Genomic DNA, 52,156 nt, shown 5'->3' on the forward strand with positions numbered 1-52,156 from the left:
GGAGAATTCAAGCCAAGGATGACATAAACAAATCCTAAGATTTAAACTCTCTCACTTATGTGGATGTTAAAACTGGGGAGAAATTTCACTATTTTACTTTTTTTTTTTCCTATTTTACTTTTAAATATGGCTTAGCAGAGGCTGAAGGCATTAAGGGCCATGCGTAGCCCAGCACCTGTTCAGTAACACTTAATGCAAAGCAGAAGCCTGTCCCTTCAGCCATGAATTCAGGCAATTTAAAATCATTACCAGTAATGGGCCTGAAAGCCATTATAATGAAAAGTGTGGGGTTCTGTACCCTGGAATTTATCTCATCAGCAGCTCCCTGGAAGCAGGAGGTTTGGCTGCATCAGCAAAAAGGAACAGAAGTCCCCAACTGCCTTTTACCCCTCTAGCCAATCACGGAGAACACAACGGGGACAGGGAGATGTTTTCTCTTACATTCTGCCACATGTCTTTATGTGTGAACCACAAATTCAAAGCTTGACACTCAGGAAATACAGATAGGAGAATTGGGAGTTCAAGACTTTCTTTGATCACATACAAGTTCTAGGGGAGACTGGGCTTCATGAGACACCATCTGAAGTGCCAATCAAGCAAATACTAAAATTCAAATCTAGGCTTCAAGGTGGTGGTGCCCATCTGCAATCTCAGCACTCATGAGCTGAGGCAGGAAGTCCACAAGTTCAAAGGGCAGCCTGGACTATGTCTCAAAACAATAGCAAGTGCTGGAGAGAGGGCTTAGCAGTTAAGAATACTTTCAGCTCTCTCAGAGGACCTGAGTTTAGTTCACTGCTCCCGTAATTGTGGGAAGGAGGGGGGAGGAAGGGAGGGAGGGAGAGGGAGGAGGAGGAAAAGGAGAAAGAGGAGGAGGAAGAGGAGGAGGAAAAGAATCTCAGGCAGACATGATGGTGATTCATCTCTATAATTCCAGCAATGGCGGGGGGCATGAAGATCAGGAGTTCAAGATGTCAGGGCCAATCTGGGTTACATGAGAGCAGAGAGAGGTGCTCACTGGCACACTCATGAGCATATGCATGTATGCGTGCGTGAGAGACAGACAGACACAAAGACACAGAGGTACAGAGAGAGAGAGCTCACTATGTTGCCAACAGATTCTGGATGAGCTCCTGATTGCAGTTCATTTTCCTGCATTGGCCTCCAGAATGTCCGGAACTAATGTGAACCATAGTGTCCAGCTTTCTCACCTGCCTTATTCTTAAAAACAAACAGACTTCTGGTTCTTGTCTCATTGCGGGCTTCCTCCCTGACTAGACTTATTCTAAGAAGTTTCCATAAGTAGTTACCACTAAAAGTTCACCTTCAAATATAAGAAATATAAGCTCCAAAAAATAAAAAAATAAAAAGGCTAAAAAAAAAAACCCCATGGTTTCCTTGGGGAACAGACAGTTACCACCTCCTTAGTTATCTTGAAATTATCTTTCTACCATATTTTGCTGGAAAATATTACGCTTTATATATATTGTTTAAAAGGAATGATACTGAAAACCAATCACAGAAATAGAGCAGAGATTCCTTAGGAATTTCTTTCTTTTTTTTTTTCTTAGGAATTTCTTAGGCAGGCACGGTGGTGCAGGCACTTGGGAGGCAGAGGCACGCAGATCACTGAGGCCAGCCTGGTCTACAGAGCGAATTCCAGAGAGTTCCAGGACAGCTAGGGTTACGCAGAGAACCCTGCCTCGAAAAAAAACAAAACAAAGGGGGGGGGGGGGGGAGGAAGGAAGAAAAAAAAGAAACCACACCGTCTCCGCCCTCATCAGAGGAAACCTGTTAACCGCCCTTCTGCCTGTGGCGATGAGGTATGAGAACTGAGCATCCGCATCTGAGTTGTTTTCAGGAGATCATCGCTCTCGCTCTAAGCCTCCTCAGAGGCCTTTGCCTGGCCTCTCTTTGCTATCCTGCTGACCAGGCACCATCCTGTTGTGTGGGAATTACATTTGCAAAGAAGATCTTTCCCAAAGCAAACAAAGAAGAGCCCCCTTGAAATTCCTTCACCCCAAGCTTCCTTTTCACCGTCCCCTTTGTCTTCCTCTTCTTTCTCTCATCATCATCAGTCGTGGTCCCTCTTCTGCTTTGCTCACTCCGCTCTCTGCCTTTTCAAATGAATATATCGCTGCAGACCGGAGGCATCAGGCTGTCTCTCAGTCCTTGTCTCCTCTCTACTCATCCGGCCTCCTCTAAAAGGGCAGATGGTCGGATCCTTCTGCTTGCGAGCAGAGCCCCCGCAGACCCACCAAAGCAACCAGTCGTTAGTTACCAATACAACTCCGCGCAAGTTAAATAATTGGATCCGTATGTACTGCCTTAGGGGATTTTGCTGAATTCTCAGGTGTTGTTCGGCTTTCAATAAGCATAGGCAGAAAAATTAGAACACACGCCTGCAATTGTGGATCTGAATGACCCCTTGCTCCGCCAGTGCCCACGTCAGAAGACTTTATACTCGGCTTTGTTATAAAGTAACTGAATGTTTAAAGTTACATACAAGAAAAGTAGTAGCCTAACCTAGTAGCAATTTTTCTCCCTCCCTCCCTCCCTCCCTCCCTCCCTCCCTCCCTCCCTCCCTCCCTCCTTTTCCTTTCCTTTTTCCCTCCCTCCCTTTTTTCCTTCCTTCTTTTCCTTTTTCGCCCTCCCTCCTTCCCTCCCTTCCATTCTTTCTTTAAACAGGGTTTCACTGTGTAACCCTGGCTGGGCCTTGAACTCACAGAGGTCTGCCTGCCTCAACAACGTGCACAACACATGCACAAACTCAACAACAGAGATAAAATTGTAAAACACACACACACACAAATATGGCAGCAAAATGCTGCCACCTAATAATATTTTATGTTTTCGAGATTTATTTTAGGGGCAAAAAAAATTTACATTAAATTACACACATGTGTGTGTTTGTGTAGGTCCATGTTTGTGAGGGCAGAGCCCCCAGGAGCCAGAAGTATCAAATCCCCCTGGAGCTTGTGGCTGTGAGTCACCTGATGTGGATGCTGGGAATCTTAAGCTCCAGAGAACCACGTACTCTTAACCACTGAGCCATAGCTCTAGGCCCTCAAAGACGACCAACGGAGAACCACAGCTTAGGGTATCGAGGTCTGGTGGTTCACGCCTTTAGACACGTTCCCTGGGAGGCAGAAGCAGGCAAATCATTGTGAGTTCAAAATCAGCACAGTCTATATATTGAGTTCTGGGCCAGCCAGAGCTAAACAGTGAGACTCTATGTCATGACACCATATCTCAGAAACGGGCAGGGTAATCAGAGAGCTTTGTGATGTCAACCCAACATCTAAATGCTTTACTCTAAATGTCCAACTGAGTTTTATTCTTACAGATTTTTAGTTAGAATGACATCACTTACATCCAGTTTTTTCAATGTTTTCGTTATGTGTTCATATGTATGTATGTATGTATGCCTGCCATGGTGTGGGTGCCCTCTGAGTCCAAAACAAAGCATCAGATCCCCTGGAGCTGGGGTTACTGGCAGGTGTGAGCTTCCTAACGTGGACAATGGGAATCAAACTTGGAAAACTTGATTCCCCTGGCAGTGCAGCAAGCCCTGTTAGCCTCCGCGCCATTCCCTGCCCTGCCTCACTTTTTAAGTGGAGATGTGATTTGAAAAAAAAGAATCTTTTTTTTTCTTTTTTGAATAAAGCCAAATGCCTGAGTGACAGAAGCCAGGGCAAGAAAATTGAAGTTGCTTAAGGCATAAGGTCATGTGCCTTATGCCTCACCTAACTTCTTTCAATTTGGATAGGAACTAAACCTCCAAGCTAAGAGTCCCAAGTCGTTTGTGTTATCTGCTTAGCGGTAACATCCCAGACTTTCAGACTCTATAGCTCAACAATGAGGAAAAAGCCTGCATATCTCAAAACCAATGAAGAATTCTAGCAGCGTGTGTCAGAAGTCTTAAAGCACATGCAATTTCTCCAGTTAATGATAATTATTGCCTAGGAGTGACTGGGTTTACGATGAAAATTCCTGAGACTGTCTTGGATGGAATAAGCTCAGGAGTGAAGGAACAAGCGGGAGAGATGGGGGAGACCCAGCATGTCTGAATGCAGGGGATCCTCCTCTAGCCGGCAGATTGACACATCCGGTGTGTGCTGCATGTATGTATGTGCAAGCGTGGACACAGATCACATCCCTCACCGGCTTTTTTTCGGGGGGAGGGCAGGACCAGCACTTCTCTAATTCCAGCAAGCTGACAAGGAAGCTTGAAGGAACCTTTTGTGTCCACACCCCCAACCAGAGGATTGCACGTTGCTATGCTTGATGTTGTGCCCGAACTCAGATCCCCACGCTTGCCCAGCAAGCGCTCCAACATGTGAACCACCTGCCTAGCCCCAAGACGGTGATGTTTAATCTAAATTGTTCTTCACTGGACTATTGTGCACCGATCAGTAAGCTTGCTTCTTCTGGATCAGAGTAACCACACTAGCTCAGCTGGCAGGATGGGAGTCACGCTTGAAGGTCTCACATATGTTAGTACTCTATTATTTTTGTGTGGGACGACGTTGGGAGTCTATTATACTCATGGACCACATTATTTTTGTCAGGTTTGCCAGATATATGAGGGTTAGGGAGATAGTCATCCTCTCAAAAGTGTGTCCCTTTTTTGGCATTAGGGGTTCTTGGGAAAATATATGTTTTGGCTCAGATATTAACTGGATACTGCATTTATGTTCAGTAATGTTTTTCCAACCAGCACATATACCCAAGAAGACCCTGGGAAAATTTTTTGAGCAAGTATTATACTGAGTAAATGTTTTTACCACACTCAATATTCTAATTTTATACATTTGATATCTACAACATGTCTAATTCACCATTTCCTCTGAGAAGAGGGAATGCCAATTTTGGTTACAGTTTTCGAAGCTACTGATTTCTTACCATTTCATTCTACCAGCTATCAGCTTGGGTGTTAGCCTCCTCATCAGTGCTAATCCGGGACCCAAGAATGTTAGTAGAAAACTAAGGTCAGTTGGAGGCCTGGTCACTGGGTAAAGGGGTTGGCTGCACAGGCCTAGCAAGCTGAGAACCAATTTCACAGCTGTCCTCTGATCTCCACAAAGGTGCATGTGCCAGCTACACGCACCATACACACCATAAGAAGAAGGATTCAAAACAACTGATAGCCCTATGTGGAACCGTACACCAAACACTGTGTTGTGATTTGAAGAAGCATAGACCAATTCATATTTTTTTTTGTAAACTCAGACTTTGAGACAGATGCATCTATGGGTCGCCTGTGCTTTAGGATGCCCTAGTTTCTTTTTTTTTTCTTTTTAATTTATTTATTTATTAAGGATTTCTGCCTCCTCCCCGCCACTGCCTCCCATTTCCCTCCCCCTCCCCCGATCAAGTCCATCTCCCTCATCTGCTCGAAGAGCAATCAGGGTTCCCTGACCTGTGGGAAGCCCAAGGACCGCCCACCTCTATCCAGGTCTAATAAGGTGAGCATCCAAACTGCCTAGGCTCCCCCAAAGCCAGTACGTGCAGTAGGATCAAAAACCCACTGCGATTGTTCTTGAGTTCTCAGTAGTCCTCATTGTCTGCTATGTTCAGCTAGTCTGGATTTATCCCATGCTTTTTCAGACCCAGGTCAGCTGGCCTTGGTGAGTTCCCGATAGAACATCCCCATTGTCTCAGTGTGTGGGTGCACCCCTCGTGGTCCTGAGTTCCTTGCTCGTGCTCCCTCTCCTTCTGCTCCTGATTTGGACCTTGAGATTTCTGTCCGGTGCTCCAATGTGGGTCTCTGTCTTTGTCTCCTTTCATCGCCTGATGAAGGTTAATATTCAGGAGGATAACTACGTGTTTGTCTTTGGATTCACCTTCTTATTTAGCTTCTCTAGGAACATGAATTATAAGCTCAATGTCCTTTATTTATGGCTAGAAACCAAATATGAGTGAGTACATCCCATGTTCCACTTTTTGGGTTTGGCTTACCTCACTCAGGATAGTGTTTTCTATTTCCATCCATTTGTATGCAAAATTCAAGAAGTCCTTGTTTTTTCACTGCTGAGTAATACTCTAATATGTATATATTCCATACTTTCTTCATCCATTCTTCCATTGAAGAGCATCTAGGTTGTTTCCAAGTTCTGGCTATTACAAACAATGCTGCTATGAACATAGTTGAGCATATACTTTTGTTGTATGATAGGGCCTCTCTTGGGTATATTCCCAAGAGTGGTATTGCTGGATCCAGGGGTAGGTTGATCCCGAATTTCCTGAGAAACTGAAACACTGCTTTCCAGAGTGGTTGCACAAGTTTGCATTCCCACCAGCAATGGGTGAGTGTACCCCTTTCTCCACAACCTCTCCAGCAAAGGCTATCATTGGTGTTTTTATTTTAGCCATTCTGACAGGTGTAAGATGGTATCTTCAAGTTGTCTTGATTTGCATTTCCCTGATCACTAAGGAAGTTGAGCAAGACCTTAAGTGTCTTTTGGCCATTTGAAGTACTTCTGTTGAGAATTCTCTGTTCAGCTGAGTGCCCCATTTTATAATTGGGTTGATTAGCCTTTTACGGTCTAGGTTCTTGAGTTCTTTATATATTTTGGAGATCAGACCTTTGTCAGTTGCGGGGTTGGTGAAGATCTTCTCCCAGTAAGTGGGTTGCCTTTTTGTCTTAGTGACAGTGTCCTTTGCTTTACAGAAGCTTCTCAGTCTCAGGAGGTCCCATTTATTCAATGATGCCCTTAGTGTCTGTGCTGCTGGGGTTATACGTAGGAAGTGGTCTCCTGTGCCCATGTGCTGTAGAGTACTTCCCACTTTCTCTTCTATCAGGTTCAGTATATTCAGACTGATATTGAGGTCTTTAATCCATTTGGACTTGAGTTTTGTGCATGGTGATAGATATGGATCTATTTTCATTCTTCTACAGATTGACATGCAGTTTTGCCAGCACAATTTGTTGAAGATGCTCTCTTTTTTCCATTGTATACTTTTAGCTCCTTTATCGAAAATCAGGTGTTCATAGGTTTGTGGGTTGAAGTCAGGGTCTTCTATTCGATTCCGCTGGTCGACTTCTCTGTTTTTATGCCAATACCAAGCTTTTTCAACACTGTAGCTCTGTAATAGAGTTTGAAGTCAGGGATGGTAATACCTCCAGACAATCCATTATTGTATAAGATTGTTTTGGCTATCCTGGGTTTTTTGTTTTTCCATATAAAGTTGATTATTGTCTTCTCCAGATCTGTGAGGAGTTTTGATGGAATTTTGATGGGGATTGCATAGAATCTATAGATTGCTTTTGGTAGAATTGCCATTTTTACTATGTTGATCCTCCCAATCCAAGAGCAAGGGAGGTCCTTCCATTTTCTGGTGTCCTCTTCAATTTCTTTCTTCAAAGACTTATAGTTCTTGTCAAATAGATCTTTCACTTCCTTGGTCAGAGTTACCCCAAGATATTTTATGCTATTTGTGGCTATCGCGAAAGGTGATGCTTCTCTGATTTCCCTCTCTGTTTCCTTATCCTTAGTGTATGGGAAGGCCACTGATTTTTTTGGAGTTGATCTTGTATCCTGCCACATTACTAAAGGTGTTTATCAGCTGTAGGAGTTCTTTGGTAGAATTTTGGGGGTCTCTTATGTGTACTATTATATCATCTGCAAATAACGAAAGCTTAACTTCTTCCTTTCCAATATGAATCCCCTTGATCTCCTTATGTTGTCTTATTGCTATTGCTAGAACTTCAAGCACTAAATTGAAGAGGTGTGGAGAGAGTGGACATCCTTGTCGTGTTCCTGATTTTAGTGGGATGGCTTTGAGTTTTTCTCCGTTTAAATTAATGTTAGCTGTCGGCTTGCTGTAAATAGCTTTTATTATATTTAGGCAGGACCCTTGTATCCCTATTCTCTCCAAGACCTTTATCATAAAGGGGTGTTGAATTTTGTTGAATGCTTTTTCAGCATCTAATGAAATGATCATATGGTTTTTTTTTTTTTCAGTTTATTTATATGGTGGATTGCATTGATAGATTTGCATATGTTGAACCAGCCCTGCATCTCTGGGATGAAGCCTACTTGATCATAATGGATAATTTTTCTAATGTGTTCTTGGATTCTGTTTGCCAGTATTTTATTGAGAATTTTTGCGTCGATATTCATGAGGGAGATAGGCCTGTAATTCTCTTTCTTGGTTGGGTCTTTGTGTGGTTTTGGTATCAGGGTAATTGTAGCTTCATAAAAGGAATTTGGCAATGACTCTTCTGTTTCTATATTGTGAAATACATTAAGGAGTATAGGTATTAACTCATCTTGGAAGTTTTGGTAGAATTCTGCATTGAAACCATCTGGTCCTGGGCTTTTTTTGGAAGGGAGATTTTTGATAAACATTTCTAATTCTTCACGAGTAACAGGTCTGTTTAGAACATTCACCTAGTCTTGGTTTAGCTTTGGTATATGGTACTTATTTTAAAAAAATGCCCATTCTTTTGTATTTTCCAGTTTTGTGGCATACAGGCTTTTGTAGTAAGATCTAATGATTCTCTGAATTTCCTCTGTGTCTGTGATTATGTCCCCCTTTTCATTTCTGATCTTATTTATTTGCATGTTCTCTCTCTGTCGTTTAATTAGTTTGGATAGGGGTTTGTGGATCTTGTTGATTTTCTCCAAGAACTAGCTTTTTGTTTCATTGATTCTTTGGACTGTTTCTGTGTTTCTATTTTGTTGATTTCTGTCCTCAGTTTTATTATTTCCAGTCTTCTACTTCTCCTGGGTGCGTCTGCTTCTTTTTTTTCTAGAGCTTTTAGGTGTGTTGTTAAGTCCCCAATGTATGCATTCTCCGTTTTCTTTAAGAGGGCACTTAGTGCTATGAAATTTCCTCTTAGCAATGCTTTCATTGTGTCCCATAGGTTTGAGTATGTTGTCTCTTTATTTTCATTAAATTCAAGGAAGACTTTAATTTCTTTCTTAATTTCTTCCTTGACCCAGGTGTGGTTCAGTAGTTGACTGTTCAGTTTCCATGAGTTTGTCGGCTTTCTGTGGGTAGCATTGTTGTTGCCTTCTAACTTTAATCCGTGGTGATCAGATAGGACACAGGTGGACACTGTTATTTTTTTTGTATCTGTGGAGGTTTTCTTTGTTTCCAAGTATGTGGTCAATTTTTGAGAAGGTTCCATGAGCTGCAAAGAAGGTATATTTTTCCTATTTGGGTGGAAAGTTCTATAGATGTCTGTTAAGTCCATTTGCTTCATTACCTCCAATAATTCTCTTAATTCTCTATTAGGTTTCTGTCTGATTGACCTGTCCCTTGGAGAGAGAGGTGTGTTGAAGTCTCCTACTACTAGTGTGTGTGGTTTGATGTCTGCCTTGAGTTCCAGTAATATTTCTTTTACATAAGTGGGTGCTTTTATATTAGGGGAGTAGATATTCAGGATTGAGACGTCATCCTGATGAATTGTCCCTGTTATGAGTATAAAGTGACCATCTGGGTCTCTTCTGATTGATTTTAGTTTGAAGTCAGTTTTGTTAGAAATTAGTATGGCCACACCGGCTTTTTTTCTTAGGACCATTTGCTTGAAACACCTTTTCCCAACCGTTTACTCTGAGTAGGTGCCTGTCTTTGTGGTTGAGATGTGTTTCTTGCAAACAGCAGAATGTTGGATCCTGTTTTCGTATCCAATCTCTTAGCCTGTGCCTTTTTATAGGTGAATTGAGCCCATTAATATTAAGTGATATTAATGACCAGTGGTTGTTTACTCCGGTTATTATTATTGTTTTTGGTAGTAGAGATTGTGTGTCTCCCTTCTTTGAGATTTTCTTGGTGAAGGGTCGCTAGATGCCTGAGTTATTGTAGGCAGTGTTGGCAGTGTTGGATTCCTTGGGTTGCGATTTTTTTTCTATTACTTTCTGTAGGGCTGGATTTGTGGCTACATATTGTTTAAATTTGTTCTTATCCTGGAATGTCTTGTTTTCTCCATTGATAGTGAACGATAGCTTGGCTGGGTATAGTAGTTTGGGTTTGTGTCCATGGTCTCTTAGCTTCTGCAGTACATCTATCCAGGACCTTCTGGCTTTCATGGTTTCCATAGAGAAGTCAGGTATAAATCTGATCGGTTTACCTTTATAAGTTACTTGCCCTTTTTCCTTTGAAGCTCTTAATATTCTTTCTTTAGTCTATATATTTTGTGTTTTGATTATTATATGGCGAGGAGATGTTTTTCTTTGATCCAGTCTGTTTGGTGTTCTGCATGTTTCTTGAATATTTAAATGAATATCTTTCTTTATGTTGGGAAGGTTTTCTTCCATAATTTTGTTAAAAATATTTTCTGGGCCTTTGAGCTGTGACTCTTCTTCTTCTATTCCTATTATTCTTAGGTTTGGTCTTTTTATTGTGTCCCATATTTCCTGAATGTTTTGTGTTGAGAATTTGTTGGCTTTGCTGTTTTCTATGATCTGTTCGTTTATTTTCTCTATGGTGTCCTCAGAATCTGAGATTCTTTCTTCTATCTCTTTTATTCTATTGATTATGCTTGTTTCTGTAGACTCTGCTCATTGACCTAGATTTTCCATATCCAGTTGGTCCTCAGTTTGTATTTTCTTCCTTGCCTTCATTTCAGTTTTCAATTCTTGAACTGTTTCCATTACCTGTTTGATCGTTTTTTCTTGGTTTCCCAGGGTATCATGTACGTATTTACTTATTTCTTCAAACTTTTTGTTATACTTCTCATCCATTTCTATAAGGGTGTTTTTTACATGTTGTTTAAGGGACTCTATTGCTTTCATAAAGCCAATTTTTTCCACTTCTTCTGTGTTAGGTTGTTCAAATACTTCTGTTGTAAGATCATTGGGTTCTGGTGTTTTCATGTTGTTTTTCAGATTATTGGGTGAATTCTTGCCTTGGCGCCTGCCCATCTCCTCATATTGATCCTATCTAATGGATCTTTTAAAAACCAGATCAGGTTTCCCTGCTGGCCAAGGGCTCCGCTTACAAAATGCCCTCGCTCTGTTTCCTGGTTCCTGCCGCAGGCCAAGAACCCTCTCACCCCTCCGAAGGGTCTTCAGGACAGGACCAGGCTCCCCATTTGCCAGTGACCTTGCCAACAAAAGGCCTACCTCTTTGATTTAATTGTAGTAGGACGATCTGCTCTCATTATTGCACGCCCGTCCCCGCCGCTTGCGTCTCCCGCTGCGCTGGTCCCCCAAAGCCTCTTCCTGATTGCAGTGCCTCTCCGCAGCATCTGGACTCCGCGCCGCGTCTCCCCTAGTTTCTTTTCTTCTGCTGCTATAAAAGACTCTGAACAAAAGCAACTGAAGGGAGGAAGGGGTTGATTTCATCTCACGGGGTATCTTGAATCAGAAACCAAGGAAGACATCTGCTTGCTCCCAGGCTTAGACTTAGCTAGCTCTCTTACATAAACCACGAACACATGTCCAGAGGATTGTACCCTCATCCATCAAGTAGACAATGCCCCACAAAGGTACATAGGGCAGCCTGATCTGAGCAAAGCTTCAGCTGAGACCCCTTCTGAGAGGATTCTAGGCTGTATAAAGCTGATTGTCGGATATTATTTTGAGGTGTGCTACGTTTGCTTCTGCTGGGGAACATTTGTTTAATGATGCAAACATATGCTGCATTCATTTTTGTTGCATTTGTTTAATTCTGTGAAGCTGTAATTCTTTTTCTGTCTATATCCGATGGTCTAATAAAGAACAGAATGGCCACAAACAAAACCCACCTGACAGCAACCTCTGACCACCCCTGGTGCACGCATGACCAAGCCCATCAGCACAGATGTGTACACACACTCTTACACCGAACACACACACGTCAGAGGGTGGGCCAGAGAGACAGCTCAGACATAAGGGCACTTACTACCAAGACTGACCACCTGTGCTCAATTCCAAAGTCCACAAAGTGGAAGGAGAGAACCAACTCACCCAAGCTGTCCTCCAATTCAAGTGTTCATGCTTACACATATAAAGACATAAAATGTAAAAAAAAAAGAGAGAGAGAGAGAGAGAAGAAAAGAAAACAAAAAAAGAAAACTGCAAGGGTCACGGGGTCAGAAGGCTGGAAGGGCCAAGACCTCATGCTGACTTTGCATTTGCTTACACAATACATGGCAAGTCACTAAATTTTCTGAGTTTGTTATTTCCTGTATAAAATGGAGATTAAAAACTATTATAAGATCACGGTCTGGCACGCACCATATAACACCATAAAACAAGTGTATTTTACTAAAATAAATAGAAGCTAGGACATGTGGTGGGGTGTTTTTGTGATCCCAGCCTTCAAAGACAGAGGCAGAACAATGGCAAGCTCAGGACTAGCCTGGGCTACACAACGAGAGCCTGTACAGAAAATAAAAATAAATAAAAGCAAATCATATAGAGACTCCAAAGATACAGAGGATATATGTATACACTGGATTTTAGTGGTTTCTAGGATTGATATAACAAAGTATCACAAACTCGGTGGCTTAAAACCACAGAAATTGTTTATTCATTTTGTTATTGTATTTCAGGAGACCAAAAGTTCACAATCAAGGTCAGTAGAACTGATTTTGGGGGGTTGGAGGGCAGGTGTCAAACAATGGACCTTCTCTAGTTCTCTTTAAGCCTCTTGACATTTATGTCTTGGTTGGTGGCAACAGCTTCAAATCTCATCTGTGTTTGTTTCTAAGACATAGACCAATGTAGCCCAGGCTGGCCTTTAACTGCCTTTGTAGCAGAAGCTGGTTTTGAACTCCTGATCCTCCTGCCTCTGTTCCAGGCTCTAGTATTACAGTATGAGACAACACACTCAGCTCTAATTTCTACCTCTGTTGCCTGGTGTTCTCCTTGTTTACCATTGAGTAGTGCCTCCTCCTCCTCCTTTTCCTCCAACTCTTTCTTCAACTCTGCAGGGTTTTCCACAACAATCATCTCTATGTAGCCCTAGCTGTCCTGAAATTCACTATGTCTGTACACCAGACTGACTGGCTTCAAACTCACAGAGATCTTCCTGCCTCTGCCTCCTGAGTGGTAAGAGTAAAGGTGTATGCCCGCACATCTAACTATCCTCTTTTCCCTATAGAACAGATATTATGTCAGATTTAGAAGTCACCTGTAGGACCCACAGCTCTACCCCTCCTCCCAGGGTTCATATTGAAGATAGCTTGAAGTTTCTGGCAAAACATCTTGTTTGTTCTGGTGTTCGCTCTGCACACCCTGGTGGTTAGCTACAGGAGAGTTGTTTGCTCTGTCTTGAGCCTGGTAATTTTCCACGTGCCTGGGGGATTTCCACTGTGCAGCAGTTAGGTATATAAAGCCTTTTCTAAGCTTGAATAAACAGCATTCTGCATTCTCTCTTCACGGATGACCCACGCCTCTTGTGTTGCTTAATATCCAGGCCCTTGCCCGGCTTGCGAACCGTGCCATAGCGTTGGCGCTACAGTCACCCTACAGTAGTATGCCTTCAATGTTAATTACACTTGCAAAGATCTCGTGGGGATATAGCTAAGTGATAGGTTGGTTGCCCAACATGTTCAAGCCCCTGCGTTCAATCCCCAGTACCACCAAAACAAGCAATGACCTCATTTCCACACAGGGTCACACTTTGGATCCTACTTAGGGGTTACTGCTGTGAAGAGACATCATGACCACAGCAACTCTTATAAGAAAAGCATTTAATAGGGGCTTGCTGACAGATCCAGAGGTTTAATCCATTATCGTCAACACAGGAAGCATGATAGGACACGGCAGACATGACGCCGGAGAAGGAGCTGCGAATTCTACATCCTGACACGTTGGCAGCAAGAAGAGACAGACACTGGACTTGGCTTGGGTGACGCACTTCCTCCAAGAAGGCCACACTTCCTGATAGTGCCATTCCCTGGTGACCAAGTATTCAAACGCAAGAGTCTATGGAGGCCGTTCTTATTCGACCCACCGCACCCTGAGTTCCAGGCTAAAATTAATTTTGAAGGGATTCTACTGAACTTTGTTTAAGAAATACGTTGTTAGCATAACTTTTTAAAAAATACTCATTAGCCAGGCAGTGGTGGCGCACGCCGTTAATCCCAGCACTCAGGAGGCAGAGGCAGGCGGATCTCTGGGAGTTTGAGGCCAGCCTGGTCTACAGAGCTAGTTCTAGGGCACCCAAGGGTACCAAAGAAACCGTGTCTCAAAAAATCAAAACACAAAACACACAACAAAAGGAGGGGAAAGGTCCTCTTTGATGTTATGTTACAAGTGTATAGTGAATTTTAGTCCTTTTTGCCACCACTGACTTGTCCTACCCCCTGCTTCTCCCATGGAAATATTTCTTCCCTCCCCAGACCCCCACTTTTGTGCCTTTGTGTGTGACCGCTGAGTGAGGCAGGTGGGGGTTTACTTGCCGGAGCATGGACAACTTCTAAGTGACTAGGCCACTGAGGAATAGGGGTGCTCCTTTCCACAGTAACTGATAATGGTCCCTTAGGGAGGGTTGGGGCCCAGGAGTCCTTCCCACCTCCCCTGATGAAATGACGGTGGATGTTATCTTTTGCAGGTCTTCTGCAGATGACCACAGTTGCAGTGAGTTCGTGAACTCATCAGCCAGGTTATGTCCAGAAGACACCAGTTTGCAGCCTCTCCCCCAACCTCTGGCTCTTACATTCTTCCCAGTCCTCTCGTACCACATTCCCTGAGTCTTAGGGTTGGGTGTGACACTTATGTCCCATTTAGGGCGCAGCACACCGTGGTCTTATTCTCTACCCTTTGGCCGGGGGCAACTCTGTACATAGTCCATTGCAAAGGAAACTTCTCTGATATTCTCTGATGAAGGGCGAGAGCTGTGCGAAGCTATGGGGAGATGAAAACAGAGAAGACAGTTTGGATACCTTCCTTTTCTTTTTCTGAGACAGGATCTACAAGTAGCTCTGGCTAGCCCAGAATTCCGACGTAGTCCAGAATGGCCTTGAACTCCTCCTCCCTCACGAGTGCCGGGATTAAATTATTATTTCACCCAGCAGCATGCTGGGTGCTCTCGGTAGAGCTGCTTGCATCATTCTGACTCTGCTTCTGGCCAAGGTTTCTCCACACCTCCTTCTTTAGTGCCAAGAAGAATGATTGACCGTGACTGCTGCCTCACGTTCACAGAAATGCTAACCAGGTGGCACTGTTGGCGTTTCTGCGCCTGGCGTTTCGGTGCCTGGCGTTTCGGCACCTGGCGTTTCGGTGCCTGGCGTTTCGGTGCCTGTCATTTCGGTTGTCATCAGCTCTGTAATCATTTCTCACCGTACTTGTAAAAATAACTGTTGAAGCCAGGTGTGGTGACACACGATTTTTCCTTTTTCCTTTTGGCTTTTCGAGACAGGTGGAACTCACTCTGTAGATCAGGCTAGCCTCAAACTCAGAGATCTGCCTGCCTCTGCCTTCCAAGTGTAAGGATTAAAAAGTGTGCCTTTACCGTTCCGCTGCGAATTAGCTCCATATAGGGGATAACCAGGCCAGCGCTCTCGCGTAGTATGGCCACCATCCTCCGTTCTGAGCTGCTCACTCTGGCCTTTAACTCAGAAAAGTCTAACTTTCCCTTTTTCTTCACCTATTCTTTTTCTTTCTAACACATTCCCAAACCTGTACTTGCTCTCTGTGGCTCTCTAGGCTTTTCTGCTTTCTCTGAAGCTGCTGCCATCATTCACTGTGAGGCCACACACAAGAGTCATGGCTTCCTCTCTTCCTCTTCGTCTTTCTCTTCTGGGCAGCTTCCAAGATTTACATCTGGCGTTCCTGTCCTTTTTATCCATCAAACTCTAACAAAACTATCCTGACCTTCCTTTCAATTCTGTTTTAAAACTCTTTTATTGATCCAGGTTAAGAATTCATGAAGGGGAACCCCAGCTTCTCCAGTAAGAACAGGGTCTCCTTCTGCAATCCAAGCTGGCCTTAAACTCCCTGTGTAGGCCAGAAAGGCTTTAAACTCAGAGAAACCTGCCTGCACTCTGTCTCCTAACTATGGGGATTAACGGTGAATGTCACCCCACCTGGGAGTTATTTTCAAATCAATGTTTGATGTCTGGATTAGATCATTATTTCATTCACAAAAAGACTGCGTACTCGGGTGGAAGACTCAGTTCAGTAGTTAAGAGCCCTTGCTTCTTTTTCAGAAGGCCTGAACTGGGTTCTCAGCACCAGTATTGGGGCTCACAATTGCCTGTAACTTGAACTCCTGGTTATCAAATGCCCTCTTCTGCCCTCCTTGGGCAAACATACACACAGCATACATTCAAAGAATGTTTTGGGGGGCTGGAGAGATGGCTCAGAGGTTAAGAGCGTTGCCTGCTCTTCCAAAGGTCCTGAGTTCAATTCCCAGCAACCACATGGTGGCTCACAACCATCTGTAATGAGGTCCGGTGCCCTCTTCTGGCCTTCAGACATACACACAGAATATTGTATACATAATAAATAAATAAATATTTAAAAAAAAAAGAAAAAAAAAGAATGTTTTGTTGTTGTTTTGCTTTTTGAGACAAAGTTTTTCTGCATATCCCTGGCTGTCCTGGAACTTACTCTCTAGACCTGACTGGCCTTCAACTCAGAGATCCACCTTCCTCTGCATCCCAAATGCTAGGATTAAAGGCATGCATCACCACCGCTCCTGGATTAAAAATTCTTAAAAGAAAACAAAGCCAAAAAACATAAAACAAGTCTGGAGAGATGGCTCAGCAGTTGAGAGCAGGATCTGCTCTAGCAGAGAACCTGGGTTCATTCCAGGGCTCACTGCTGTCGGTAACTCCAGCTCCAGGAGATCTGATGCCCTCTTCTGGCCTCTGTGGGCACTGCACATACATGGTGCACAGACATCCCTGCAGACAAAACACCTATACATACTAAATACCCTTTTATTATTATTATTATTATTATTATTATTATTATTATTATTATTATTATTAATGTAGTCTCTCTGCTGTGTAGCCCTGGATGTACTGGAACTCAGTATGTAGACCAGACTGTCTTAGAACTCACAGAGATCTGCCTGCCTCTGCCTTCTGACAAAGTGGGCCTTAAATAATTTCTAAAAAAATTGTTTTAAAGAGTTTTAGAAAACATTCTGTATAAACTGCAATGCATAACTAGGCAGAGATGGAATTTTACAGATTGATTTGTAAGATCAAAACAAATTGCGCATGAATTCCAAACCTTAAGAAGCCCAAGGTTGTATGTGCCCACCACCTGACTCTAAAGACACCAAATATAACAAATATAACAAAATATAAGAGTTCACAACCACTCACATGCACTCTAGATTTAATATCTTGGGTCTGTTTATATTTCAGAGTAGAGCTACGTGTCCTTCTGGCTTAAAATAATTCCAATAATTCTCACGTATAAGAGCTTTTTATTACAGGTAAGAAACCCCTTAAACAGGAGCTCTTGGTATGTGTGCAAGACAAAACTAGACTCCTTTAGTTTCTTTGGAGATGAACTAGAAATTCTCTCCATCTATAATATGGTCTGTGTGCCTGTGGTTACCTGACACTCCACCACGCACACATTTACAACAGAGACTGATTCTGTGTCTGGGCCCTGCTTGCCTGAACTTCTGAAAACTCTTAGATGTCTGCAGATGAAAATGATCTCCATTACTTTTTAAATTGCACTTAAATAAAAAGATAAACATTTCGCAGATTTCCTTCTGAACACTCTAAACTCCGGGACTCTCTGATGATGGAAACCCACACAAATTAAGCCATTTGGAGGTTTAATATAAATAGGCACCACTTTGTAGTAGGCTTGGCAAAGAGAAAAACGCTACAACACAGAGTTGGCACCAAGCATTTGGGAATCTTAAATGAAAGCTCTGCATTCCTTCTGCGAGAGGACAAAAGAGAAACTTCCTGTCATTTCCACCGGTTTCTGCATGTGGGACCAATATGGGCAATGCAAAGTTTAAACAGATGCAAATGCAGAGAAGAGGCCGGCCGTGCCTTGTTTTACATTTTCCTTCATAAACAGATTGACTCGGAGTTGCTCTCCTTGGAACTTTCGAGGGGGAGACTTCCCACTGAAGTTGCTGCAGGCCTGAATGGTCCACTTCACCAATATTTGCTTATGGAAATAAAGGGGAGTGACGGGAGAAGCAGAGAGGAACGGAGGAGGGGCTTGAGGCTCGGGAGCTCCGACCACAGCCCAGGGCACCAGTAACCTTGTCTGATGTGATCCTTAACCTCCTCTGGAAAAAAGCCGCTGGCAGCCCTCTGAAGTCTGGCTGTAGGATGCGGGGTGAGCTGGACAGATACTGCTCAGAGTATTTACAGACTGCTTCTTTACTTGGAGAGCTATTGTTCACTTGTGTGTAAGGGGAAAAAAGGGAGAAAAAAAAATGAGATTTCAGCATTATTTTTTGGTGTTTTTTATCTTTGCAACGAGTCTTCTTTTTATCACCGAACAGAAGCCAGGTAGGTCTTTGAAACCATTGGCCTGGGGAGCTTGTTTGTTTGCCTGTTTGTACTTCTGGGTCTCTAAGCCTCCTATTTATAATGAGAATGATTTAGGTGCACTAGCAATTAAAAGTACTGGGGGAAATAACTAAGAATTTCTGAACCACGTTAGTTATTCTCATGGGGAGGGCGGGGGGAGGGAGATACAATTTGGGCATTTTTTTCTAAGTAGCTCCCTTTTAAAATATTGATATATAGTTTACAATTTTTCTAAGATAATCAGTCTTGAAAGTATTGTATGCTGTCCTTACAAGTACAAAGAACTGAGAATGCTGGTCTATTAATAAACCTAGATTTAGGTAAAAGGCAGGTCCAAATCAGGGAATTAAGAGAGCATGCATGCTGATTGGAGGTGGGCAATATGAATTGGGTTGGTGCTGTGTAAAATCAGGATGCAACAATGTGAGCTGATGAACTGGCCCGCTGGCTGCTGCCTCTGCGTCTTTATCACGACGAACTTCGGGAAGGAGAAGGCGTAAAGGGTGTGTGCGGTCAGAATGCCTTCATTTTTTTCAAGCAAAGTGTCTGTTATAAGTTTTCTGATAAGCTGCAGCCTCAAGTTTCAACAGAAAGATGACAATAGTCACATGCACGGCTGTCACCACAGAGCTGATTGGCTAGATGGAATTCGGTGCGCCCTGGACTGAAAATCAGATACTGCCTTTGAATTAGTTGAGGTTATTCAAATGAAGACACCTCCCCCACGTCAACTCTTTTACATACATAAGGAAAAAGTTACAAGGTAGCCGGTCCTTTTGTCCTGCCAGTAGCAATTGCTACTCAATCCCTAATACAAAATTTTGATTTCTAGTTTTCTAAAACACAGACTGTCCTGGACATGAGTTTCCTAATTAAGAAGTCCAAGGACGCTGTGGAAAAACTATGCCAGGAGGATGTCCCCATAGAGATCTTCCCTCTAACCCGGGGTGTCAGGGATTACCACTATGTCTGTGCACCCCAATAATCTGTTTACAGCTTAACCTCATATGAACATAACCACAGAGCAGATCTGTGTTCTCCAGATACCATGATCTTTGTGTGTGTGTGTTTTTAAAATTGTTCTTATTTCTCTTTCCTTCAGTTAATTTAAACACAGAGCAGATCTGTGTTCTCCAGATACCATGATCTTTGTGTGTGTGTGTTTTTAAAATTGTTCTTATTTCTCTTTCCTTCAGTTAATTTCCCCAGGAAAAGAAAATTACACAGACACCACTGCTTCCGGAGGAGATGCGTTTCACTCCATGCCCGCGTGCCCTTCCCCTAAGGTGGGTGGCTCTGTCCTCAACTGTCTGCCTTTAGTCCTGGTCTGTAATAAGATCGTGATTCACAGTGATGCAAATGTTTGAGAGACACGTTGTGCACGCAAGAACGAGAGCATGTGGCCTCTGGAAACCGCTCTTGTAGTTCAGGAAGACAACGGGAAGATGCTCATGGTTGCTGAGTCTGAGTGGTTATGAGGCTAATTCATTGCGTGTGTTTGAACATTTTAACAATTTAGAAAATCTAGCACTGGGAAAATGCAATCCTAAAAGGATCTTTAAATGTGTATTTAGGAAACACTGGAAGCTCCTAGTGCAGGCTTCTTATTAGATCAGTGGGGGCTTGGAAGCATTTGGACATTTTAACCCAACCCGTTAACAATGACAGAGCAGCTGCAATGATTCAAGCTTAATTGTGTAAAATCAACTTAATACCATCAGCAGCAAGAAAGCTTTCCAGCCTTCTTCACAGAGCTGGTCTTGATGGTTGTAGTTTTAAGGATAAGTTCCGAGTCGAACTTTGCCCATCCCCGTTGCATTTCTCACACTCACCAAAAGGCCAATGGCTTTTCCAGCACACCTCCATGAACACTACTAGCTCAATTAGTCTCCAATGCTGCCCAAGTTTAAATCATTTCAGACAAAAAGAAAGAAGAAAAGAAAGAAAGGACGGATGGAAGGAAGGAAGTACGGAAGAAAGATATTTTGACACTCATTTGTAATTAACTTTAGCTTTTTGGTTCATTTAAAGTAGTCTTAAGGGAAAAAAACCTACCTCAGCGATACCCCCAGCTGGGTAAGGCACACAGGCATTTGCTAAATTAGCTTATTCAGTTGGTCTGTAGACTGTAGCTTTTATGGGCCTATTCATCTGGTGTAAAGAATGGTTGCTATGTCTATTGTTTAATACATGCTTTTCAAACCCGGTGAAAGCCCCGGAGAGGAAACGAAGAAAGAGCAAGTCAGTAATAAACATTTATCAGAGGAGGAGACAGAAAGCCAAGGTTTCTGTGCAGGGATCTGTGACGCATTAGTACTCTTTCCCATCAGAGTTCTGGAAGGCCTGTCTGGTAGAGGAACCTAGGAGAGTACCGTGGGAGGCTTCTCCAAAGCTAAGGAGCGGTGACTGAAATGGGCTGCGGAAGGATTTGATATGTTAAAGTGTCCTTTGGTGTGTGTTGATCAGCCTCACCTTGTAAGACAGCAGTAAAATGCCTTTAGGACTGGAGGAATTGCAGATCCCCCCCCCCCCAGCATTCCTCCATAAATAACAAAGACAAAGGGGGCGCTTTTCACCTTTTCACAGTAGCAAAAGGATCCCTGCATACACAAAGAAGATGCCCCCCAAAATGCAAACACAAGTCCTTAGTTAGCCACCCTTTATCTTGGCTTTCTGCACAAAGGCCGTACTATAAAAATCAAGGTTGTAAATAAGTAAGCTTGATAAAGTAGTGCAATTTGACTTGTCAAAGTTAAGGGAAAGTTTGACCCGGAAGCCAAGTTTACAAACCCAGGGAAATTTGAATAAAAGCAATATAAGCCTCCTAATAGCAAGGACCTTTCTGAAAGTGGCTGGTGGCTCTATAGCCTGCTCATGTTACAGCATCCATTTTCTGGGTGTTTACACCAGCCCTACATCAAGTACACAAACGTCACCTGTTGGAATCCAGTAATTATTATAAGAGCCTATGTAAGATAAACATTAAGATAACCTCCCAAGGTCCTGCTCAGCCAGTACCTATCGCAAGTCCCAACTTCGATTTGAGGGCAATTCTCAGGGACCTAAGCTGTCCCAATGCCTTTATATCTTGTAACAAAAACATGCTGACTATTGGGTAAAGACTGCCTTTCTGGACATGTAGCCCCTATCACAGGAAGACTTTGATTTCTTCACATTCTCTGCATGCTTTAGATGAAATCACTTGCGGTCATTTGACTCAGGATCCAGGAAGAACACAAAGGGCTTGATAGGGTAAACAAACTGATCCCAGAAATATTGCAGATCAACCCTTGGCAGCGAGACCTAACTCGGCTAATAGCATGCCCGGCATCTTTATTCCACTGTCTGTCACTTCCTACTGTGCTCCGCTGACCCTCTGCTCAACTCCGAGCCTTGAAGACCGGCTCAGTTAAACGTGCTGCGTGCAGCACATGGCCTTGATGTATATTGTTTTCCCCACAGAAATCCCCCAACATCACTTGCTGCTCTAAAGTGGATTAGCCTGCAGGAAGGCAGGAGAAGGGGCTTCAGGAAGTGTGAGCTGAGGATAACGTGAGGATGCAGACGGGTGGGGTACAGGATTCCACTGATGAGGATGCAGACAGGGTACAGGATTCCACTGATGAGGATGCAGACGGGGCACAGGATTCCACTGACGAGGATGCAGACAGGGCACAGGATTCCACTGACGAGGACGCAGATGGGGCACAGGATTCCACTGACGAGGATGCAGACGGGCACAGGATTCCACTGATGAGGATGCAGACGGGGCAGAGGATTCCACTGACGAGGATGCAGACGGGCAGGGTACAGGATTCCACTGACGAGGATGCAGACGGGCGGGGCAAAAGATTCTACTGACGAGGATGCAGACGGGCACAGGATTCCACTGATGAGGATGCAGACGGGGCAGAGGATTCCACTGACGAGGATGCAGACGGGCAGGGTACAGGATTCCACTGACGAGGATGCAGACGGGCGGGGCAAAAGATTCTACTGACGAGGATGCAGACGGGCACAGGATTCCACTGACTTCCTCCTATCGCCCTATCTCTGTTTTCACTGAGCAGCCACTCTGGAACAACACGCACCGTTAAGACAGACTTCTCAAAGACAAGCAAAAAAGTCCCACCCACACCCGACCCTACAGCCTGTTTTCCCTTCTCAGAGACAGTGGCTATGAAAAGATTTTTAAGTTGCTTTCTTGTCAGCCAAGTGTTGTGTGGCACACACCTTTAATCTTAACATTTAGGAGGTAAGGTAAGAGGGCCAGGACTAGCCTGGGCTACATAAACCCTATCTATTAAATGATTAAAAAAATAATTCTCATTAATCTTATCATTCAAAATGTGCTTCTAAGTCAACTGTGGTAGCCTCCATAATAATTCCAGGCCCTGGACAATGAAGTAAGGAGTTCAGGGCCAACCTGGGCTAGGAGTTCAGGGCCAACCTGGGCTACATGACACCCTGCCTCAAAATAAACGAAAAATATAAGAAAATAAATATAAAATATAAATATTAAATTGCTCAGCATTTAGTAAGGGTAATTAATAATAAATCACCCTTAGCATTTAAAATATGCTTCTAAACCAGATGGGGTATCTATATCCATATCTATAACCCAGCACCCGTTCATTGGAGGCAGGAAGATCTGAAGCCTGAGTTTCCAGAGATCCACCCTCAAAAGTTGCTTTCGCCCTCTCTTCTCTTCAAATGAGCATGGTATTCTGCCAGGTGTGGGGGTGCATTCAATTAACCCCAACACTGAAGAAGCAGAGGCAGATGGATCTCTGAGAGGACCAGGCCACCCTGGTCTGCACAGTGAGACCCTTTCCAGGATAACAGTGCAAATACATATAACAATAATGCAAATGGTGGTATTCTGCCTCGCCTGACCAGGCTGCTCCCTTCCCCCATCCACATTTGTCCCAGTCTTCCTCATTCCATTCTGCCTTTAACTGAAATCCAGCTCCACCTCTGACACAGAATCCCTTCCAAACTGCTGTGTCCGTTGTCCGTCATGGAGAAACTCTCCTTAGGAGGCCACTTCTTCCTCCACACTTAGGGCTTCTCTGGGAAGAACGCTTCATGTAGCCTCATTCAGCAGTGATGAGGAAGGAGGCAGTCAGTGGAATTCTGTGCCCTGCCCGTCTGCATCCTCAGCCCACGCTTCCTGACACCTCTTCTAGGCTAAATCACTTAGAGCAGCAAGTGACATTAAAGGATTTCTGTGGGGAAAACAATGGGTCACACCTCTCTGTCACTTTCAGTTTTCTTTGTGTGTTGTGTGGGAGGTGTGCCGGGGGCGTGTGGTGTCGTGGAGTGGATGGAAACCAGGATCCTAAGCCTGTGAGGCAAGAATTCAGCTGAGCTACATGTCCAGTTCATTTTCCTTCACTCCCACCCTCTTTGCAGGAGCCAGGACCTTGCACTTGATAACCAATGCTGCGTCACCATTCTGTTTTGTTTTCATGATTCACTGGGGTCTCATATGGAGACTGGAGAGATGGCTCAGAGGATGCGAGCATGTGTAATATCAGATCGGGGACTGGAGTTAAAGACGTTTGTGAGCCGCCCTGTGGATGCTAAGGATTGAACTCGGGCAGTCTAGAAAAGCAGCCTTATAGCCTCTAAGTTTTAGTTGTAATTGTGTGTGTGTGTGTGTGTGTGTGTGTGTGTGTGTGTCTTCACGCGCACGCTTGCATCAGTGAGTATGAGTAAAGCTGAGTTTGTTCACACGAGCTGCAGCTGAACCTAAAGGCAATTGTGAGCTTCCTGCTGCAGGTGCTGGGAACCGAACTTAGTTCTTTGGAAAGAGCAGCACATGTCCTGATAGCCGAATCATTTCTCCAGCCTCTGATTTTGTTGTTTTTTAAATTTTTTTTTTATGTGCATTGGTGATTGGCCTGGATGTTGTCTGTGAGGGTGTGGGTGCTGGAGTTGAATCTGGAAGAACAGCCAATGCTCTTAGCCACTGAGCCATCTCTCCAGGCCCTTATTACTATTCTTTTAAAACCAAGGTTTCAGAGAGAGAGAGGTTTCAAGTAGTTCAGGTTGGCTTTGAACTCCTGATCCTCCTGCCTGCTTCTCTCAAGTGCTAGATCCACCATCATCTCACAGAATTTTATTAGCTGTTTAAAGATATTTATCACATTCTTCTTTAGGTTTTTATTGGTATTAAGTTAGAAGCCCTTTGAAGGCAACATTTGGCACTTTAATCAGGGGGTACAAACTTGTTCTTAACATAACAGCCTGAGAGCTCCCACAGGGGTTCCGGTTCCGGCTCTGGTTCCGGTTCCGGTTCCTGTGGGCACTTTAAGATCTGCAGCATCTCCACACTGGTTAGGAGGGAGCTGAACGCAGAAAACAAGACTCTTCTGTTGTTGTTTGAAACAGGGTCTCAAGACGTAGCCCTGGGAGGCCTGGCACTCGCTGTGTAGACCAGGCTGACCTTCAGCTCACAGAAATCCACCTGCCTCTGCCTCCTGAGGGCTGGGGTAATGGGCATGTCCCACTACACATAGCTGGAAAATGACTAATATCACAGTTAGTCCAGTCTTTGTGCTCAGAGAAAATCCTTAACACACCTAATTTATAGTTGGAATAAAACTTCTTGCCAGACAACAGATTTATATAGATAGCAAACTATAATGCATATTTATAATATACATGCCACTCTTTTGTGTTTGTATATACATAGAGCTTATGTATGCACAAAATATCTATCATTAAAGCAAATAATGAGCGCTCTTTACAAGACAGGCTCCCTCGCCTACTTAGCTCTCCAGTCTTACTCTGTAGACCCAGCATGCCTTAAACTCACAGTGTAGCAGGTATTCAGGCTTGAACCACCACTCCTGGTTTCTCATTTTGCTCTGAGGTATGTGAATGTGGGGGGGGGGGCGGTAGTATCTCCTATAGAACTGAGGATGGCCATGAACTTGTGATTTTCCTGTCTCTAGCTTCTCAGTACTTCAGTCCGCAAGAGCCAGGGTTTACGCGCATTCACCCACTGCTCCTTCTGTTTCTTTTCTTGCTCAGCTGACCTTGAGCTCCTGGGTTCTGGCGATGCTCCTGCCTCAGGCTCAGGTTCTCTGCAGCACTGTATCCAACTCTTACGTGTCTTGGTCATTTTTTAATTAGTCACCCATTGAAAACAGGTGAGCTGTGTTAGTACTGGGCACAAACGTGTGGAATGTTACCGCAGCTGGAGAATTCCACAAAGTCAGGTCGAAACACTTAAGTTCATCTCTGATCTGTTGTGTTTGGCAAGCTGTTGTTTCCCTGATCCAGCTGCAGCTTCGCCCACAAACAAGAACTGCTTCTAACTCCCCTCCCCCTCACCCCTCTCCCTTTAAATTTCCAATCCTTGCATTTTTTGGATCTAGTTTTACATCTTATCTCACAAAAAAAAAAGCCATCAGATGACCTTTAATCCCACCCAGTTCCCTGCATCCTGCTCAGCCTTACCCTCTCTTTGGTGCCATGGAAAACATCTTGCTGTGGGTGCCTCTCCCTTTGTCAGCCTCTATTCTCTTTCTTCGGGCTGGATGTGAGCGTGGAGGCTTACATGCTAACAAGCCTGCATCCTGAAACACCGTTGGCACTCTTCTGTGCTCTCAGCGTCCCATGACTGGTCAGCCGTCATCCTGAAACACTGTTGGCTTCCGTGCTCTCAGCGTCCCATGACTGGTCAGCCGCCATCCTTTCCGGTTCATTCTTTGACAGCCTCCTCTACTCTGTTCAATTCCCTGTAAATGAAATGGTTCTCACCGGGCCGGTGAGATGCTCAGTGGGTGGGTAAGACCTGCCAGGTGGAAGGAGGAAACAGATTCCTTCAGGTCGTCCTCTGGCTTCTACGTATGTGTCCCAAACAGAAAAAAATGAAAGGTTTTTACCTGGCCGTCAGTCATCTTTCTTTCTAAATGAACCTGGCGAGTTTCAGTCTCATGTTTCTTTGTTGTGTTGCTTTGAATTTGTTTCAGCGTCTTCTTGCGTAGCTCTGGTTGGCCTGGAACTCGCCAGGTCAGGCTGACTAGAACTTGTATCTGGCCCACCTCTGCATTCAGCGTGGCTGCATTAGAGGTTCCAAGTGTGCCGCACCAAGCTTTTACTTTGATTTCACTGAAGAATTTAGTTAACTGACTGGTCTATAAAAATCCCTTCCTGTTGAGTATGGCTGTGCCGTAGGCCTGTAATCCTAAATTTGGGAGGTAGAGACATGGAGATCCATAATTCAAAGCCAACTTTAGGTACATGAGGAATTCAAGGAAAGCCTGGGCTACAAAAGATATATCTAGTAGAGAAGCAAGCAAGCAAGACAGGAATTGTTTTGCATGTTTTTAATCGCAGCACTCAGAAGCAGAGGCAGTTAGATCTCTGTGACTTTTAGGACAGCCTGATCTACATAGTGACTTCCAAGACAGCCTGACTGTAGAGAAACCCTGTCCCAAAAACCTTTAAAAAAAAAAAAAAAGGCCAGATTGACTTTGAGAGCTGCAGACCTAGAGTTTCAGGTCAGCCTAGGCTACCTACTGAAATAGGAAGACTCAGTCAGTCTAAAATAAACAAACGCAAAACCCCCTTCCCAGACACCAGAACAAAACGCCTCCTCATTTTCTCTGGCCCTCTGGTCCCTGAGCAGGGGCTTTTTGCCTTGCACGCTAGAGTGTATCTGTACACTTCTTGCCCTGGAGATGGCTCAGCGGGTAAAGGCCTGTGCTGCCAGCCCTGCTGGCCAGAGCTCAATCCCGGGACCCACGTGGTGGACGGAGAGAACAGACTCCCCTGACCTCCCCACCTGTGCACATGTCCACTATAATTTCCAAATAGAAGAGAAATGTAACGTTTTTAAAAACAAAAGATACCGAGAGACCACTTTTGTCTAGTGAATAAAATGTTCAAAATTAACATTTTTAGGAACTGGAGAATCGGCTGCTCAGGGCTGAGAGCAGTCAATGTTGTTGCCAGACCTCAGTTTCTCACCCAGCCTCAGCATCACGTGAGCTCAAGCTTCAGGGAATCTGAAGTCCTCCGGCCTCTCCAGACACCAGACACTTGATATCTCTCTCTCTCTCTCTCTCTCTCTCTCTCTCTCTCTCTCTCATACACACACACACACACACACACACACACATACACAAAGTAATTTTTAAAAAATTAAAATTTTTATTCTGATAATTTTCCGTTGGTTTGCAGTAAATAATTGTTTTGGATGATAAAAACAAAACAGAACAAAACAAATCTACCTCTAAAACATTAAAAGAAATAATTGAGATTGTTAAAGCATATTAAGATTATTAAATTAAGAAATGTTCTTAGTAGTGTAACTTCATACTTTTGAAGAGACAATGGAACTGTGCTGAAAAATAAGCAACGATAAAGTGCTGAGGGAGAAGCAGTCGCATTTTCACAAGGCCTGCCTGCCTGCTGCCTCCTGCCTGCTGCCTCCCTGCTGCCTGCCTCCTGCCTGCTGCCTGCCTGCTGCCTGCCGCCTGCCTGCTGCCTGCCTCCTGCCTGCTGCCTGCCTCCTGCCTGCTGCCTGCCTCCTGCCTGCTGCCTGCTGCCTGCTGCCTGCCTCCTGCCTGCCTCCTGCCTCCTGCCTGCTGCCTGCCTCCTGCCTCCTGCCTGCTGCCTGCCTCCTGCCTCCTGCCTGCCTCCTGCCTGCTGCCTGCCTCCTGCCTCCTGCCTCCTGCCTGCCTCCTGCCTCCTGCCTGCCTCCTGCCTCCTGCCTGCTGCCTGCCTCCTGCCTCCTGCCTGCTGCCTGCCTCCTGCCTCCTGCCTGCTGCCTGCCTCCTGCCTCCTGCCTGCTGCCTGCCTCCTGCCTGCTGCCTGCCTCCTGCCTGCTACCTACCTTCCTGCCTGCCTGTCTGCCTGCCTGTCTTTTCTCCCTTCTTCTTGCTATTGAGACAGGGTCTCTCTACATTGATAACCCTGGCTGTCCTAGAGTTCGCTATTTGGACCACACTGGCCTCCAGCTCACAGAAATCTGCCTGCTTTGGCCTCCAGAGTGGGAGATAAAAGATGTTACAATGCCAGCCACATCACTACTGTATCTTGATTAGGCTTTAAAAAAAATTTAAGTAGCTGGGCAGTGGTGGCACATACCTTTAATCCCAGCACTCAGGGAGGCAGAGGTAGGCAGATCTCTGTGAGTTCAAAAAGAAACACACAGAGAAACCCTGTCTTGAAAAACAAAACAAAGAATTAAAAATGAGTGTGTATGTATACGTGTGATGTGTATGTTTGTGTTTGCGTATGTGTGATGTGTGTATACATATGATGTGTATGTTTGTGTTTGCATATGTGCGATGTATATGTATACGTATGATGTGTATGTTTGTGTTTGCGTATGTGTGATGTGTGTATACGTGTGATGTGTATGTTTGTGTTTGCGTATGTGTGATGTGTGTATACGTATGATGTGTATGTTTGTGTTTGCGTATGTGTGATGTGTATGTATACGTGTGATGTGTATGTTTGTGTTTGCGTATGTGTGATGTGTATGTATACGTGTGATGTGTATGTTTGTGTTTGCGTATGTGTGATGTGTGTATACGTATGATGTGTATGTTTGTGTTTGCATATGTGCGTGCACAAGTACATTCCTACATGTGCGTGTGGAGGCTGGAGAACACCCTTGAGTGTCATCTTCGGGAGCACTGAAACTCCTTTGAGATACTGAGATGGGTGCTTGCTGGCTTGCAGGTCATCAGTTGGGTTAGACCGGCTGACAGAAGCCCCCGCAATCCTCCAGTCCCTACTTCTCAGTGCTGGGTATAAGTGTTCACCACCGTACCCAGAGTTCTCAGGGTCTGTGGGGACAACCATGGGATGAAATGAGCAGCCTCTTGCTGGAGGCAGTGAGGGGTGAGAAAGAGTGTGCTTGGCATGAGAGGCAGAAGTCAGAAGGTAAATTAGGGAAGAGGACTCCTGGTCCAACATTGCCTTCTTGGCAATCAGGGTACCTGGGTGTCCTGCGTTATAAATCCCTACTGGGATTAAGGTGTGGGTCACAATACCTTACTCATGACTCAGAAGAAGAAAAGGGAAGAGGAGCAGAAGAAAATTTAAATGTGAGGCCTTAGCATCGACCCAGTCCACCCTCTGCTCTGGGGATCACCCTCCCTCACCTTCTGCTTTTTCACCTTCTCCCTTGTTGAATAAACTTTGATTAGTGCTTGCTAAATTAACATTGGTAGAGGCTAGGGAGATGGTGCAGGAGTTAAGAGAACTGGTTGCTCTCGCGAGGACCAAGTTGGCACAGAACCACCTGTAACCTCACTCCCAGAGGATGTAATGCCCTGCTCTGGCCTCCGTAGGTACTACACACATGTGCACAGACATACATGCTGGTAAAGCACCCACATAAAACACAAATAAGAATTAAGAATAAGTTAGAAAAATAAGTAAAACTTCAGCATAGGTAAATTGATGTGTGGAATAGCTGTTCTTACTATACTGTGTTTGTTTCTCCTGTATAGAAAATTCTAATTTCGTTGGTTCTACTGGAAGAAGAGTTAAAGCTGAGATGCCGGACCACCCTAAAACAACCTCGGCATGGCAGTAGTGCGGCAGCTGGGCGTAACTATGCAAGCAGGAGTTGTCGCAACGTTCCTTGGATGGCTGTTAGGCACTCGAGACTGTTCTTCCTGCATTTTCTTTGACAAGAAAGTAATATAAATGGCAACAGACAGTGTCGAAGCACACGAGCCTGTCCGTATAACAATCTCCCACCTTTCTCTACGTGTTATTTTATTGTCATAATATTCATTATACATGGTGATGGGGTTCATAAAGATATTTGCATACAAACACATCGTGTACCTTGACTATATTTACACATATGTACATCATGTACAGTCACTATATTTTCATACATGTACATTACATGTATTGACTTTATTTGCACATGTATTCTCCTCTTTCTCTCCCTTTACCGTCCCTTTCATATACCCAGACAATTTCGATGCTGTTTTAATGACATGTACACGGGAGTGACTTTATTGCACATTATTCTTCTTACATATATTAAAAAGAAAATGAGTTCCTTAATATTATATTTATGTGTTTATTGGGTGTGGACAGGTTTCTCTTTGTGGTGGTAGTCTGGGGAGCTCAGAGGACAACTTCCAAAAGCCTCCTTCCTTCCTTCTACCACGTGGGGCCTAGGAATCAAAGCAAGGCTGTCAGGCTTGGCAACAGCTCCTCTACCTGCTGAGCCATCTTACTGGCTCAAGAAAACTACTTTCTTTTAAAATGTATTGTTTTATTATTATTTTTAATTCATATATATATATATATATATAGTATATAGTATTCTGCCTGAATGTTTGCCTGCATGCCAGAAGAGGGCACCAGATCTTATTACAGATAGTTGTGAGCCACCAGGTAGTTGCTGGGAATTAAAAAACTCAGGGCCTCTGGAAGATCAGCCTCTTTACCTCTGAGCCGTTGCTCCAGGCCCCAGGAAACTGCTTTTTTAAGGACTGAGGATGGAGCTCAGTTAGTAGAGAGCTTGCCAATTGTGAGCAAAGCTCTAGGCTGATCACCAACACTGAGTAAAGTGAGAAATGATGGCAAAACACCTGACACCGCAACACTGGTACATGTCCATGCATGCTATCGCACACACGTGCTGTCACACACACATGCCATCACACACGCATGCCATCACACACATGCCATCACACACATGCCATCACACACATGCCATCACACACGCATGCCATCACACACAGCATCACACATGCATGCCATCACACATGCATGCCATCACACACACGCCATCACACACACATGCCATCACACACAGCATCACACATGCATGCCATCACACACACGCCATCACACACACGCCATCACACACACATGCCATCACACACAGCATCACACATGCATGCCATCACACACATGCCATCACACACACATGCCATCACACACAGCATCACACACACATGCTGTCACACACGCATGCCATCACACACACATGCCATCACACACATGTCATCACACACATGCCGTCACACACGCATGCCATCACACACAGCATCACACACGCATGCCGTCACACATGCATGCCATCACACACATTCCATCACACACACATGCCATCACACACACATGCCATCACACACACATGCCATCACACATGCCATCACACACACATGCCATTACACACAGCATCACACATGCATGCCATCACACACATGCCATCACACACACATGCCATCACACACAGCATCACACACACATGCTGTCACACACGCATACCATCACACACACATGCCATCACACACGCATGCCATCACACACATGCCATCACACACGCATGCCATCACACACACATACTATCAGACTCAAGTGGAGCAGGAGAGGCAGGAGGATGAAAAAGTTCAAGGTTACTTGAGGCTACACAGTTTGAGGACACCCTGCACTACAGGAGACCTGTCTCAAGTAAATACTACTGGAAATCGGGCTGAGTGCAATGAATATACTTTTAATCCTAGCGCTGTAGATGCTGAAGCAGGAGAATTGGGAACTTAAGACCAGTCTGGGCTATAGTAGACCCTGTCTTGGGGTGGGGGGAAGGAAAGAAGAAGGCATGGTGGCACACTCCTTTAATCCCAGCACTCAGGAGGCAAAAGCAGAAGGATCTCTATCATTGTGATTCTAGTCTGGTTTAGAAACCCTGTCTTTAAAAAAGAAGAAGAAGAAGATCAATTGCATTGACTAGCTTTTCAAAGTAAAGGAAAAAAAACCTATAAACTATTAATTGCTCTCATTGTATGCCGTTTTAATTTAAGGCTAATAAATATAAGTGTGTTTTTATGAGCAATATCCATTTAAGGTTATAAAAGTAAATGTAAAATACTAATTGTAGGTTCTTTTATTTCAAAATGGAAATGTTCATTTATTTCTCAATCTTTCATGCAATTTTAAGCCGATAGCGTAGAGGGAAAATATAATTGAAATTGTATAATTGAAATAATATTGTATGCATGTATGAACCTAAAGAATAGTTTTTTAATATGTCTATTTCGTGTGTGTTCGTGTGTATGTGTATGAGACACACCTGTCACCAGACTGATGCAGAAGTTAAAGAACTTGCTAGAGTCTGTCTTCCTTCCACTATGTGCTTGGACAAAAGCACCTTTTTCTCAGCTTTTTCCTGTCTGTGTTTTTGTCTTTTGCTTTTTTCTGAGACAGGGTTTCTCTGTGTAGCCCTGGTTATCCTGGAACTCACTCTGTAGACCAGGCTTCAAACTCAGAGATCTGCCTGCCTCTGTCTCCTGAGTGCTGGAATTAAAGGTGTGCATTAACTAGCCACCCTTAATTTTTAAAGAATTTTGAGGTTATTAAAGAATTTGGCAGGTTGTAGTGATTCATGTCTGCAGGATGTGCCCAAGAGGCAGAGGCAGGAGGATCGTGAGTCTAAGGCAAGACCAACCTGGGCTACACCTACAATAAAGATACATTGTTTTCATGTTTGAATCATAAAAGAATAAATAGAAGATATTCTATTCTTTAAAAAAAGAATTTGACCATCTTCAACACCACCAGAAAAGAAAAAAAAAACCTTGAAAATAACAAATCTGGCACAACCATGGGTTTTTTGTCTTGCAGTCAGAGCTTATTAGAAGACTTGGAGCTGGGTGTGGTGGCTCATGCCTGTAACCCCAGAGTTTGGGAAGCTGAGGCATGAGGAGTGTCTTGAGATTGAAGTTAGCTTGGGCAACATGATAAGTTCTCAGCCTGTTGGGGCTACAGATAAGACCTCTTTGATGAGGTCTTCGGTATTTCTATTACATATAATACACATAGGAAGTGCTTCATAATAAACGTATTGGCTAGCCTATTGGATTAGTTTATGTGCCATTAAATCATGATGAAAATTTTATTTTTTAAGTTATGCTGATTGCTTTAAGAAATGATTTTCAAATTGCCCTCTTAAACTTTATCTGCTCACCTAATTCATATATTCCATGAAATTTCAAGAGATGTGTAAAGGAGTCATGTACATGGAGTTTTCAGTCTTCCTCACACTGTGGCCTTTGAATGTGGTTCCTCATGCTTTGGAGCCCCCCGACTATGAGATTATTTTCATTGCTACTTCATAACTGTGATTTTGCAGCTGTGAAGATTCATCATGTAAATATGTGTGTTTTCTGATGGTCTTAACAACCTCTGTGAAAAGATTGCCCGAACCACAGGGTCGCGACCCACAGGTTGAGAACCACTACCTTGTAAGACCTGAAATTCTGAGGAATAAGATAAATGCTGGTGGTAAATTTTTTGTAATATTGGTTGTTTGAGGGGGACAAGGAACAGAAAAAGAATAAGAAAATTTATTTTAAGGGATGAAGAAAAATAATGACCTCAGGCTAGTTTTCAGGAAGATGTGGCTGAAGTGAAGTGTCATTAGTGGGCTAGCTCGTGTGGATAGTCACGTGCTTTATTTAGGATCAGGAAAAAGCTGAGGTGAAGAGTTAGTTATAACAAAGCAAAAGGTTCCGATGAGACCTTTTCTCCTGTGACAAGACAGAATATAGCTTTCTGCTTTATTTTACCCAAAACTTAGGGTGGGTAATCTGATAACGTCCACAACTTTCCCGTAATATCTTTAAAAAGCAAGGAAAGGAGGAAGGATGGAAAGCAAAAAGAAGAGAGGGCCAGTGTGGCGGTCCATCTTTAATCTTAGTACCTGGAAGGCAGAGGCAGTGGCATTTCCAAGCAGTCCAGGCCAGCAGACCCTACACGTTGAGTTCAGGCCAGCCAGGACTACACAGTGAAATCTCTCTCTCTCTCTCTCTCTCTCTCTCTCTCTCTCTCTCTCACATGGTTAAGAGTGTAGAGCTCCTGCTGGAGACTTGAGCTGTGTCTACCACCAATGTCAGATTGTTTCTAGCTACCTGTAAGAGCAAATCCAGCTCCAGGGGATCTGGGACCACATCGGGCACCTGCCGGCACCTGCACACACCCTCCCCTGCCTAATTTAAACAAACAAAAAAGGATCTAAACATCAAGAAGCCCTGGCTCCTAACTCCTGGTTTCCTCTCTAGTGCATTCCTGTATTTTCTCTATGCGTGCATTTTAAAGCGACCTACTCGCTGGCCTTAGGAAGGCCTACATTTATCTTTAAATTTTATCAGAAAGAAAGAAGGCTGATAAATAATTCTTAATATAAAAAGACAGTTTACCGGGGAAGATTATGAAATTTCATTTCCCAAAGATGATAAAGCGATGGATATTTATCGACTTTCTCCCTAACAGCTCGGATTAGGTGACATTTTCTTGGAAGCAAAAAGTCTCCTTCAAAGATTTAACTTTTCAAGTAATAATGGGATTTGACAAGATAAAGTATTTCTAATAGAAATGAAGAAATCCTATTATTTTTCTCTCACATAGGTTAACTTTATTTTCAAGTGAACTTGGAACTGAAAATATATTAGGGAAATGTTTTCTTTGTAATTTAATATTACTAAGCAAAATTATTTTCTGAGGCTTGCTGTATGTGGCTCCCACGCACTTTCAGAGCCCTGGCGTGAGCTTGTGTCCAGCAATGTGTGTCTGTCTGGGCAGGCCAGTATTCTAGCTTCCCCTGAAAAGATTCCTTCACAAGTGTGTTCAACGTTGACTAAGACAAGAGCACCGGCTGGAGATGAGCAGGGCGCAGATGCAGGCTGGAATCAAAGGAGGTAATAGCACTCAATTACTCTTATTTTTCTAGGCAAATCCCTCGTTCCAAGACTCCAACGCCTTCTCAACAAAGCCCAAGTGCTGTATAGTCCTTTCTGGTCTAGCTCCGCTGCTCAACTCTTGACTTACTTCTCCAGTGACGCTCCTGGGGAGACTCTGCGTTCGTGTTTCTCCACTTGGCGTTCCCAGCGTCACCTATGTTAAAAATCACCTGACTCTTGAAGCCAGGCTGGAGCTACTCCAGCGATGAAGCCGGGGCATCGGAACAAACGTTTAATGAGCCCCTCAAGTGATTCTGACTGAGCTCAACCCTAGGAACCCTCCCCGGAGGCTCGCTGGGTTAGACTTAGTCAGTTTCCAGAACTCCGACTCTCCCCAGGTACGCTGCTGTCAGTCAAACACAGCTCCCCAAATGTTCAGACCTGTTTCAGAAAGGCTGGCTGGCAGAAGAAGCAGTTCGGCTGCCTCCTACTCTCTCACTTGACTCTCTCCTAGCGCCCCCCCCCCAAACTTCCTCTCTGACTGAACTGAAAGAGGTGCTTATAAAAACTCCATCTGCTCAGAGTTTTTGCCAGACAGTGAAGTCGGTGCCATCTTCCCACCTCTGCAGACAAAAATAGCCTTTCTGGGCCTGTCTAACTCTTAAGAGCCCTGTTACCTGATAATTGCTGCACCTCATGGCCACGTGGGTTCTCACAAGAGGGACTGCTTTGCCCCTGATACAATTAATGTTGGAAATAAACTCTTAATCTTGGGCAGAATGTTTATATATCATCCAATAGATCATGAATTTACAGTAGATAATATATCCATTGGTATAAATAAGGAAGTTTAAACTCAGAAAATCAATCTGTAGCCATTTAGTCAACAGAGATTAGATTTACGGCTTCAATAAAAATGGGAGCTATTTGGAGGTTTTTTTGTGGGCTCCTCTAATCCTAGCATTTGGGAGACAGAGGAACTCAATCGAACTAGCCTTGAACGGCTAGCTACATAACAAGGTCTCTTTTCAAAAACACAAACAAAAAGGGGAAAATAATCCCGTAAACCTCTTATTCATTGTCTTCGTCAGTCTGTTGCTGTGGAGAGACACCACGACCATGGCAACTCTTATCAAAGAAAGCATTTCAGTTTCTGAGGTTTAGTCCATTGCTGTCTTGGTGGGAAGCATAGTAGCTGGCAGGCAGACATGGCGCTGGAGGAATAGGTGAGAATTCTATGTCTGGATCTACAGGCAGCAGGAAGAAAGAGACACTGAGCCTGGCTTGAGTGTTTGAAACCTCGAAGCCTACCCCCAGTGACACAAAGTCTCACCTCCTAATACTCCCTCTCCCTGGTGCCAAGCCTTCAAATCTATGGGGGCATTCTTATTAAAACCACCACACTTATTAACACTTATGCTGGATGTAATTTTGAACATTAAAAAAATTACATACAGTTGCCACAATCCCTTGAGGTAGTCTCATGCCCTTTTTACAGAGGACATTTTGACACAGAAGACTTAGAAACTTTCCCAAGGTCACCTAGTTAGTGGGTGGTACTAGATTTAATCTCTATGAAGCAGGTACTCTGGGAACTGGCTCGGCAGTTAAGAGCACTTGCTGCTCTCCCAGAAGACTTAGGTTTTCATTCCCAGTACTCACATGGTCGATTAAAACAGCTCTAGTTCTGGGGAAATCTGATGCCCTCTTCTGGTCACTATGAGTACTACATACAACATGGTGTACATATGCATACAAGCAGGCAAACAGTGTATACATGAAATGAAAATAAACAAATTTTCCTTTAAAGAATCTTTTAAAAGATCAAGTAACTTGAAACGATGGGCCTGGCAAGTTGTTACTATCTAAGCAGATCTACGAGCAGGGCAGGAATTAGGATTGGAAGGTTGGCGAAGTTAAGGACCCCCCCCCCCCCCTGGAAAGCTGTTGCACAAATAATAAAAACCCAGAGACAGACATTGGGGTTCAACCTGAGGCTCAGAAAATAAAGCATCCAGCCACTAGAGATACCCTTTACCTCTAGCCAATCTTTAGACCGAGAGGGAAATATCCTATTTCCATGATTCCTCAGACTCCACACTCCAGTGATTTCTTGTCTCTTTCCCTTCATATTCCTTTCTCTGCCCAGCCATAGAGCTCCTGTCTCCACCTCCCTCATGCTGGGATTAAAGGTGTGAACCACCACCACCTAGATCTGTTTCTGGATCAATCTTGTGTAGCCCAAGGTAGCCTTGAACTCAGAGAGATCTGTCTGCCTCTGTCTCCTGAGTCCTGGGATTAAATGTGTGCGCCACTACTCCCTGGCCTGTATGACTGACTAGTGCGGCTTTTTGCCCTCTGATCTTCAGGTAAGCTTTATTTATTAAAACACAAATAATATCCCACTATAAAAAGCTGGTAGACTAACCAACCCAGCTACCACCCAGGCCCAAAATCAGGGCTGTGGGTTGACCCACCCTATCATCCACCTCATCTATGTACGGTTGGAGCAGGTAAAGGGGCCAGGCCGGCAGATCCAAAACAGCAGGCTCTCCATGACACAGGGAAACAACAGGAAACCTAAGAGGAGCCCCAGAGAGAGCCTTTACTGATGATGTAGCGGAGGCCAGAGGCCTGGAACGCTTTCGAGGGGAGATGAAAGGGCCAAAGGATGACCTGTGTAACCCCCTGGGCCACACTACAGCTTCCATGGTGACATTCTTCTCTCTCCTTTCTTTTTTTTTTTCTTTTTGCTTTGTTTGTTTGGTTTCTTTTTTGGTTTTTCTTTTAAATTTTCTTTTGTTTTGGAGGGGAGGTTTTGGGGTGACAGGAAGATGGGTGGAAAAGATGCACAATATGAAATCCACAAAGAATCAATGAAGATTTTTTTTAAGCATCCCAGATAAGCATCATCTCTCTGGATAAAAGGATGAAGAAGAGGGGTCAGAGAAAGAAACATTGAGGTAACAGCACTCTCTTGCCTGTTTGAGGAACTAGGGTACTAAGATGAATACATTGCTAACTAAGGCCTCACATGAAGATAAACTGCCAAGGTGCCAAGAAGGAAGCAGAGCCAAGCTGTAGTCACTGGGCGTTTGTTCGTGGGAGGCTGTATCTTGGCCTGGTCCCTTTTCTGGGTTCTCGCTCAGCTTCTTGTATGTGAAAAGGTGAACAACTCTCTTCCACAGTGATGTCTTGTGCCAGTGCTCGGGGACAATAATCATGGTAGAACCCTCTGAAACAGTGAGCTAAAATAGCTTTTCTCCATTTAGATGGTTTCTGTCTGGTATTTGGCCACAACTATATAAAAGTAAATAGTGCAGCAGATTAATTATATGATGAAGCTTTCCTTTTCTCTCGGAAGAAACACCGACTTGGCCTCTAGTTTGCCTGTGGTGGGTGAGATAACGGTAAGGACAAAGCTGAGAGCTCTGGAACAGTGGAAGAATACTGGTCTCAGAGTCAGGAGAATCGAGTTGAGTCTTCCTGTGGGATGTAGGGAAGTCACCCAATCTGATCTTCAGTTTTAATAACTATGAAATGGGTGTTTTCTGTCTATGATTTTCCAGTCCGCTTGGTCTTCATCTTCTTAGCTCCAAATGCAGGGCTCACTGGGCCGAACAGTCACTTTCAGGGTGCTGTGTTTGTAGGTGATTGTATTGCCCCCTTGTTCTATTCATCCATTCCCCCTCCCTTGTCTTTCTCAGCTCACTAGGCACACATATGTCTTCCCTTCTAGCCGAAAAGGAAGTGGGCAATTATTTTTGGTATTCATACAGTATAATTCTCGGCATATTAATCTCTCTAGAACAAAGTTGAGGCAGGCTGACATAAAGGGCTGCTGAGAGAATTGAATTAATATGTATAAGTGTTTATTTAGCACAGCGCCTGGCTTAAAGTGAGTGATAATTGTTACTTGTTATAATTTTTTTTCTTAACTTAAATGATCCTCATTTATCTCAAATGGTTTAGCTGTGGCTCTAGCTGGAGACTGATAACCTGAGATTCCTCTTCAAGCTGTCTGCTTGGTTGGTGGCCTGGCAGGAATTTCTTGCATAATCTCTTGCAGCCCTTTCTTGCTCGCTCGTTCAATTCTTTTTCCTGCCTAGTTTCTGCTCACTTTTGAGGAAAGCTATTAGAAGTAACTTTTGGTAAACTGACAGTCGGTGTAAACGAAGTCATGCACCCTCTGACAACATTTTAACTTATCTCTGAAATAAGTCTGACAAACACACACACACACACACACACACACACACACACACACCCTTGGACACCACGGTTTTTCAAGCCCACACTTCAGAGTATACAGGTGTGCACTCGGGGCAACAAAAACAGATTACAGTGGTGGTGATGACTCCCTCCAAGGCGCAGATGAAAGAGGTGCCTCCCAGCCAGCTTCAAGGCACCGGCCCACCTGGGTCAGACTTTGTATTCACCCCATTTTAGGCAGGTAGGAAGAGCCTACCCAAGACCGGCTTTTATAGCACACCAGTTTTTCTAGTTTTTTTTTTTTTTTTTCTTTCTCGTTTGGAATTTTGGGATCAGCAATTCTTCAAACTTGCTTGAATTTGTGTCCCGGGCTGCTACTGATGTGGGGCTCAATGCTGGGTGGAGGAGGAGGCCCCGGGGATCCACAGGCTGGTCAGCAGCTTGGACCCCAGAACTAAGGGGGTTCCACTTCTCTCTGCGTGCATCTCCATAGGGAGTGTGCACGTCCGAGTAAAGCCTTCCCGCCAGGGCCGCTCCCTCCCTGACCCTGGCCATAGCCAAGACTCGGTCTCCAGGCACCGGACAGGCGGAGCCCGAGGCCGGCAGGGCGCCCTCGTCCCAGCCTCTTCCTGGTCCCCTCGGCGCCACTCCCACCGCCCTCCTCCGGGGTAGTTCCAGTCGCTCCAGGCCCGCGTCCTCGGGGTGAAGGCGCGGTTCCCCGAGCTCCGCTCCCGTGGCTGCTGTCCCCGAGGCCGCCGCCCGCTGCGGGGGTCCCACGCGGGTCCCCGAGCGGCGGGTGGCGCTGTGGCGCAGCCCTCCAGCCCCGGGCGCCCGCTGCGCGCGGCCTCCGCCTCCTTGGCCGCGTCGTGTTCCCCCGCCCTCCTCGCTGGGCGGGTGGGAGGCGGCGGCGGCGGCGGTGGCGTGCTGTGTGAGCGCGCGCGAGGGGGGCGGCAGCAAGGAGGCTCCCGGTGCCACCGCGGCGGCCGAGCCACACGGGCGGCGGGCACGGCGGGGTCGCATCTGCCGGCGCTGCGAGGCCGCGAACAAAGACCAGCCGCCGAGGCGCGAGGTAGGGCGCTCGGCGAGTCGGGGACGCAGGGCGCGGGGTGGTGGCCGGTGCAGTTACGTCATAGCCCTCCCTGTCTGCCTGTCCTCTTGCCTTCTTTGGCCTGCAGATTGCTGTGGAGTTAATATTCCCAGGGTGCATGATTGGAAGAGCTATCTGGTAGTTCATGCTTCATCTTTCCTGTATCCCTCTCCATCTTCTGCCACAAATTCCTCTTCTGTCATTTTGCTAATTCTAGTCAACCCTACTGTCATCTTGGCATCACACATTGTATGTACCTGATGCAAGTCTCATGACTGCTAGAAAATTTAATTCCTGTTACCCCATTAACTTGCTTTTTTACTCTTTCATAGTTTAGGAATCTGTGAAAAAATATTTCTAATTTTTTTCTTACCAGGTGTTATAGATCCCAGCAGCATTGAAACACTGTATTTATAAATAAAATATAATTGAGCAAATTGTTAAAAATAGGGTGTTTCATGACCCTTGTTGGAAACGCTTAAGGTTAATTTGTTATATTTAAGCCAATTAGAATTTTAGGCAGATTTTTTTTTGGGGGGGGAAGGGGCAGGGTTATTCCAAATTTATCTTTTAAAAATTTTATTGTAATGCATTTACCTATTATAAAATTTATCTGTTTAAAATATACATAGAATGGCAAGAGAGCTCATTGGATAAAGATATTTGCTGCTAAACTTGATTGAGTTCAGTTCTTGGAACCCACATGGTACAGGAACAGGACTGACACCCACAAGTTGTCCTCTGACCTTCAGGCAGATGCTACAACAAATACAGACATTCTCTTTCTCTCTCTCTCTCTCTCTCTCCCTCCCTCTCTCCCTCTCATCTGTCCGTCTGTCCATCCATATGTAGTTTACTGACTTTAGTATATATACTGAATTTTTTTCTCTCCAAAGGAGTTTTGTGTGCCCGTTCCCAGTCACACTTATTCCTTATCCATGGAGACCATTGTAACCACTGATGGTCTTTCTGTCTGTATATCTGTATTCAGGACATTTAAATGAAACTCTGATAACATGTGCTTTTTGGTATTAAAACTGGATTATTTGCCTGGTGTGGTAGTCCACACATTATTCCCAGCACTCAAGAGGCAAAAGTGGGTAAATTTCTGTGAGTTCTAGGCCATCCTGGTCTACATAGTGAATCCCAAGCCAGCTAAGGCTCCATAGTGAGACTCTGTCTAAAAGCAACAACAAAGTGCACTATTGTCATTTTGGGAGGTGGGTATTGAGGCAGTGTCTCCCGTAGGCCACCATGACTTTTGAACCTAACGTATAGCCAAGGGTGATCTTGAGTTTTAGATCTCTTTCCAATGCCTCTCTGGTACCAGGATTAGGGAGACATGTTCTACCATAGCTGCCTTGACTTTCTGTTTTTTTTGGTACAGTTGATGCATAAACTTTTTTTCATAAAATAAGTTTTTATAAAATCTGTTTCAAATACAGATAATTTTTTTTCATTCTGTGGGTATCCATTTTCTTTTACTAAAAAGTCTGTTTGCATTGTGTGTGTGTGTGTATGTGTGTGTTTGTGTGTGTGTGGTATGCACATTTGCTAAGGCAGGCAGGCAGGCAGAGGGTAGCAGACAACTGTCAGGAATTGGTTCTCCTTTCATCATGGTCAGACTCAGATGTCAGGCTTGGCAGCAGGCACCTTAACCAGTTGAACCATCTCACTGGCCCCATCTTTGTTTCATTGGCAGTGTCGTACGGTGTGCAAAATTTTTAGCTTTAACAAAAGCCAATTTTTCTTTCCTTTCAGTTTTTGTTTGAAGTTATTACAAAAGCATGACGGTTTATTCCTGTTTATAGTTGTAGTTCTTATAGTCTGTAATCCAATTTGAGTTAGTTTTTGCGTATTCATGGGAATATCTAGTTATTCTAGAGTAATTTTTAATTGGATTAATTTTTCCAAAAAACAATATCTTATAAAAATTACTGGACTGAAATGATGCTTTTTTTGTTCTCTCTCTCTCTCTCTTTCTCTATCTCTATCTCTATCTCTATCTCTATCATAGAACATATTTCTAACCAAAGATGGGACAGTGCAGCTTGGAGACTTTGGAATTGCTCGAGTTCTTAATAGGTAACATAACACCATTAAGTATTGTTTTGATATAATGTCCTCAGTCAAATTGAATCTGCTGTAGTATATATGCAATAACTTATAATATTTCTCTCTTCTTTAACAATTTTATTGTTCTAGTACTGTAGAACTGGCTCGAACTTGCATAGGGACTCCATATTACCTGTCTCCTGAAATCTGCGAAAACAAGGTATCTAGAATGACACTCAACACATATGTTTGATTTAAATCTTTCTGTCACACTCTTTTAATAACGTTGAGAATACTATTCTAATGTGAGTCATGTATGTGTAATCATGTATATCTTTTGATGAGGGAATTGTAAAAGCTCTCTCTCATTGGGAGAACTCGTCCAAGCATCACTTTGCCAGAGTTAGGAATAGAGTGCTCTCTTTGGTCTTTCGCTTTGCCATAGTCATTTTCTATGGAACTGTAGCTAATCGTATAGAGTGCATGCTATATTCTCAATAAAGAAACCAAATTCAGAGGGACACACCAACGTGCTTGAATGCCTCAGCCTGCGATGGACCGGTTTAGCCGGGGCACTGGGACTGATAGGACAGGGTCTCAGGAATAGGTGGGAAAAGAGTCAGAAAACGACAAACAGACACAAGACTCAAAGGAATAACATCTGAATGTGTCTTTACTAGGCATGAGGCTCATCCTTTATATAGAAAAGATTGCTTAACAGCATTTATTGTTTTTTTCATGCAGTACAGATTATTCTTAGAGTCATTATACAAGATACATGAGAATAGATTTTCATCAGACAGATGTCCCTGATGTGAGTCTGCGGTTGGTCATGCTAGACATGGCTTGGCATTAGTTTCAATATAAATCTTTATCGAGGCTCTGAGTTAATGGCATTTTGAGCTAAGGGGAAGCAGTTGTGGTTAACAGTCCCGTAGTCTACAGTCTTTCTATATTTCTGCAATCTGTGCAGAAGAACTTCTTCTTGCCTTCTCCATATTTCTAACTCCTTTTCAAACCTTCCCCCCAAACCAATCTCAAGACGTTGCAGGCATTTTTCTCTCTCTCTCCTATCATTATACCCTTTTTGCTGAATCTGTCTTAATTGCTTAACTACATTTGCCTTTTGTTCTTTATTTACTAAGCACCGGATTAAACCTGGAAACCTTTTTGCCTTGAATGTTCACCCATCTTCCCCCATTAGCATCATATTCTCCTGTATATGGCAGTGGCTCATCAGTAGACTCTAGAAACTTAAGCACACTGTCTTCCCTTCCAGAAGAAACCAGACTGTTTTCCTTAGAACATAAGCAGATTATGCCAAAAGTGCAAGGGCTCAATGCAGGAAGCACAGCATACACACATCTTCTCTGCGGGCACGCTTTCTTGAAGCTTGTGCCCTGTCTTTCCCGAGAGATCATGCAGACTCCGCAGGAGGAGGCATGACGTCAGCTTCCTAGTCATCTAAGCTGCTAGAAGATTGTGTGGTATGCCATTGAGGACAGTTCCGTAATTGAACAACAGTGACTGTTTCCTCCCCTTTCCGAGCAGAGGTCCCAACTATACACACTGTTCGGTTTGCTGTCATACTTGATTGTAGTAAATGAATGTTTCTCATTTTGTAGTGTCTTTAAAATTGAGTAAAGCATGTTGAATTTTGTAAAATAAATAAATGACGTTTTTATACTGTTCTTTAAAAAATTAAATTTCTTTAATGAAATTTTGAAGTAATTGCTTAGGCAACCCTTATTTTTGTAATTCGAGATACCTGCTTTTATTATCTAGTTTGAAATTTTAAGTTAAAATGCTTTGTAAAGCACATATTTTCCCTAAGGATTCTCTTACTATTTGTTTGCTTTAAGTGAAAAAAATTAAATATATTTTGATATTAAAAAGAAATTTCTCTTTTGTCTTCCCAGTGACATCTGGGCTTTGGGCTGTGTCCTCTATGAGTTGTGTACACTTAAACACGCAGTAAGTCAATGTTGTGATGTCTCCAGAGCTGTAGCATCTTCCAGAGAATGCTTACAGACAGGAGGTTCTGTTTTCTGAACTAGACTGACTGAGTCTCATTGTGTGTCTGCTGGTACTCTATTTTGTGCTCCCACAAACATTGTTTTTCATACTCAAACAGATCTCATTCCCCTTCTGTAAACTTATTTACTATGAATTTGATATTTTCCCTAATACTTTGTTAGTTTCATGTTAGCAAGTTCTTTCAAAACACCTATATTTAGCTGAGTGTGATGGAAAAGCCTATGCTCTCAGCATTTGGGAGACTGAGGGCAGAAGAATGGAAAGGTCAGGGCCTGTCTGGATTAGCTAGCAGTATTTTGTGTGAAAAACTACAAAATAAATTAAAAGTATTCAAATTCTTTGAGATTGTTATTGAAAGTTATTTAAGGAATTTTATTTTCTGTGACAACCAGAGCATTTTTGTTAAAAATGAACTGTCAACATAGAAAAGGAAAACAATAAAAGAATTTTGTTCAGTGTATTTTTCAAGTAGTGAGTGTGTGTGTGTGTGTGTGTGTGTGGTTTGCTGTGTTTGTTGTGTGTGGTGTATGTACTTGATAATGGGAATATGCATGTGTGCTGTGTGTGTGAGGTTGGAGGTGCCCAGGGTGGCCCAAGGTCAATGTCTGGTGTCTGTCTTGATTACGCGCCATCTTTATCTTGGCCACAGGCTCACAGAACCTGCTCATTGTTTTGACTTTAGTGAATTTCTACCCACAGCCTAGCCCAGTGGAGAGTACAGAACCATCCACTTTTACATGTGTGTGTTCTGGGGTTCTGAACCCACTTCCTTGTGCTCACACAGCAGGCATTTTACTAACCAAGGCTCTCCCAGCATGTTACCAAGTAATTGTATCACATGAAGTACCTTTGTATTATTTCCAATTTCACCATTGGCATATATTTTAAATAATAGCAAATATGCCAAAAAGTGAGAGTTCTTGTCAAAATATATTTAATTTTAATAAATTTTTTAGGTTTTTTTTTTGTTTTTTTGTTTTTGTTTTTGTTTTTTTTTTTTGAGACAGGGTTTCTCTGTAGCTTTGGTGCCTGTCCTGGAACTAGCTCTTGTAGACCAGGCAGTAATTTTTTTAGTTTTATACCCTCCTTTTTCAAGCCTGTTTCCTTCACTGATTAAACAGTACTGTATTTTCAAACTTGAGAAAAATACATAAAATCATAAAGCAGTAAATAAGTTCTCTAAGCAATTCCAACAAGAAACAACTGTGTGTATTTGTCATTTTCCCCTAATCTTTATTCTAATTTATTTATAAATTGAATTACTCTTCTCCAATAATTTGCTTGTATTATATGAACAGCTTTATAGCCTGTTTTTATTGTTTAACATTACTTGAAGTTTTTTATTATTGTTTTCTTGAGGTATTTTTCCATTGATATGAGTATGTATGTATGTATAATGAAAGCGCATTGCGTTTATATGAATGCACATATTGTTGGAGGTCAGAAGAGTGTCTAAAGGCTGCCCTGAGCTACCTGATGTCTGTGTCCAGAACCAAACTGAGGTTCTCTGGAAGAGGAGAAAGCTCTGGATGTGGCCTAAGAGAAAGTAGTTAGGTGTTCTCTTAGGTCTTTCCTTATTTTGCCCAAATGTTTTTTGCTTAGTAGTTAACTAGTTGTTAGAGCAGAGGCAGAAGAAACCAGGTCTTAAATGAACATCACTAGGTTGCATAACTTTTTTTTATCTTGATTATTGTTGTGTCTTATAAAATCATTGTTAATATTTATACCTCACCTCTTAGCATGTTGCAAAAACAATTAGATCTTACTCTAAGCGTAAGTTTTAATATTTTACTTTTGAAATTTTAAGTCATTAGGTAAAGTCTGCAGGAAGTATGCTGATTGCATTACTTAGGAGAGGATTGTATTTCCATTCCGTATTAGTGGGAAAAGAGCTATTGCTTGTTACTGATAACCCCCATTTCAGTTTCTTTGTGGTTTATATATGTGCATCTATTTTCTGGATTTTAGTTTGAAGCTGGGAACATGAAAAACCTGGTACTGAAGATAATATCTGGATCCTTTCCTCCTGTATCCCTGCACTATTCCTATGATCTCCGCAGTTTGCTCTCCCAGCTATTTAAAAGGAATCCTAGGGATAGACCATCAGTCAACTCCATATTGGAGAAGGGTTTTATAGCTAAACGAATCGAAAAGTTTCTCTCACCTCAGGTATGTGTCACCGGTACCCCTAAAGTTAAGCGATAAGGTTCTGGTACCTAACAGAAGGGCCATAGCAGTCACCACAGTGCCTGGGCCAACAGGCCCTTCTCAGACTGCATTGGTGCCTCTTTCCTTTCCCTTGGTTTCTAATTGAAATTATCAACCCTTTTTGTGCTTCACTTTTCTTACTTGTAAGCTATAAGCTAAGGGATATAGCCATATTGTGGGTGGCTTGAGAATTAAATAATACTGTGCATACAATGCTTAATGTCTAGCATTACATGCATATTCAAAGTAGTTAATATATATATCCCTACCATATATTATATTAGATAAATAAAATAGCAGCATAATTCCCATGATTATGACTGTATTTGACAAAATGGTTGGAAGCCATGATTCTATGGACTTGTATAAGCCCATATACTATATTACTATATCTCATAATTTTTCCTCTAGTTTTCAAATATAGGTACAAAACAAATACTAGTGGAGATAATTGAATTTCATTTGGCAGGTTTTATAAAATATTTTGTCAAGTCAGATGGCATTAGTTACTGAAAAATGTGATCATCTGAAAATATAGTTACTTTTTAAGTTTATTGTGGCCATTTATTAATTTAATCAGTATTCCTTTTGTAAAACAGATATGTAACAAAACATAACCCTATTGCTGATATATGCTTCTGGTTTAAGAGAACATTCCTTAGAACAAATTCTTTTCAGAAAACAAGAGCTGTTCATTTAAATAATAATACTTAAAGAATGTATTTGTAAGCAAGAAGGCTAACTCAACTTGGAGGTTAAAAGTTACTGTATAAAACATGGCAACAATTTCTGAAATGTGGTGTTTTACAAGGCTTCTTTGTTAAAAATAATTCTTTCAAAGGCTGTTTAGATGTAATGTTGTGTTATTTTTTTGGCAGCTACCATATAACAAACAAAGGCTTCATTTAATCTCACTGAAGCTACCTCGCCCTTGCCAGTGTTGTTAGGGCATAGTCTCAAGGCTGAAACACTGGAATTCACCTCCTAGCAATAAAAGGGAAATTGTTAAAGCCTCAATTACCAAACATAATATGCAAAAGGGTGGCAGATTATGATTAGTAACAAACAGAGCATTTAATATTATGTGTTTGGTACGTGTAGCACCCATTCCTCACTGGTGTTTTAAGCACCACTTGAATTTATGAAAACTTGAATATTTTGTTCCTAAGATATATTTTCTATGTATCACTTGTTCATCAACATTCAACTGAGGTGCTTTGTGCTTCGTCTTTTTTTTTTTTTTTTTTCGAGACAGGGTTTCTCTGTGGCTTTTTTGGTTTCTTTCCTGGAACTAGCTCTTGTAGACCAGGCTGGCCACAAACTCAGAGATCTGCCTGCCTCTGCCTCCTGAGAGCTAAGATTAAAGGCGTGCGCCAACACTGCCTGATTCTTGTGCTACATACAAAAGGCTATAACTTTGAAACAGTTTATGAGCTATTTCTTCTGGTATCGTTATAGTAATGTATATTGTGCAGATTTATGTTTTCTCACTATGTCACTGCAAACCTATGATCCTTCTGTGTCTGCCTTTTGAATTCCTGGAGTATAGTACAACTTTAATTTTTGAAACCGTAGTTCTTTCAAAGCCATTGGCCAGAATTAAACATCAGTAGGGCCCAGTGCTCCTCCTTGTATCCTGATAGATTTCCCTGCATGTGGCTTCACAAACTATGGGTAAGCTTCCTTTATTAGGAGTCCAGTCTCTGTCTAGTAGAGTGCTCTGAGGAGGAAAGTCTTCTATATCTTAGTCTAACATCACAGCTGCTGGTCACCTCTTGAACACTTAGAATGTGACCAGGGTGACGAAAGCCACATACTGGTGATGGCTCTTAAATTGGACTGAATTCCCATAATATTCCAGGATCTTCTTGAGTTGTGAGTATATGATCTCTCAATTCATCTGAACATTTACATAGAACAGAAAGATTTATATTTGAATAAATTCTCCAATTTGAGGGCAAGTTGGAGATCATAAAGCAACCATTCCCACAGGTCAGGGAACCCTGATTGCTCTTCAAGCAGATGAGGGAGGGGGACTTGATCGGGGGAGGGGGAGGGAAATGGGAAGCGGTTGCGGGGAGGAGGCAGAAATCCTTAATAAATAAATTTAAAAAAAAATAAAAAAAAACACCCATTGAGCCAAGCCTAGGACACAATCCTACAGTCTTAAGAGGTATTGAGAGACAGGAAGATCCCAAGTCCAAGATTAGCCTGGGCTACACAACAAGGCCCTGTCGCAAAATAAAAGGTTTAAAAACAAAAGGTGGGGTTGGTGTGCCATGAAGAGGACTCAGAAATTAGGTCACTGATAAAGTGCTTCTCCAGCACGTGTGAAGCCCTGCAGTCAATGCCCAGTTTCACAGAAATGGAACAGATCCCTCCACTTTTCTAAGAAACATAAAGGAAAAAAATGCATGTGTTCTGCAGAGAAAGTGTTCTCACACACTTGCCCTGAACTGCCTTGGAACCAGACTTCTCCTGTTTATCTTCTACTGCATTAGTTCTAAAATATAGCATCCATAATCTCCTGAAGGACTTGCTGGGTTCATTCACTACTAGAGATGGTGTTGACTTTGAGACTGAGTACTACTGCCATAGGGGTCTTCAGTAGAAAAGAATTATCTCAGGCTGGAGGTTTGTGCCTACTGGATGTCTTGTCTGCTGTCTAATAGTCTTTCCACTGTGCCTCACTTCTGTGGGAAAAATGAGAAAGTTTACTTGGCATTTTGCTCACCATCAATAAGATAAAAATAAACTCAAATTGAGGTAAATCTTCATTGATATCATAGTTTTACACTGAAAAAAATGTACTTAAAATAGAGAAAATTACTTGTGGAAAATATAAATATTTATCTCATGAAATATATTTATAAATGCTGAAGACTCAGTCAGGAATAGAATGTTTGTTTTTTTTTTTTTTAAATATTTATTTATTTATTATGTATACAATATTCTGTCTGTGTGTATGTCTGCAGGCCAGAAGAGGGCACCAGACCCCATTACAGATGGTTGTGAGCCACCATGTGGTTGCCGGGAATTGAACTCAGGACCTTTGGAAGAGCAGGCAATGCTCTTAACCGCTGAGCCATCTCTCCAGCCCCCGAATAGAATGTTTTTATGTTAATGAGACACTAAAAATATTTATCCGATGGCATGTTTGCAGATGTGTGTGAACTCACTGCAGGTGGGAAGTGATGCACAGTAAACTTAATGGTGTTCCCAAGAGAGTGGCTTTTGAAGTGACTCTTGAACAGTTTTGACACAAATGAGGCTATGGATGCTTACAGAATGCAATGATCCCTCCATAGTTCTTAAGTCACTAAGATATGGAAAAGGCCAATAATATGCGTACTGTGTTTTAGTCTAGCTTGAGAAAGACTGGAGAAGTAATAAAAATACATTAGTAAGAATAGCAGGGGTCCATGGTTAGCAAGAAGAGAATATGCTGGGTGGATTGCTGAATTTTAATTCAGTTTATTACCAAGATCTTTATGACTGGAAGAAAAAATGCATTTTGGTAGATGACTAGGTTTTTCATTGTGTAGGAAACTGATTTATTTGTTTTGGTTTGATTTTTCAAGTCAAGGTTGCACTGGATAGTCTTGGATGTCCTGGAACTCACTCTTAGACCAGGCTGATCTCAATCTCAGAGATCCTCCTGCCTCTGCCTCCAGAGTGCTGGGACTAAAGGTGTGCACCACTACACTCAGAGGTGATATCTTTTTAACACTGTTTTTTTTTCTCTCTCTCTCTTTCATTCTAAGCTTATTGCAGAAGAATTTTGTCTAAAAACATTTTCAAAATTGGGACCACAGCCTCTACCAGGTAAATCAGCTTCTGTTTTCTATCTTGTTTACATGAACCCTGACTTGAAGATTTTTCTTTTGAGAATGTTGTCAAGAATGTTATAAACTGCCTGCACTAAGGTGTAATTCTTTATTAAAACATTTTCCTTTGATAAATGTTTTATATTCTAAATTTTTAACTGGAAATGATAATGGTAATGTGTACTCAGGAAGGCCTCCTGTATTTAGATTTTTCTCCCCTAAAGTGCTTGGGATGAAACACAGGACTTAAATGGTGGTCAACACACTCTTTTTACTTCGAGAAGCCAGTGTTGGAATTAGGAAGGAAAAAAAAAGTTGTACAAGGAGCTTCTTGAATGAAATCTTCAGTAATCTAGGAGTAAAATAAGAGTATGTTGTGGGTGGGCTCTTAAATGCTTTGTGGGTTCCATCACCTTCCTTAAACTAGAGGGAGCCTTGACATAGAGCCCAGGAGGTAAGGTGCAGTAAGTAGCCCTCCGTCTTCTCTTACTATAATGGATGAGAACAGTTTATGTCTTTCTCTTGAGAGTGTTCATTTTGATGTTTTGGTGACTCCAGTCCCTTTTTCTGGTATGCATAGCACTTTCTTTACGATTCTATTAGTTCAGTTTGCTTTTTCATTTTGTTTTTAAAACAGGGTATCTTTTCCTGTAGGTCAGGCTGGCCTTGGACTCACAGAGATTTCTCTGCCTCTGAGATTAAAGGTGTGGCCTAACTCTTTTGTTGTTTTCATAAATTTAGCCAAGTTACACAATTGTAACTTCATAGAACTCTGTTCTATTTTCTTCTGATGGTTGACTGACTTTCTTATACTTCCTAGTTGATGGATCAAGATGTTTTAGAAAAACTTTACTCTATCACATTATTATCAATATAAATTGCTTCTGAATCGCTACAGTGACATCCATTAGCTAATAATAATTTTAGTGTCTGTCCTAGTTAGGGTTTCCTACTACTGAGATGATGTATACTACTCTGTACCCCAACAAGTTCCACATGGCAGTACACCTCATGAGTGAGGGCACACACTAAAGCAGAGCCGCAGTGTGAAAGTCTTTAAAAAAGACTTTCAATGTAAAGTACTTGAAGCTTTGATACTAGCTAGTGGATAGCAAACATATGATTGTGAAAATAAAAAAGTACCATTCCTGAAGTTTTCTTGGCATTAAAGATTCACTGTAAAGAACTACTGAAAAAGAATTGCTTGTCTTTTCATGCAGGTAAAAGACCAGCATCAGGGCAAAGTGCCAGTTCTCTTGTCCCTGCTCAAAAAATCACAAAGCCTGCTGCTAAATATGGAGTGCCTTTAACATATAAGAAGTATGAAGATAAAAAGTTAGTTGAAAAAAAATCACCCCCAAAACATAAACAGGTAAGATCATTTTTCAAACTGATTAATGTCAAGGTCAGTTTGACCCTGTGTAGTAACAGCCCCATTGGTTATCTGGTACTCGGGGTAGTCTGGATATGGCTGGGAGGAGAGAGGAATGTAAGGCAGGAAGAAACAGGAGCTCAGCCCATTCAGTCTGAGGATTCTTGGGGACAGGATCTTGCCCACTTCAGTCAAGTCACTCTATTGGCTGGCTCCCTAATACTTCTCTGATCTTCCAGCGTTTGCCCCTGATATTGACTCTGGGTTTTTATTATTAAG

General features: G+C 42.9%; 2 protein-coding genes across 2 annotated transcripts in view; both read left to right on the forward strand.

Annotated features, from left to right (window-relative positions):
* Positions 1-18,219: 18,219 nt before the first annotated feature.
* Apela (apelin receptor early endogenous ligand) lies at positions 18,220-30,098 on the forward strand. The gene is made up of 3 exons (XM_041674134.1): positions 18,220-18,379; positions 19,597-19,686; positions 29,884-30,098. Exons 1-2 carry the CDS (start codon positions 18,304-18,306, stop codon positions 19,683-19,685), a joined length of 165 nt encoding a protein of 54 aa, XP_041530068.1. The 5' UTR covers positions 18,220-18,303; the 3' UTR covers position 19,686; positions 29,884-30,098.
* Positions 30,099-40,218: 10,120 nt separating this feature from the next.
* Positions 40,219-52,156, forward strand: part of LOC121462778 (serine/threonine-protein kinase Nek1-like) — a 16,884-nt gene continuing 4,946 nt past the window's right edge. The window contains exons 1-7 of the mRNA XM_041674674.1: positions 40,219-40,360; positions 42,396-42,463; positions 42,584-42,653; positions 44,353-44,407; positions 46,439-46,639; positions 50,443-50,503; positions 51,726-51,877. Coding sequence (XP_041530608.1) covers positions 46,454-46,639; positions 50,443-50,503; positions 51,726-51,877 — 399 coding nt within the window. The 5' untranslated portion in view covers positions 40,219-40,360; positions 42,396-42,463; positions 42,584-42,653; positions 44,353-44,407; positions 46,439-46,453. The remainder of the gene's footprint in view (positions 40,361-42,395; positions 42,464-42,583; positions 42,654-44,352; positions 44,408-46,438; positions 46,640-50,442; positions 50,504-51,725; positions 51,878-52,156) is intronic.

The sequence above is a fragment of the Microtus oregoni genome, unplaced genomic scaffold (assembly GCF_018167655.1).
Source record: "Microtus oregoni isolate MIOR12 unplaced genomic scaffold, Mior012 000025F_ref0000491, whole genome shotgun sequence".
NCBI classification, from domain to species: domain Eukaryota; kingdom Metazoa; phylum Chordata; class Mammalia; order Rodentia; family Cricetidae; genus Microtus; species Microtus oregoni.

Excerpts from the sequence above, each read along its gene's own strand:
- Apela (XM_041674134.1), top strand. The coding sequence starts at position 18,304 with ATGAGATTTCAGCATTATTTTTTGGTGTTTTTTATCTTTGCAACGAGT. Across the intron at positions 18,380-19,596 it reads TATCACCGAACAGAAGCCAG|TTAATTTCCCCAGGAAAAGA; the intron begins GTAGGTCTTTGA and ends TCTTTCCTTCAG.